The sequence below is a fragment of the Arachis hypogaea genome, chromosome 13 (assembly GCF_003086295.3).
Source record: "Arachis hypogaea cultivar Tifrunner chromosome 13, arahy.Tifrunner.gnm2.J5K5, whole genome shotgun sequence".
In the NCBI taxonomy this organism is placed as follows: Eukaryota; Viridiplantae; Streptophyta; class Magnoliopsida; order Fabales; family Fabaceae; genus Arachis; species Arachis hypogaea.
The window spans coordinates 13,505,896-13,577,984 of NC_092048.1; the positions used below are offsets into that span (position 1 = coordinate 13,505,896).

Below are 72,089 nucleotides of genomic sequence, written 5' to 3' on the forward strand. Positions count from 1 at the left end.
TTAATTAAATTAAACAATGCATAATCATTTAAGCACTTAACATCTCTCTCTTCCATTTGAATTGCCTTAAATAATAATTCTTTTACTTTAGATATTCAATGATTTTCTGGACCATCCTAGACATCTCTAGATATTGGATCAATAATGGATTATTATTATCTACTCTATTATTATCACTTTTTTATATGGATTTATTCAGTGTGTGTTGCTACACATGCTACTTCCCATAATAACAATCAATATGGTTACTATGAAGAAGAAGATGGTGAATCTATTAATGGCTGACATGATCTAGAGAAACTTGAACAATGAACAGCTGCTTTAGTATTTGTAACCATGCCTTTATGGAGGAAATTCGGCTTCTCGAATTCATCATTTTCATGTCTGATCTCCTTAAGCATTGCTGTTACATCTTTCATGGCAGGCCTTTCTTCTGGTAAAGATTCACACGTAAGAGAGCCACCACTCCAAGAATTTGAAGCATCTCAGGGATCCTTGTTCCACATTGCACTATCAGATTCTGGTCAAGGATTGATGTGAAGTCTCTTTTCTCCACTCTGATTTCATAGTTAGACAATGTGTGCACCCTCTGAACATGAGCTTGTAACAATGTTTATAACAGCTCTAAGTATTTTTTTTTTTTTGTCATTGGATTGGACAACTCCAATTCTAGATACCCCAATAGATTGGACAACCCCAATTCTAGCTACACAACACACCCACACACTCCTCACATATTTATCACATTTTTTTCCTCAAATGCATCCTCTAGAGTTTGAACTCCAAACCTTTAGTAATGGGGAGGGGGTGAAATGCCACTGAGCCAAGGCTCTTCGGCACAGCTCTAAGTTTCAAATCGAGGGATGAGGCACATATAACAATGTTTATAAATTATAATAGCTTTGACAGGAACATAAGTTTGCCGAGTTATGTAAGGCTAACTTGTAACCCAAGTGGGGCCTTAGGGTTTTAGAATATGGCTTTGGCTATGCTTTGTTGGGCTGGTGGGTTGGCAACCATGTTGGGCTTGCCCACTCCAAGTCGAGAGTTGGGTCATGGCATTTGGGCAAAGGCTCAGGTGCTTGACAGGTGTGTTTAGCTCTTGAACCATTACCTTTTTGCCCTATTTTGTTTTCTTTAATTTTAGTATTTTTTATTATGAGAATTTTCTGAAAAAAGAATAAAACCAATAAAATTCTGGATTTTGTTTTTGGTTTTTTCTTCTATTTTCTGTTTTTTTTTAATAAAATTTTAAAAAGAAAAAATATTAAAATAAAAATAAAAAAATACAAAATAAACACGCTTTTAGTTTTCTTTTTTATATTATTTTTAATAAAATAAAATATTTTAGTTAGATAAAATTAAGACCATCTAGTATTCAATGGTGAAAATTTAATCACTTTTAGGGTCATATCTCTAAACTAAGCTGCTTAATTTAAAAGGAGTGGATCCATTATTTTTAATAGAAAAAATTTTAACAATTAATAAAATTTATTATTTTTGACCAACATTTTTAATTATCAGTCTATTTTTTTAGGTTTTTAGATTTTAACTTATACTTTTTAATATTGTTGTCTCATTATTAATCAAAAACAATAAATTCTATTAGTACTCTAATATTTTTATTTTTCATATAACTAGTGACGTTTTTTTTTTGTAATTGTCATTCTTTTTTTTATCAGTTATGTTATGGTATCACTTATCAAGTTATCACACCTCAATCCTTATCTTATTAATGCATATACAAAATCCATCACCTCACATAAAAAAATAAGTGTGAATATGCAAAATAAATAACATATATAGAGGATCATAGAACATATGAACTTCCTTCACTATTCAATATGAATTTGTTTCTATTGCACTACTAGCTATAATCTTGTAAATCAAATTCAGGGATCCATTTGTACAGGTAAAAAATTGTAAAGTAAATTAAATTTGGCACTTAATCACTTGCAAACCGCCGTGGCAGTGGCGGCGTAGCCACGGCAACATGGCGGCCGGATTTTACCATGTCAAGAGAGTCCTTAATTGTTGTATCAAATAATCTGTTGTCTGGGTTCTCTGCATAGCACACATAGTAACAACTCACACATGCATGAGGTAGTGCCATGGCAATCCTAGTCTGCACCATCATAAAAATGTTGATCACATTAATATCACAACATACATGTTAGCATTAATAATAATAATAATATAACGATTCATCATAAATTACTCCATATGTTTCAAAATAATTGTGACATACATTAATTTTAAAAGGAAAAGAGTGAAACATAGTACTAACCAGAAGGTATCCAATGAAAAATGTGAGAAGGGAGAGGGTGGCAGTGAAATTTTGGTACAATTGGGAGGTCCAAGCAGACACTGCAATGACACAGATTGAGCCAATGCTAACCCCAGAGAGGAAGCAGATTGAGCTAGTTATATCTGAGTCTACAATTGGCTCCATTTCAAGTCTTTTAAACAGGGACCAGGTGTCTTGGGATGCAGCTACAAAACCTTTACCATAGGCAGCTATCTGTTAACATAACATCAATTCAAATAAACCAACGATGTCTTACTTAGTCATACTAAATGAATATATGATTACTAAGGCCATACATCTTAAAGTAACAATTTCAATTCTAATAGCCCCAAATTGCTTACCAACATTATTTAACACTATCAATATTTTGATGAAGCAAATAGTTTAGTAGTTGTATGTACCTGAACATAGGCCCAACCATTCCCATATCTGAAGATAGATTCCATGACTCTGAAGCAACACCTAGCACAACAAAACAAGAACTCATCTTCTCCCTCAACCAAATTCAGAAACCTAGCAACAACCCTTGTCGCCTCGATCGCCGGCACAAACAGAGATCCCAAACAAGCACTCCCAAGGTTCCTTGTCAATGCCCTCAAGAATCCAAACTTAGTGCTAGATTGCATTCCCCTAAGATAATACAGAGCAATAACTCTACTAACACTAATGTTCACAACATTCCTCATAATCTCTGAAGTCCAAGCCAAGCTCAAAACCAAAGCAATGATCACCAAAGAAGGCAAATAGAAATTCAATGCACCAATCACTGCTAAACTCCATAGTGACATCCAAAACAATGCAGCACCAAGCATGTAAAAAGTTGGCTGGTTCAGATCATGGAACTTGGAAACAGGTTGAAGTGAAAGTGTTAGAATTTTGGTGCAAAATTTGATTCTGTTCTGAACCCAACATGCATATAAACCATTCCCTATTGAAAATGCAATGAGAGAAACTCCAACACCATCTGTTGGAGGCTTTTGGAAGCAGAGAAGGAGAATTCCAGCAGAGAGTGACATGAAAAAAGAACACCATAGTGTGAAATGTGTCATGAAATTTGGCCATTTTCTTATTGCAGTTTGCCATGTTAGTGCTAGAACAATGCTTAGAACTGAAGCTGCTTCTACTTGAGGTAGAAAATACTTCACTACCCTTGTTTGTTTTCTCCTTTTAGAATCTGATGAGGGTTGGATTAGTCCTTCAACTCCCTTGAATATAAGAAAAGCAACCAATGCTATGGCTATTAACATGTGAAGAAGGAACAGAAACAGGGTAATCTTGTTGGTGTATCTTCTTGAATTCAGTGTCACCGGTTGCTGTTATAATTAGTTAAAAAAAATAACATTGAAACATTTTTGTTACAAACATGTAAAACAACAACAGCGGCAATAACAAAGTTTTATCCCACTACATAAAATCGACTATGTAGATTAACAGATGCTATTGAGTTATATCATTTATCATTAACAAAGTTTTGACCGCTCGTATATAGTTTTTTTGGGTGTTTCTCTACTTTTCACGACTATCTTATATTTGATCTATCTAGATGTGCTTGAAATAAAATCTCTCTAATATTTTATTCAACAAAGTATTTGAATTTATGCAGCAATTTGTCTGCAAAATTCAAGAAAAGAGAACATACTTGGGGGATTGATGGAGTAGAAGAAAGCTGAGAAGGTGGTGGTTGTTGAGATTGATGAAGATGATCAGGAGAAAGAGAAGCAACTCTGGTGGCATTGTTGATCACAATCCTTAAAGGGTTTGTGGGATTCAACCTCTGAAACTTGGAGGCTTGAAATTCTGTATCACCATTATTATTATGATCACTCATCACTTTCTCTTCAAACTTCATTTGTCCATTCTCCAAGTCAAATGTTGCTTGTTCCTCTTCCTCCTTTGCATTTTGTTCTCTCACTTGTTCAGAAGCTCCCTCAACTGCTCTCATCTCCATCAACCATGCAAAATTTTGAAATTTTTTCTTATAAATGTTGCAACAGTTTGTAAGAAAATCATTGACTTACCATGTTCTTTTTATAATATGTAAGAGAAATTAAAGTAGTTATATAAAAATTTTAGATATATGATATTATTCTATTTTGTCATATAAGAATGAATAAAATGTTTGTTAGGTGATATAGTCTTCTTTCTTTATAATTCTTCTTCTATTTCAATCTTTTGTTGATATTTTTTTTTTTTTTGGATTATTTTATGTATTTAACATTAATATTATTTTCATTTAATAAGTAGATGAGCAAAAAAGATATTTATATTTAGATGAATTCTTTGTTATATTTCTTAGTATTTAAATATAACATAAGGATGCCATTTTAGATATATCTTCGTAATCTATTATTAAAATTTGTTTTTGGGTTTATTTTAAATAAGAAAAAGTATAGAAAAATAAGAAGAAGAAAAAAAAAGCGTCAGCACATCTTTGTATTTAAAATATTTTTTTTTATAGTCACGAAAAAAAATATTTTTTTATTTACCTTTCTTTTTTTTTTCTATCTTTAATCATATTTATCTATTTATAAAATAGTTTTATATTGAAGAAGTAATATATAATATTATTAAATATTATAACTAACATTATACATACATTTATATATTTCCTATTATAATTATATGCACGACCCATTGGCATTTGCTTGCGGAACAACAATGGCATATGATGACATAAGTTAAGAGGAATAAAAAAAAATTCACGTTGAAATAGATGTATACGGTAGCTATAGGAATTGATAAATTCTTACGTGTGATAGGTGTTATTATTTATAAGCTCACATGTGTAAAGGTGATAAGGTATAGCTTCATTTAATTTATATATATATATGTTTGATGATTTTTTGTTGTTATGTACATCGTACCTATCCAGCAAATTATCTACTCTCTTATTATTAGTGGTGTTAAACAAATAGTGTTTATTATAATTATAATTATAATATAACGAAACGTGAATTATTAATTAAAAAATAATAATGTTAGAAGACAGCAGAATTTATTATTTTTTATTAATAATTAATTAATATTTAAAAATATAGTCTAAAAATATATTATTAAATTATTAAATTAAAAAATTAAATTAATAACTAAAAATAATGATCAAAATAATAATTTTGTTGGTTTTTGAGTTTTCTTTTTTAATCAAAATTTTCTGCTAATGAAAGAGACAACTTATGAAGAAGACTACTGCAAATTTTAAAAGGCAGATTGGAATTTAGGTTCGACAAGCAAAAAAATTATACAACACGTAGTCACCTGGCCTGGGCATGAAAGTTCCAGATCCCACTCAAAGCCAACTCTTCATCTTTATATAATAATTAACTAATTGTATGATAGATTATTACAAGTGTTTGATATTCGTTACATTAGTTCTTAGAAGTCATATATATATGTATAATATAAATTAGTTGACTTTGTATTATATTTCATGTTGATAATTCTCTTTTTTTCTTTAACTAGCTTAGTACGTATATATATTAAGATCTCACTATTAAAAATTAAAAGTGTGTTCTTGGAATAAGTAATGGTGTATCTGTCTTTAATTAACCTAATTTTTTGGAGTAGTTATAGCATCATCAGTGACAACCTATTCTTATGATATGTAGTTTTCTTACTTGAACTCCAAATTTGTTTGTTATTGGACTAATAATTAATGAGGTGGTGACCTTAACTAATCACTTGTGAGAATAAACTTGATTTATTATGAGAGTTCCAGTACTTATAATTAAGAATCTGACATGTCATGTTATTAACGACTTGTGTTCGTGTAATTTGGCGTACCTTGAATAACTTTCCTTTGAGCTTTGACCGTTGACCGTTATCCACCATTATCCATTATTCTCTTTGTCTTTTCATTGTTATCATCACTAAGATGGTTTTCATTGCTAGAAAGGGCACCGGATAATTGTGCCGCATATGCCTTTTATTGCACTTGCATGCCTCTTCTTAAATCCAAAAGTCTATTTTGAATAGTGATGTATATGATCCGGTCTGATTTGAAGATTTGGTCCAGTTCCGAATATTTTAAAAATTAATTTGGTGTGATTTTATCGGGTTTAGGGTCGAGTAAAGGTCTCAAAAATAGACTCAATTATTATTTTGAGTCGGGTCTGGACCATAGTTCGGGTCATCCGAACTTGGTCCGGTGGCCCGGTCATCATACACTATTAATATTTCGTGTTATTAGTAATAGATGATGGCTATTCTTATGTGGAATTTAAGTATTGTAAACTTTAATATTTTGTGTTATTAGTTATTATAAGACTATAAGTTAATATTTTATATTTAAAATGTATAAGATTTTAGACTAGAAAAATGCTAGTTGTACAATACTAATCAGCTTTTAATCAGCCTTTAATCAGATTTAAATAATATTTAATTATTTTTTTAGTGTAACATGTTCCTATTTTGTAGATACATATCTATAATTAGATTTTAATTTAAATTTAAATTTTAAAACACACCCACTTCATTGGCGGTTACGGTGACTTTGCTTTACTTTCGTAACTTCACGTAAAAGATACAGTTTTTTAAATTCCTTATTCTACGGGACATTCACACGCATTAGTGAATCCCAAACCAAAAAGGAAGCTGCCGGCTGAATTCTCCATCTCGTCTTCATTGGTGAAGACCATCACCACCTTCCAACTGAAGCACTTAATAATACAATTATGAATGGTCGAATATAATTATATACATAAACTAAAATATTTTCAATTGTAGTTTCTTTTTCAATTGTAACACATTTAAAATATTAAGTTATACAAAAAATATTTTTAAAACACATCCAAAATCATAAATCTAAAATTTAAATTTAAACATTAAAAAATAATTGTAACACATCTAAAATTATAAATCTAAAATATAAATTTAAACATTAAAAAATAATTGTAACACATCTAAAATTATGAAGTTATATAGAAAATATTTTTGAAACACATCCAAAATCATAAATCTAAAATCTAAATTTAAACATTAAAAAATAATTGTAACACATCTAAAATTATGAAGTTATACAGAAAATATTTTTAAAACACATCCAAAATTATAAATCTAAAATTTAAATTTAAACATTAAAAAGACAGCGTTGTAAATGAGCGTCGAAAAGGAGGAAGGCAGCGTTGAGGATGAGCGCGCGGAAGAGGAAGGTGGCACGGATGAACGACATGGCGCAAACGTGACTTCTCTGCTTCTTTGAGTGTTTTGTACGAGTTTAATTAATAATTTGATAGTTTAAGGTTTATTTTATAATTTTAAAATCAAAATTTTGAATTTTGAATAATTTGATTTTTAGATATGTATTTAAATTATAATATATTAATAATTAAATATATTAAATTTGAAACAGAAATTTAAAATTTAAATTTTGAATTTCAGTTTTTTTAGATTGTATTTTGAATGTGTATTTAATTTTAAAAAGATAGTAAATCTATTCATAATTTTTAGTTGTGTTTGTTTTAAAAAAATTTTAATTATTGTAATAAAAGGCTGAATATTGTACTATTTTTAAAGGATACATAGTTGAACCGTTTTAGACTAATACATAATATTGTGTTATTTGTAAGGTTCTGAGAATCGGAACGGTCATCGAACTACTCTAGTCACTGATTCACTGATTTATTGGTTCAACTGGTCTAACCATGATTCAACCAAAAAAATGTTTTAAAATAAAATAATAAATAAATTATAAACATCCTAAAATATAAAAGCAGCTTGTGAGTGACTATTGAAAGAAATGTCAATTTAAATAGTACAAAGTGTGAAGATAATCACATAATACCATGATATATTGAAAGAAACCAAATGAACAACTCTATAATTGTTGTTCCAAGAAGAAGTATTGAGAGAATGCAAAGCTAAATTAAAATAGTAAATACAGCAAGTAACATTTCAAAAAGAGATAATAAGTATATCAATACTCAATACTCTTAATTGTTATTATCCTATTCCGCAACATATGCAAGCTATATTATCCGCAAATACTTTATTTCTACTCAAATATCTGTACCATAGATGTATCTGCATAAACTTCTTAATTGTGACTATATTTTTGATAAAATGGCCGTATTAACATATTCCTATTTGTGCAAAACGGAAGGCCACGCTAGCTAGCTTTAATTCTCTTACAAGAAACTAGTATAACTTGGAAAAAACAATGATAAAGTCATGAAGAGATTATATTAGTTCATACTAAACAACACAATTAGATCAAAACTAATGGTGAATTTTCAGTATTAAGAAATTCACTGTCTCTTGAATCTCCAATTCAATTATGCCAGTAATCCAAAGAGTTGACTTACTATACAATGAACGAGTGCAAAAAGAGGGCAGAAAAAGAGTTAGTTTTCTTGTTCCTGCGAGTGTGAGCACGCACTGATGCTGCGAAAATCCTTTTGCTGGTTCAGATTGCCATTTTTCGTCTCAGTTCTAATAAAGAACATTGACAATAATTGAAAAAGATGATCAACACAACGCAAGTGAAAAGTGAACATTGACATTTTAGAAAGATGATCAATACTGCAGAGCCACAAAACACACAACAGCAAACCAAAACTCAGAACCCATAGTTAGTAAACAATAATTATTAAACAAAATTCACAGTTCAGTTCACAAAGCTTCATAGACTTCACACTTCACAGTTCAGTATCACTATATCAGATTATCAGTATATCAGACTTCAGACTTCAGTGACTTCAGTTCACAGAGCTTCATAGATTCAAACAATTATTCAATCATACTCATTAGGGAGATAGAGACATGCAACAGTTATTCAATCAAACAATCATTGTAACAAGGGACAGAGACAAGGAACAGAGTGACCAAGACGCCTTCAGTTCACAGTTTAAAAAATTACTTGGAAGTTCGAAGATGCCTTCAACAGAGCATGCAAGAGGGAGACAGAGACACCGAGTGACCAAGACAAGGAGCAGTGGTGGAGCACCTTCGAACCGAGTGACAAACAGAGCTAGGGACGACGGCGAAGTGGCTATGCGACGGAGGCTTCGATGTTCCCACGATGGCTACGTGATGGAAGGGGAGGAAGCTTGCAATGGCTGCTGGGCGATGGAAGGGAAGGGAGCCAGCCCTGTCGCGACGATGGCGGCACGAGGCGGTGGCTGAAGTGCTGAACGGAGGCGAGGGACGGAGGTGAGCTCGATGAGATTGGGAGGATGGAGTTAGGGCTAACTGGCTACTGGAGGCTGGATCTGGGCATCAGGATGGAGTGATGGACCATGGAGTTACCGAGAGAGATTGGAACGGCGACGTTTGGATATGCCTTCAAAAAAACGGCCGAGTCACGGTTCGGTTCGACCGACCAGTTTTCGGCTAGTTCACCGGTTAAACTTCGGTTTTTAAATCTCTGGTTTTACTGTTTGTTCGAGCAGTATTTCTTCATGGTTCAGGGTTCAACTGGTTCGATCGGCCGGTCCAAATCGATTTTCAAAACCTTAGTTATTTGTATTGATTTAAATATTTGGTGTTATTAGACAATATTAGTATTGATTATGGTTATGCTTTAATTTTAGAGAAGGGTTGGTTCTTGTTATATTTTTCTAAGTGAATTTTACCATGTCAAATAATAGTTGGAGTCTTAGAAATTTGGATATTTTCACATGCTAGCTTACAAGAAGGTATCAAGGTAATGTAATGTTAACGACCCAGTTTTCATCCGGTTTTTACCCGATATAATCGTGACCCGAATGTATATAGGTTTCATCGGGTCTAGGGTCGAATTCGGGTCTAACAAATAGGCAAATCTAGATCACATTAAACTCGGTTTCTCCCGACCCATAAACATCCCTAATTTTGAATATATATATATTTCAAAAATTGACAAGTAACAAAAAGAAATATTCTTTTTTTAATAAATGATTATAATATCTTTCATATTTTGCAAATCAATTTGTGTATTGATTTAAAATTTTATAAAAATATTTAAATAACTATTTAAAATGAAGATATACGTAAAAATTTAAATAAAAATTTGGCCTATGGCTTTATTTATTTATTTATTTATTTGCTATTCTCAAAATAAAAATCTTATCAAATCAGATATTTAAAATCGTTTTTCAAAATGTATATAGTCATACTTCTAAAAGAAAAAAGAAAAAAACATTATCAACTTAGCTTGCCCCTCAAATCTGTGGAAGTGGCACATACATGGATGGATCAATTAAATTCATAACAAGGCTAAGAATATAAAAGATAAGCTATTATGTATTTATGCATGACTTAAAGAAAAGTGTTCACATAAGATGCCCATGAAAGATAAATTCGTATAATTCAATCCCACAAATCTCGCGTTATTCCAATCTGTTTCTTGTGCTGCTCTTAATGTTATTATTTGTGGTCTGTCTCTCTGAAAGTATGGTCAGTTTACTTCTGTTGTTATATACATGGGTCATGGGTAGTGTTTATTCCTCTGACGCAATAGCTCTAAGTCTCACATAGAAGAATGAGGAAAATATAACAATGTTTATAACAGCTCTGACAGGAGCGACAGTTTGCTGAGTTGGGTAACGCTAGCTTGTAACCCAAGTGGGGGCTTTAGGGTGATGGAACATGGCTCTGGCTATGCTTGGTTGGACTGGAGGTTGCACCATGTTGGCTTGCCCACTCCAACTTGAAAGTTGGGTCGTGGTACTTGGGCGAAGGCTCAAGTGTCCTGGTTCCTAAACTAGAGGGCACCGCGTTAGGCTGGTTTCACAGAGCAACGATCACCTCTGGCTTCTGACAGTGGAGGGATTACAAGCTGCTGCACCATTAGCCCACAATGCCTGGTGTGCCTAGCCCTTGAACCATCACTTTTTTATATGGATTTATTCAGTTTGTGTTGCTACACATGCTACTTCCCATAATAACAATTAAGAAATACGTAACGGAAAGTATTTGCTCTAATAAATAATACTACGAAGAAGAAGAAGATGGTGAATCTATTAGTGGCTGACATGATCTAGAGAAACTTGAACAATGAACAGCTGCTTTAGTATTTGTAACCATGCCTTTACGGAGGAAATTCGGCTTCTCGAATTCATCATTTTCATGTCTGATCTCCTTAAGCATTGCTGTTACATCTTTCATGGCAGGCCTTTCTTCTGGTAAAGATTCACACGTAAGAGAGCCACCACTCCAAGATTTTGAAGCATCTCAGGGATCCTTGTTCCACATTGCACTATCAGATTCTGGTCAAGGATTGATGTGAAGTCTCTTTTCTCCACTATGATTTCATAGTTAGACAATGTGTGCACCCTCTGAACATGAGCTTGTAACAATGTTTATAACAGCTCTAAGTTTCAGGGATGAGGCACATATATAACAATGTTTATAAATTATAATAGCTTTGACAGGAACATAAGTTTGCCGAGTTATGTAAGGCGAACTTGTAACCCAAGTGGGGCCTTAGGGTTTTAGAATAGGGCTTTGGCTATGCTTTGTTGGGCTGGTGGGTTGGCAACCATGTTGGGCTTGCCCACTCCAAGTTGAGAGTTGGGTCATGGCATTTGGGCAAAGGCTCAGGTGCTTGACAGGTGTGTTTAGCTCTTGAACCATTACTTTTTTGCCCTATTTTGTTTTCTTTAATTTTAGTATTTTTTATTATGAGAATTTTCTGAAAAAAGAATAAAAACAATAAAATTCTGGATTTTGTTTTTGGTTTTTTCTTCTATTTTCTATTTTTTTTAAATAAAATTTTAAAAAGAAAAAATATTAAAATAAAAATAAAAAATACAAAATAAACACGCTTTTAGTTTTCTTTTTTATATTATTTTTAATAAAATAAAATATTTTAGTTAGATAAAATTATGACCATCTAGTATTCAATGGTGAAAATTTAATCACTTTTAGGGTCATATCTCTAGAGTAAGCTGCTTAATTTAAAAGGAGTGGATCTATTATTTTTAATAGAAAAAATTTTAACAATTAACAAAATTTATTATTTTTGACCAATATTTTTAATTATCAATCTATTTTTTTAGGTTTTTAGATTTTAACTTATACTTTTAAATATTGTTGTCTCATTATTAATCAAAAACAATAAATTCTATTAGTCCTCTAATATTTTTATTTTTCATATAACTAGTGATGTTTTTTTTTGTAATTTTCATTCTTTTCTTATAAGTTATGTTATGGTATCACTTATCAAGTTATCACACCTCAATCCTTATCTTATTAATGCATGTACAAAATCCATCACCTCGCATAAAAAAATGAGTGTGAATATGCAAAATAAATAACATATATAGAGGATCATAGAACATATGAACTTCCTTCACTATTCAATATGAATTTGTTTCTATTGCACTACTAGCTATAATCTTGTAAATCAAATTTAGGGATCCATTTGTACAGATAAAAAATTGTAAAGTAAATTAAATTTGGCACTTAATCACTTGCAAACCGCCGTGGCAGTGACGGCGTAGCCACGGCAACATGGCGGCCGAATTTTACCATGTCAAGAGAGTCCTTAATTGTTGTATCAAATAATTTGTTGTCTGGTTCTCTGCATAGCACACATAGTAACAACTCACATATACATGAGGTAGTGCCATGGCAATCCTAGTCTGCACCATCATAAAAATGTTGATCACATTAATATCATAACATACATGTTAGCATTAATAATAAGGTAAAATTTCTGATGACTAGAATACTAATGATTAAAAATGACTAAGAGTTGACTTTCAAATAAAATAGTGATATTTGGTGGATTTGGTTTTACTATTTTTTAATATTCTTAAGAGTTAAGTGAGTGTGCAATAATTACTAGAAAGTTACCTTGTGGATAGAATTGTTATTTGAGGTTATCTTATGTGTTGTTGGATCTTAGACAAAAATATTATTAGGCCATTATATAAAATAAAATAAAAACTGCACAAGTATAAAGTTTAATAATTTTTTTGACACGATTGTAAAATAAAGTTTATTTCTTCAATAATTTATTCCTTAATTTGTTTGTATTTCTCTAAAAAAATCGTATGTATTTCTCTAAAAAAAATCGTAAAAAACATTATGATACCCTAAAAATTTTATTAAGGGAACAAAATTAGTATTTTTTTACGAGATATATATTTGTAAGCTTTATTTTTTATATTTGTTTAAAAAATTGTTGGATTGTGGGAGTGTTTTTTTTTAATAATTATACAAAAAATAATAATGAATTAATATAAATATATTAACATTTGTAAAATTAAGTATATTAATAAAATTTTAATAACTTAATTAACATATTAGAAAATTTAATAATTAAAAAATATCTTCTTGCTATTTTAATATGTTGACAATATTATTTATAATATGTTTAATAATAGTGTCTTCGCAAATATTTTGTGACATTATATTTTATTGGTTATCTTTTGTATAATATAAAAAAAATACATGTCAATATATAATTGTGTAAGAGAGATCAAAAAACATAAATTTAAAAAAGACCAAAATTCAAACTAAACAATCACAATTTTTTTTTAAAATTTAGGTTCAAATAATAAAATCTCTTTCTCTTTATAAATTAATCATTCAGTAAATTTTTGTAATTTAATTGCATAATTGATTCTGTGTAAAATTTACGGTAGAAGTTTTTTTCAATGAAACTAACCATTCCATGCAAAACTAAAACTTCACTAAATAAAAGATTATGCTATGTGTACACTAAAATTAGTCACTAAAATCAGCCACCAATATAAAATACATATTAAAATATAAATACACATCTATTATATCTATTATATACTACTAATTTTACAACCAAAATGTGTCACATGTCACTTTCTTATTGCAATTAAAATAAAATTTTTCTTTCCAGAATTAAAGAATTCTTTCCTCCTCTCTCACCCTTTCTCTATCTCTCTCATTCTTTCACTCACTCTATCTCTCTTATATATCATTATTAATTATTAATTATAAATTTAACAATCAAAATATACAATATGAAATTCTCTAATTACATTAAAACAAAATTAAAATTTTAAAATTGAATATAGCTATATTATATATTGTATTTATATATTACTAACTAATTTAATAACTAAAATGTGTCATATGACACTCTCTTATTAAAATTTAGAGAAAATATATCCTTCCAAAATTACTAAACCTCCTTCTTACATTCTCTTATCTATCTCTCTTTTTTTCTGTTTCTCTCTATCATTCGCACTCTATATATAATTTATATTTTATATTAGTAATTTGACAAATCAAAATATGCCGCAAAATATTCTTTTATTGTAATAAAATAAAAAATTTTTTAGCTTCCAAAATTAACAATAAGTTTTTTAGTATTTCATATGAAAGAGTTTAATTTTTTAATAATAACTAATTTTAACATTCGTTATCTAAAATTTGAAAGAATTTAACTTGTATACTCTTATATTTGATTAGGTGTTAAATTTGTTGTACAAATAAAAATAATTAATTTTTATGCTTGTTATTTAAAAATAATATTTGTTACTTTATATATATAAAAATATAATTAAATATTAACATAAAAAAATTATATCAATTCTAACTTTTAATCACAATATTAGTATTTTTTAAAATTATATACAATAAATATTTGAAAAAAAATAAAAACATAGATTAGAAAGATAAGTAGTAAAAATTTAAAGTTAAATAAAAAATATGTATATAATAAGATTTTTTATTTAAATTATATTATGTTAATTTTATTTTTTGTAGAACAAAATGGTAGAGAAAAATAGAGAATGAGAGAAAAGAGAGATCAGAGAAAGATAAAAAAGAAGAATGGGAGTAGGAGTTTGTTAATTTTGAAAGCTAAATTTTTTTTTATTTTAATTACAATAAAAGAATATTTGGTAGCACATTTTGATTTGTCAAATTTCTAATATAAAATATAAATTATATATAGAGTGCGAAAGATAGAGAGAAATAGAAAAAAAAAGATGTAGATAAGAGAATATAAGAAGGAGATTTAGTAATTTTGGAGGAAAATATTTTCTTTAAATTTTAATAAGAGAGTGTCATGTAACACATTTTAGTTATTAAATTAGCTAGTAATATATAAATATAATATATAATATAGCTATATTCAATTTTAAAATTTTAATTTTGTTTGAATGTAATTAGAGAATTCCATGTTGTATATTTTGATTGTCAAATTTGTAATTAGTAATTGATAATGATATATAAGAGAGAAGGAGTGAGTGAAGGAATGAGAGAGATAGAGAAAGGAAGAGAGAGAGAGGAGGAGAGAACTCTTTAATTTTGGAGAAAAAAATTGATTTTAATTGCAATGAAAAAGTGACATGTGACACATTTTAGTTGTAAAATCAGTAATATATAATAGATAATAAATATGTATTTATATTCTAACATATATTTTATACTGGTGGCTGACTTTAATGTTTATAACATTTATTTTATAAATATTAATATATTTATATTAATTCATTATTAATTTTTTGTATAATTATTAAAAAAAACGAACACTCTCACTGATGAGTTTGAAAAACTCTAAGTTAACATTTGTGATTACTAAACATTATTAATTTGATTAATTGCAAAAATATTAATTCATATATGTTGATTAAATTAATTTTTGCTATGCAGGTTCTGTTTGGGCCGAAAATAAAAAAAATGTTGCAAGCCCAATTATATTGAAAACACATTTAGCATTGATACAAAATTATTTTTAGCTGAACTGTTGTTTTGTTATTTGGGTCAGAATTGGTGACACAAGCCCAATTGAAATACTTGCTACAAGACCATTAAAGTTGGTCCGAAATCAAAAGGAAATTGGGCCAGATTGAATTTTGTTGTTAGAAGCCCAATTATAATCTTTGCTAAGTGATCCAATGCTTGGTCCGAATCTAATTGAGAAAGAAAGCAAATTGTTTTGCCTCATTGCTTCCAACGGATCCCACCTTTCATCAAGTGATGGATCTCAAATTCAATTAATTTGAATTTAACTTACATTGGAACCATGAGAGAGAAAATGTAATTGATATGATTGATTGCATTAATGCTACACGCTACTCAGCATAGAGGAAAGTAAAAGCAACTCACTTTAATTAATTTGTTCTATTTCATTTAATTGCTTTTCTTTCAAACTCTATCTTGTCTCTCATCTCTCTTCTCTATTCGGTCATATCACAGTAGCAACCATAGAAGCTAAAGCTAGCCACTGAAGAGAGGAAGAAGCACGCTACAAGACCATCACAATGATGACAAGAAAAAGAAAACTAAAAGTATGCTGTGGCTAAGATTCTCATCACTTGTGGTAAGATTTGGTGAAGAGATCTTGACTTCTCCATACCAAAAATGGTAGTAGAAGATTTCGGTCAGAGGAAGAAGATCCTTGGTGGGATGGCTTGTCTCTGATTCTGCTCAACCACCACAGAAGGTAGCTACAGAGCTACGTGATGGAAGAGGCAGAGATTGGAGGAGATGAAGCTGTCATCATCAAGCATACATCAAGGGCTAGGAGTTCATCTTGGAGAGCAAGGCAAGATGGAAGGCTCGGATTGATGATTGTTGGTGACCAAGGAAGAACCAGAGGTAATTGCATGTTGGTTATTGCATTCGGTTACTTCTCCTCTCTCTCTCTGGCCGAACCAGTTCTTACTTGAAGAAGAAGAAGATTAGCTTGGTTTGTTTGGTTTCAACCTTGGAGGCTTCTCCCTATAAGTAAGGGTGAACAGTCAGGGTTTGATTCAAGGAGAAAGGAGTGAGAGTGCAAAGCACATGATTCTCAGAGCTACCTAAGCTAACAGAATTTCTTCTCCTTCAATGTTCTTCATTTTGTATTTTTCTGTTTAATTTTTTCTATCTTAAGTCTCATGGAAAAAAATAAATAGTGAGGTTTGTATGAAAAAGCCATAGAGCAGAAAAAAGCAGAGAGTGCAAAATTAAAAGAAAAAGTCATAGATGTCCTTAGAGGTCCTTTGTACATCTGTGTTGTGTTTCATAATTCTGGACTTGTCCCGGATAGGAAGGGTAGTCCGAGGAAGAATTGGCGTTTGTAATAAAGAATGATTATAGTGAAATTCCATTATCTTTGTGATGGAGATTGGATGTAGGCTGCACTGCACTTAGCAGCTGAACCAGGATATATCTGGGTGTAATTTTCTCTCTCTTCTACTCTATTTTTGTTTCTGCTGCACAAGAGACAAAACTAAAATATCTCGTGCTGATCGACGAGACAAAAAGAAAAGTCTCATGGCTGGATACGAGACAAAAGAAAAAGTCTCGTGGCTAGTTACGAGACAAAAAGGCAAAAATACACAGAAGTTGCTTCAAAGACCAGCAAGTGTTATTAAGTGAAAAAGGGGCTAAGATTCAACCCCCCTTCTCTTAGACACTGAAAACCATCAATTGGTATCAGAGCTTGGTCTCAAAGAGATCAAGATTTGCATCTTGGAGAAAAGATCCAGATGGCAGAAAACAGTGGCTCAAATCTGGTGTCCTACAACCTGACTGAAGGACAATCAAGCAACAGACCTCCTCTTTTCAATGGAAAAAACTACACCTATTGGAAGGAGAGAATGAAGATCTTTGTGCAAGCAGTGGATTACAGACTTTGGAAGATTATCCTGGAAGGTCCTCAATATCCAACCGTCACAAGTGCTGAAGGAGTTGTCTCTCTTAAATCAGAAGCAAGCTGGACCGAAGAAGACAGAAAGAAGGTTGAACTCAACACCAAGGCCATCAACTTACTCAACTGTGCTATCACCTTCGAGGAATACCGACAGGTATCACGATGCACAACGGCAAAGAAAATCTGGGACAAACTTCTAGTTACTCATAAAGGAACCACCATTGTAAAAAAGACCAGGATAGATATGTTAAACAGATAATATGAAATGTTTGCAATGAAGGAAGGAGAATCCATTGATGAATTGTTTGAGCACTTCAACATCATCATTGTCGGCTTGGATGCTATGGGAATCAAGTATCCTGAATCCGTGCTAGTGAGAAGAGTGTTGAGATGTCTCACAAAAGAGTGAGAAACAAAATCATTAATAATTTCTGAGAGTAGTGGTCTTGATTCCATGACATATGATGACTTGAGAGGAAATCTTCTTGCTTTTGAAAACACATATTTGAAAAAGGATTCAAAAAAGAAAGGAATTACTTTTACATCTGTGACTAACCCCCTGGATGATGAATCCAGTGATTCTGAAAATGAATTTGTGTTGTTTGTCAAAAAATTCAGAAAAATGGTGAAGCTCAAGGAGAGAGGCAAAGGAGGCAGTTCAAGAAAACAGAAGAAAGATCTCAGCAAGGTGACGTGCTACAACTGTAAGGAAATAGGGCATTTCAAATCCAGTTGCCTTAAGTTAAAGAAGGAAGAAAAGCCGAAGAAAGGAAAGAAAAAGGGACTGATGGCATCATGGGAGGATCTGGAAAATGATTCAGAAGACGATGAAGAATCCGAAACCAAGTCTCAACCATGTCTTATGGCTGAACACGTTGAACATGTAATCATTCCTAACCCTAACACTGAATCTCTTCATCTCATGATAGATCATCTTTCTGAAAAAATAAGATGCTTTTTGCTGGATAATCAAGAACTTGAACAACAAATCATCATTCTTAAAGCAGAAAATGGATTTCTCAAAGAAAAACTAAGGGAGGCCGAAACTGCTTGTGATCTTGCTGAAGAAAATAAGCAGTTAAAAGCCCAACTTAGGAGCTGTGAAAGTGACCATTCATTTGTTGCATATGTAAATTGTTTTAAAGAAAATGAAGAGTTGCTTAAAGAGGTCAAAAAGCTTAAAGAAGACTTAGCTAAGTTCACTCAAAGTTCTGAAAATCTGAATCAAATCTTGGCTAGTCAAAAACCTCTTTATGATAAAGCTGGCTTGGGGTTCTATAAATCTGTTGAGAAACCTCATTTTGAAAATATTGCTTCATCTTCCAATAATACAAGATTTCAAAACCCAACAAGCTTTAAGAAAACAGCAACTCCAAGATTTTGTAGACTATGTAACTGAAATGGACACAATGCTTTTTTGGTGAAAGGATGATAGGTGATAAAGTTTACAAAGTTGTTTTTTATTATAATGGCTTAGGACATAAGAGATGGTTTAACGTGAAAGGATCCAAGAAAATTTGGATACCTAAGGTCACTTGAGCTTGTCTTGTAGGTATGCCTAGCATCCAAACGGAAGGAGAACATGTGGTATATGGACAGCGGATGTTCTAGGCATATGACCGGAAAGACAACCTTCTTCATAAAGCTTGATGAGTATGATGGAGGATTTGTCACTTTCGGTGATGATGCTAAAGGAAAAATAGTGGCCGTGAGAAAAGTTGGTAAAAGCTTTTCATCTTGTATAAATGATGTTCTTCTTGTAAATGGTTTGAAGCATAATTTACTTAGTGTAAGCCAATTGTGTGATCTAGGATTTGAAGTTATCTTTAGAAAGTTTGTGTGTTTGGTTGTTTGTGAAAAAACTGGAGATATTTTATTTGAGGCGAAAAGGTGCAATAATGTGTATGGATTGATTCTTGAGGACTTGAAAGAACAACATGTAACATGTTTTACTTCTATTGAATCTAAAAAATGGCTATGGCATAGAAAGTTGGGTCATGCTAGCATGTACCAAATTTCTAAGCTAGTTAAGAAAAATTTGGTTAGAGGAATTCCAAATATCAAATTTGATAAGGATCTTACTTGTGATGCTTGCCAATTGGGCAAACAAGTAAAATTCTCTTTTAAACCAAAAGATGGAATCTCAACCAAAATGCCATTAGAGATGTTACACATTGATCTTTTTGGTCCAACAAAAACTCAAAGTTTAGGAGGTAAATACTATGGTCTTGTGGTGGTAGATGATTACTCTAGATTTGGTTGGGTACTTTTTCTTGCTCATAAAAATGATGCTTTTCATGCTTTCTCAACCCTTTGCAAGAAAATTCAAAATGAAAAAGATTTAAAAATTGACCATTTGAGAAGTGATCACGGAAGAGAATTTGAAAACCAAGACTTTGAAAAATTCTGTGATGACTTTGGAATTGCTCATAACTTTTCATGCCCTAGAACCCTTCAACAAAATGGGGTGGTTGAGAGAAGGAATAGAAGATTTCAAGAGATGACTAGGGTCATGCTTTGTGAGAATGAGATTCCAAAATTTTTATGGGCTGAAGCTGTAAATACAGCTTGCTACATTTTGAATAGGACAATTATTAGAAAAGAGTTGAAGAAAACCCCCTATGAGCTATGGAAAGGAACCCCTCCAAATCTTAAGTATTTCCATGTTTTTGGATGTAAGTGTTTTGTACTTAACAATAAAGAAAACCTTAGTAAATTTGATCCAAAATCCTATGAAGGGATATTTGTTGGATACTCCACCACTAGTAAGGCCTATAGGATTTATCTCAAAGAACATAGGACCATAGAGGAATCCATACATGTCTCTTTTTGTGATTCTAATTCAATTCCAGTGCTATGATTTAAGATGATACAAATTTTGAAGATATTGTCATCAAGGAAACCAGTGAAGAAAATCCCAAGTCTACTCAAAATGAAGAATCTGCCAGTCCAGTTTTGTCTCGTCAGATTGAATGAGACATTTTCATTTTGTCTCCTGAACCAGTAAGAGAAACTGAAACAGTAAGACCCACAGAAGTTCATCAAAGTTCAACATCACTCCGGAAGCCTAGAGAATGGAAGTCTATGAGGGGTTATCCTCATGACTTCATCATTGGTGATCCCTCTCAAGGAGTAACAACAAGATCCTCAACCAAAAGGCAATCCGAACCAAGCAACTTTGCCCTCTTGTCACAAATGGAGCCCAACAATGTAAAACAAGCTCTTGAAGATCCATCATGGGTCAAAGCCATACAAGAGGAGCTGGCTCAATTCGATAAGAATGAGGTTTGGACACTAGTACCTCATCCGGATGGTAAGAAAGTTACGGGTACTAAGTGGGTGTTCAAAAATAAATTAGATGAGGATGGAAAAGTTGTTCGTAACAAGGCTAGATTAGTGGTCCAAGGTTACGATCAAGAAGAGGGAATAGATTTTGATGAGTCTTTTGCTTCGGTAGCAAGAATGGAAGCAATTAGGTTGCTTCTTGCCTATGCTGCCCATAAGGGATTTAAAATATTTCAAATGGATGTAAAATGTGCTTTTCTTAATGGCTTTATTGATAGAGAAGTGTTTGTGGCACAACCCCCCAGTTTTGAAGATAAATAATTTCCAAACCATGTTTTCAAACTATCTAAGGCTCTTTATGGTCTTAGACAAACTCCAAGAGCTTGGTATGAAAGGCTTAGTGCCTTCTTGTTGGAAAATCAATTTCAAAGGGGTACCACCGATACTACTTTATTTATTAAAGCATCTAATGATGATATCCTCCTAGTTCAAGTTTATGTAGATGACATTGTGTTTGGATCGGCCAATGTGTCCTTGTGTGAAGAGTTTGGAAAACTCATGACTAGTGAGTTTGAGATGAGTTTAATGGGAAAGCTAACTTTCTTTTTTGGCCTCCAAATTAAACAAACTCTTAGTGGTACCTTTATTCACCAAGGAAAGTATGCCAAGGAACTTATCAAAAAATTTGGCCTAGAAAGCTCCAAACCAATGGGAACACCAATGCATCCAAACACAAAACTTGAAAAGGATGATGATGGCAAAGATGTGGATGAAACAAGGTATAGAGGAATGATAGGTTCACTCATGTACCTTACCTCCTCTAGACCGGACATTGTTCAAAGTGTGGGTGTATGCTCAAGGTTTCAATCTCACCCAAAAGAATCTCATCTTTCAGCCGTTAAGCGTATTATTAGATACATTAAGGAAACTAGTGATTATAGCTTGTGGTATCCAAAATCTGATGATTTTTGTGCAGTAGGGTTTTGTGATGCAGATTATGCGAGAGATAGGGTGGATAGACGGAGTACATCCGGCATGTGTTGCTTCCTTGGAAGCTCACTCAACATATGGTCAAGCAAAAAGTAAGCCACAGTGGCTCTATCCACAGCTGAAGTTGAATATATTTTTGCATCTGCATGTTGTTCACAATTAATTTGGTTAAAAACGCAGTTGGAAGATTACAAATTAAAGATCAATAGTATACCCTTATTTTGTGATAATATGAGTGCTATAAACATTTCAAAAAATCTTGTTCTGCACTCAAGAACCAAGCACATTGAAATTAAATATCATTTCATTAGAGAACATGTGTAAAAGGGTACTATTGATATTCAATTTGTAAAATCTGAAGACCAACTTGCTGACATTTTTACAAAACCCCTCTGTGAAGACAGATTCTGTACTTTGAGAAAAAGTTGGGGAATGATTGATTTAAGTTCCATTGATAACTTGTGAAATTTTTTATTCTGCTCAGTTTTGTCTCGTAGGAAAGCAGGAGATAAAAATCAGGGTGTGTTGGAAGGGCTATGATCAAGGGAGAGACTGCGCAGAAATTAATACTTATGGGCCCCACCAAATTTCTTTGACCCCACTCTGACCGTTTTGTTAGTTTCTCTTTGTGTAAATCACAATCTCTTTTTGTTGTCTCATCAAATCTTGTTGAAAAAGGATAGTGTCAAATCAAATCTTTTCCCTCCTCTAATCCCTTGATTCTAGAAAACCACTTTTCAGTTTATTTCAAATAAAAGGTAACTTCCTTGGTTAATAATCGCCCACTAATGGTCATTAAACTCTCTTCAATTCTCTTTCCACTCCACATTTAATGCGTCCCTAACCTCCCCACTCCCTCACTCAATTCGGTCTTCTTCAACTCTCACTATTCCACTGCTTCATTTTCATTATCATGAAAAAGAAAACCGCCCCTAGAAAAAGTGAAAGAATTCTTTTCTCTCAAAAACCTTCCACACCTCAAACCCACACCCACATACATATCCATTCTACCTCTTAATCTTCTCCCTCACCACCATCCAAACACACAAATACCATGAGGAAGAAAGTAATAGTCACAAAGACATCTTCAAAGAAGGAGAAGGTTCCAATGGCGGAAGAAGAAAAATCACACACTTCACCCATTCCATCACTGCTGCAATCACCACCAAAGAAGGCCACACCCGGAAGGAGTACCCAGAAGACAAAAGGGTTCGCGTTGCATAACACCAGGGAGCTAACAAATCTGGAGTAATTAGATTTCAAAAACAAGTTCAACAAACCACATTCTCATTTTGATCTGGCAAGGTTCAACTCTTGTGCCTCCTATGAATTCCACAAAGAGGTATTGGAAAAACGTCATCTTTGTGCCACCTATATCGTCAATCTCGACTCACTCACCAACAAAGGGATCAATGTTTCTTCTCTGTTTGAACTTCTTCAATGGACACCACTGCTCCACATCCAGAAACCGGTCTACCCCGGTTTGGTACGTGAGTTCTATGCCAACATGCGACTGATTGATGGCACCATCCACTCCTATGTCAAGAAGGTTTACATAACTCTGAACATTGAGGCAATTGGAACTGCTCTGGGCTATACGGATGCGGGGCCAAGAGCTTATATGGCTGAGAAGTGGGACTTCCAGGTTGGGGTCACGTACAAAATCGTCCTGCAACATATCTGTGAAAATCTATCTGGCTTGGACGGCACAATTCCAACCCACAAAGCCCTCGGTCCTACAAACTCTCTGCTTCACAGGATCATCACTCATATCCTGACCCCTCAAAGTGGTTCCCATAACAGAGTAACCTTTTCTGACTCTCTCATACTTTTTTCTCTTGTTACATCTACTCCTATATCATTTGGTTACCTTATGATCAGACACATGTGGGAATCAGTTAAGAGCACCAAAAAAGTGAATCTGCCTTATGGCATGTTTTTAACAAGTATTTTTGAATATTTTAAAATTGATCTCCTAAATGAAGCTGTAGAAAATAAAGTATCTATGATCAAATGAGGAGGAGCTGTGAAGGGAACAAAAGGGAAGAAACCTGTAGCATCGGATAGTGACTTTGAGAGTCGGCCTGAGTCCTCCAAAGCAACAGAATCAATCAAAGAAATCCTCACTGAATTCTCAAACATGTCGGAGCTAATGGTACAATCCCATAAGGCCGCCCGCAAGCTAGCCTATGAAAATGAGAGGGCTTGGATGAGGTGCAAGGATAGGGTGAGTCTGATGTTACAAAGCTTTGAGGCAGAGTTGGGTGCTGCTAGTGAAGAAGAGGCTGAGGAATCTGAGTTTCACTTATCTGATGATTAATCTCTGTTTCTTTTCTGTTTATTAATATTTGGCTTATGACGGCTCAATCTGGAACTGTAGTAGTTTATTTTGGTACTATAGACATATGTCACTAAGAAACACTCTTGACACTTTGGGTATATTTTGGATATTTTGTCCTATATGTCATCTTTTGTAGGTGCCCCTTGATGCCAAAAGGGGGAGAAATTCTGGAAAATTGAAAGTTACAAAATAAGGGGAAAATAGGGGATGAAATCCTTTTGAGAATTCATGATCACCCTTGTTTCAATATCTTGTTGTGATGATACGTTTGATGTTGATAATGCATGTTGATAATGCATCTGTTCTATCTTGATTGCTGCTGCTTGATGTTTTTTATTTATCTTGGTAAAATGTTTGTTTGTTGTGATTGTGATGCATTTGTCTTACCTTGATAAAATGATTGCTTGTTTTGGATTTATTTTTGGCAGTTCCTTTAAGCAGTGATATACATGAAGTTTGATAGTTGCCATGGTTTGAAATGACCATGCTTGATTAGAAATATTTTCTTTGCTATAATTAATTTGCTCTGATTTGCTTATTGAAAAATAGTTTCAAAAAGGCTTGAAAAGCAACTTCACAAAACCTCAATTTTGTTAGTACCAAATTATTTTTGTATGAGCTTGAGCAGAAAAATCATTTTTATGATAACAAAAGAGTTTTGTTTGTCATCCAATTCTGCTCATAAATCAAGCATTCAACATTTTAAAAATTAATATGTTGAATAACATAGTTGCCTAAGCTTGATTTCTAAAGTTACAGGTATAAAGTTTCCCTTGGTAAAATTGCATACATTTAGGGGGAGCCTTGTAACATTTGGAAAGGGAAGAAATACTAATCTGCAAAGGGAGTATTCTATACTCTAATTTTTAATTTTTTTTCTATTTCAATTTTAATAATGTTTGTCATCAAAGGGGGAGATTGATGAGTTTGGAAAACTCTAAGTTAACATTTGTAATTACTAAACATTATTAATTTGATTAATTACAAAAATATTAATTCATATATGTTGATTAAATTAATTTTTGCTATACAGATTTTGTTTGGGCCGAAAATAAAAGAAAATGTTGCAACCCCAATTATATTGAAAACACATTCAGCATTGATACAAAATTATTTTTAGCTGAATTGTTGTTTTGTTATTTGGGTCAGAATTGGTGACACAAGCCCAATTGAAATACTTGCTACAAGACCATTAAAGTTGGTCCGAAATCAAAAGGAAATTGGGCCAGATTGAATTTTTTGTTACAAGCCCAATTATAATCTTTGCTAAGTGATCCAATGCTTGGTCCGAATCTAATTGAGAAAGAAAGCAAATTATTTTGCCTCATTGCTTCCAACGGATCTCACCTTTCATCAAGTGATGGATCTCAAATCCAATTAATTTGAATTTAACTTACATTAGAAACCATGAGAGAGAAAATGTAATTGATATGATTGATTGCATTAATGCTACACGCTACTCAGCATAGAGGGAAGTAAAAACAACTCACTTTAATTAATTTGTTCTATTTCATTTAATTACTTTTCTTTCAAACTCTATCTTCTCTCTCATCTCTCTTCTCTATTCGGTCATATCACAATAGCAACCATGGAAGCTAAAGCTAGCCACTGAAGAGAGGAAGAAGCACGCTACAAGACCATCACAATGATGGCAAGAAAAAGAAAACTAAAAGTATGCTGTGGCTAAGATTCTTATCACTTGTGGTAAGATTTGGTGAACAGATCTTGGCTTCTCCATACCAAAAATGGTAGTAGAAGATTTCGGTCAGAGGAAGAAGATCCTTGGTGGGATGGCTTGTCTCTGATTCTGCTCAACCACCACAGAAGGTAGCTACAGAGCTACGTGATGGAAGAGGCAGAGATTGGAGGAGATGAAGCTGTCATCATCAAGCATGCATCAAGGGCTAAGAGTTCATCTTGGAGAGCAAGGCAAGATGGAAGGCTCGGATTGATGATTGTTGGTAACCAAGGAAGAACCAGAGGTAATTGCATGTTGGTTATTGCATTCGGTTACTTCTCCTCTCTCTCTCTGGCTGAACCGGTTCTTACTTGAAAAAGAAGAAGATTAACTTGGTTTGTTTGGTTTCAACCTTGGAGGCTTCTCCCTATAAGTAAGGGTGAACAGTCAGGGTTTGATTCAAGGAGAAAGGAGTGAGAGTGCAAAGCACAGGATTCTCAGAGCTACCTAAGCTAACAAAATTTCTTCTCCTTCAATGTTCTTCATTTTGTATTTTTCTGTTTAATTTTTTCTATCTTGAGTCTCATGAAAAAAGGCAAACAATGAGGTTTGTATGAAAAAGCCATAGAGCAGAAAAAGGCAGGGAGTGCAAAATTAAAAGAAAAAGCCATAGATGTCCTTAGAGGTCCTTTGTACATCTGTGTTGTGTTTTATGATTCTGTGAGAATCCACTTACAAGTTAGGTTAGCACTTAGCAGTGAAAGCTTGGCAGTAACCAAGTCAAGTTCAGGATTGGGTTTAGATTCTGGACTTGTCTCGGATAGGAAGGGTAGTCCTAGGGAGAATTGGTGTTTGTAATCAAGAATGATTATAGTGAAATTCCATCATCTTTGTGATGGAGACTGGATGTAGGCTGCACTGCACTTAGCAACTGAACCAGGATATATCTGGGTATAATTTTCTCTCTCTTCTACTCCATTTCTGTTTCTGCTGCACAGGAGACAAAACTAAAATATCTCGTGCTGATCGACGAGACAAAAAGAAAAGTCTCGTGGTTGAATATAAGACAAAAGAAAAAGTCTCGTGGCTAGTTACGAGACAAAAAGGCAAAAATACACAGAAGTTGCTTCAAAGACCAGCAAATGTTATCAAGTGAAAAAGGAGCTAAGATTCAACCCCCCTTCTCTTAGCCACTGAAAACTATCACTCACAATCCAACAATTTTTTAAACAAATATAAAACATAAAGCTTACAAATATATCTCGTAAAAAAATACTAATTTTGTTCCCTTAATAAAATTTTTAGGGTATCGCAATATTTTTTATGGTTATTTTTTTTAGAGAAATACAAACAAATTAAGGAATAAATTATTGAAGAAATAAACTTTATTTTACCATCATGCCAAAAAAATTATTGGACCTTATACTTGAGCAGTTTTGATGTTATTTTGTATAATGGCCGAATAATATTTTTGTCCAAGACCCAACAACACATAAGGTAACCTCAAATGACAATTCTATCGACAAGATAACTTTCTAGTAATCATTGCACACTCTTAACCACCCTTCAGAATATTAAAAAGTTGTGAAACCAAATTCACAAGGTATCATTATTTTATTTGAAGGTCAACTCTTGGCCATCTTTAGCCATTAATATTTTGGCCACCAGAGACTTCACCTAATAATAATCATAATATTACGATTCATCATAAATTACTTGATATGTTTCAAAATAACTGTGACATACAACATTAATTTTAAGAGTCCCACTAGGGAGACAATGGAATATTTGTACAATGTGTACAATGGGCTATATTAGTTACAAAATAAATATCCCCCATAATATCCAGAATAACCATCCAGGGTACTAGGGATAATAAACATCTCATATCATAAATCCCAAAAGCTTAAACTGATTTTGAGGTTCACCAAGAATCGAACTCTTGACTTTTCGAATCTAGAGCTTTAATACCATGTCATAATATCACTCAACCCAAAAGCTTATACTGATGAGAAAAGGTAACTAATGATTATATCTCTAATACTCTCTAAACCTCCATTGTACGCATTGTATGAATATTCCATTGGCTCCTCGTACTTTTTTTAATTTTAAAAGAAAAAGAGTGAAACATAGTACTAACCAGAAGGTATCCCATGAAAAATGTGAGTAGGGAGAGGGTGGCAGTGAAATTTTGGTAGAATTGGGAGGTCCAAGCAGACATTGCAATGACACATATTGAGGCAATGCTAACCCCAGAGAGGAAGCAAATTGAGCTAGTTATATCCGAGTCTACAATTGGCTCTATTTCAAGTCTCTTAAACAGGGCCCAGGTGTCTTGGGATGTAGCTACAAAACCTTTACCATAGGCAGCTATCTGTTAACATAACATCAATTCAAATAAACCATGTCTTAGTTACCTATGCATGAAAGTTCCAGGTCCCACTCAAACCCAACTCTTCATCTTTATATAATAACTAGTGTATGTTCCGAGTTCTCCACGAGAAAATACATAAAATTATATTAAAATTTTTATTAAAAAGTAAAAAATATTTATAATAATTAATATTATAAATATTTTATAATTTAAAAATATTTAAAAAATTAGTATTTTTCTTAATTAATTTAGGTTGGTTGTGTAATTATTTCATTTGTATGCTTATTAAAAAGGTATTTGAAGTTTGAATTATGCTTTGTGAATGTAACAATTCATTAGCTAACGACAATAAATAATGCATCAATAGGTGGATTAGTCCTTGGCCTACTGAGTTAGAAAATTCGTAAAAAAAAATAATATTTGTCTTTAAAGTAGAACAATTTCTTATTGGTACCAATACTTATGAAGATTTATCTTTATTAAAATTTATCTGGGACAATTCTATTTATTGGCATCGTATTCATTCTTAAAATCAAAACAATATTATCAACGTTGTTACTTGTTAAAACTTTACATTTTATGATATGATTTTTAAATTTTCAAAATATAGACTTATGACATTATAAAAACTATTATATTGATTAATATTTTTTGGTAACATTATCAGAACACCGTTGAGTATTAGTTAATGTGAAGAAAAACCAATAACACCTTTTATTATTTAATATATAATTTATTCTATTAAAAAATAAATTAGTATTTAATTTTCTGAATTGGTAAATACACTTTTTTCAATTTTTTACACTATTTTTATTTAACAATATTTGCTATTAAAAAAAAGTAAATAACCACACTATCTTACAATATGATGTATAAAGTAATTTCTTATCTTAAAATTAATTTTGATTATTGAGATAAAATTTAAAATATTTTTTTTATTTTCTTACTCAAATTTAATTTTGAATTTAGAATTTATTAATAACTCATTCTTTTTTAATTTCAATAACAAAAATAAAATTAATTAAATGCAAAATATTTAGTATTTACTATTTAGTGATTTCAATCATTTAAATTTCAATTACCAAAAATTGGATTAGAAATTAATTATAACTTAATAATTGATAATATATATAATATATTATATTAGTACATAAATAATGATATCTAACCTATTAACTACTTTTTTTTGGATAGAGCTAATGTATAATTTACTGAGGGTTAATTTATTGTCCAAAATATTATTTAAAAATTTTGTAGTATGTGACAATAGTGACCTTATTTTTCATAAATAATTTTTTAATTATGTAATTAACTTAATTAATAACATTTAAAAAATATATAAAAACATATTCTAGAGAGAGAGAGAGAGAGAGAGAGAGAGAGAGAGAGAGAGAGAGAGAGAGAGAGAGAGAGAGAGAGAGAGAGAGAGAGAGAGAGAGAGAGAGAGAGAGAGTTGTCTTTAAAATAGATCAATTTTTTATCGATAACAATACTTATGGAGATTTGTCTTTGTTAAAATTTACCTGAGATAAATTCATTTGTTGGTATCATAGTTAAAATTGAGTTAGAAATTAATTATAACTTAATAATCGATAATATATATATATATATATATAGCACATAAATAATAATTATTTTTTTGATAGGACTAATATATAGTTTATTGGTGTCAATGAGTTATAACTCAAATGGCATAGACTCCTCATACTTAATTAAGAGGTCGCGGGTTCGAGTCATATATCTTTCCAAATTTTTAGCCAATGAGTAATAGCTCAAATGGCATAGTCTCCCCATACTCAATTAAGAGGTTGCGGGTTCGAGTCTCCTATCTTTGGTAAAATATATATATATATATATATATATATATATATATATATATATATATATATATAGTTTATTGAGAGTTAATTTATTGTCCAAAATTTATTTTATAAACATTATATTATGTAAAAATAGTGATTATTTTTTATTATTTAAGAAATTATGCATAATTTTTTATTATGTAATTAACTTAATTAATAATATTCATTATTACTTTTATACCAAAAAATATCGATTTATACTATTTATATATTTTTTGATACTAATAAATAAGTAGGTATTTACACTATTTTATGCTTATTGTCTTAGATGATGGCTTAAGTTGCTTATATCATATATTAAATAATATACATAATATCTTATATCTTAAATTCATTAATTTACCCATATTAAAAGTAAAAAAAAAGTATGCAATAAATCATATATTATAAAAATTAGTTGATTTATATAAATTCACTATATGATCATTACAAAAAAATATATTTATTATATATAATAATTTTTAATATATGTAGTTTCATGTATATATTAGGATGATTTATTTTAATAATATGAGTGATTATTTTTATTTCGTTTTTTATTATATTAGTAAATATTATTTAAAATTAGAAGAGGGAAAAAGATAATTAAATTTTTTTTTTAATTTGAATTAAAAACTCCCTTGTAAGTATATCTAATTTTTATATATACTAAATATTATAATATTTAATAGTATAGTATTTGTTATAGCAATTAATCAAAATATTAATCCAAGATATACTTGGACCAAATAGGGCTCCCCAAGCAAGCAAGATCAACATAGGCCCATTGTCAAGGTCCCAAATCTGATTTAGGTTTACTACCTTAAAGCTCAATGTAGATGAAATCAACACGTTCCTTCTCAAATCGGCTTAGATTAGATCTCCATTGCTAGTTAGGGATGGTAATAGGTACCTGTGAGGGAGCGACAGACCCCTTTTCTATCCCTCACTGCAGTTTTAAAAAAAATGATCACCGTCTATTCTTCATCTTCGTTGCAAGTCTCTATTTAATTATCCCTCACCTAAGGTAACACACACTACTAGAAATAGGATTTTTTCGACGGATTTTGAGACGAAATTGAAATAAATTTCGAATAAATTAGAGACAATTTTTTTTTCAAACAAAATTGGGACGAAATTTTTTTTGTCCCAAAAAGCCTTGTTTCTAATTTACATTTTGTCCGAAATTTCGTTCAAAATTTTTTTCAGACGATTTTGTGACAGATTTTGAATATGCATTTATCTGCTAGACAGATTAACCAACATAAAGACAACATATTTCAGACAAATTTCAAACATAAAAATATTTCTTTTTAGACAAATTTAAAAAAAAAATATACATTATTTCAAAAAAATTTCTAACGAATTTAGTCAAATATAACAAATTTTTCTCGAACAAATTTTAGACGAATCAAATATTTCTTTTCAACTAAATTTTAGACAAATTTAATTTAAAAGAATTTACGTATTTGAAACAAATTTCATACAAAACAAAAAATTATTTTCGCACAAATTTTCTACAAATTTAATATAATATTTCAAACAATTTTCATACAAAATAATTTGCTATTTAATATATAAATATTTTAGAAAATAAATTTTATTCGATTTACTTTCTATATTAAGATCATCATAATCATTTTTTTTTTCATATTACATCATCGAAGTTATAAACACATAATAAAGTCATAAAAAGCCAATTACCATAAAAGAGTTAAAAAATATTTATTATTAAAATATTTGTTCATAAATGTAATCAAACTAAAATAAAAAAAAATAATCAAACTAAAACAAAAAAAAAACCTTTAAAAAGGTCAAATATCATGAATAAAATCAAATGTACTAACTAATTCCCCTAAAAAATTCTTTAATCTAAATCAACAAAAACATATACTCCAGACATCAATCACTCATGTTATCATCCTCGTCATCACTAGAGCATGTCCCAAGCTCATCATCCGCAAGAACAAACATGGTTGAAGAAAGTGGAAAATTCAACTTTTTATACAAAGCATGAAGTGTCTTTTCAGTAGAACCAGTTCTTTTCTGTTGAGCTTTTAGTTGACATCCTTGATCCTTTAACTTATGGTCAGCATCATTCAACTTAACATTTTCCTCTTCATTGATCATTTCTTGCTCCTTTGCTTTTTCTTTCCACATGTGAAGTTCTTGCTCAATATTTAGATTGTCTTTAGATGTCTTTAAGCAATTTCTGGAATCCAACTTTGAAGAGAGATCTAAACCAAAAGAACCTAAGCCAAAAACAGCTTTATTTTTTTCCTTTGTCACAACTTCGTTCCAAATAGTGTAATCATCTGGTATATCTAGGCCTTCCTTAGATGCCTCAACATCTTCCTCGTTATCCAAGGATAAAGCTACTTGAGAAAGTTCTATCTTTCGCTTTTTGAATTCGTCCTACAAAACCAACTCATTTTAATCACAACTAAATATGCCATGAACAAATACTAACATATAGTGAAAATTATTTTTGAAAACAACAAAAGAAGAACAAACTAGCATCACATACAATGACTTTCTCAGATCTTTCATCAATCCAACTTTTATCCTTTTTGGTGTGGCATTTAGCATGAACCTCCTCTAGAGAAGGTTTTACTCCCATAACTTTCTCCTATAATATAATAGTTTTAATCGATAGGAAAAAAAAAAGAATAAGAAAACATTGCACATAATAAGAACAAGACTAAAATTAAACTATTTTTTTCTTACTATTCTACGTGCATGTTCACCCATAGATATGGAACCACCAGTATGCATGGAACTTCCAGCATTTGATGCTCGATTCACAGTATTTGCTGCTCCAGTTCTTAAAATGCGGATCTGTAGCCTAATAATGTAATAGTTGATGCCAAACAAGTTCAAGAATATATTTTGGTACATAGTTAGGATCTTTTGAATAATTGAGTCTCTCCTGATTCATCAACCCTCTTAATCGAGCACTCCCTTTAATCTCAAAAATTTGACGAATCCTTACATTGTGTTGAGGTTCCCACATACAATATTTCTATAAAAGAAAACAAACATATACAACATATTTGAAAGAAAAACGGATGGTGAATTACTCTGTATTAATAGTTCAACTTCTAAATGGCTGCAAGATAAACTGGATTCGTTGTCAATTGATTTGAAACCTGAATTGAAGCACTCAACAAGTAAGTCTTGATGCGGTATATATATATGACTTTTATTTCATGGTTATTGCTAAGTGGTTCATTCGAAACATTCCAAAAGTTTTCCATTCTAATTTGCTTATAGATGATTTAAAGAAAGTTAGAGACTCTTCACTTGCTCCTTGGACTGATCTTTTAGATGACCCAAAGCACTGATCTTTTAGATGACCCAAAGCAGTGGACTGATTACCGTGACAGCAAACGTGATGGGCAGGTAGTTATTGCAGTCTCATACCTTTTGGTTTTTCCCCTGCTGACTAATTTAATTGGAAGAACTTATAATTATGCTTACTTTGCAGGTGAATCCTAGGTTCCCTGACTTCAAACGCAAGGATGGGAACGGTGCCCTATGGCTTAACAACGCTCCAAAGTGCGTTTTATCTAGACTCGAAGAACTGAAATTTGATGTTCCAGCTGTAAAATCAAAACAAGCAAAGGACTTTAAAGGTATATTACATATGAAGACCTTCATACACATTATACATAGAATTGTGATTCTTGTGATTTTTGGGTTCTCCAACTTGAGATTCCTCCTCATTTCCATTTTGTTTGTTTTATAAACGTATGTTTGATTGAACCTATGTTCTTGGTTTAGGTGATGAGCCCTGGAATGATTTGGTCAATAACCCTACTAAATGGTGGGATAACAGAATAGATAAGGTAAGTAGAGTCTACTTCCACAGGTTCTTTACCAGGCTTAACTAGATATTGTTGATCGAGTTTTTCTTTTTCTATTTTAATCATCAGAGGAATCCAAAAGCTCCTGACTTTAAGCACAAAGAAACTGGTGAAGTGCTCTGGCTTAATGATTCTCCTAGTTGGGTGTTATCAAAGTTGCCACCCGTGAAGCCAAAAGAAAGCTTAGAATTTGGTAGGAAGAAACTAGTTTCATGAGCTTAGAAACAGAAACAGAGGATGAAGATTCATTCAACCTAGTTGTATGTAATTAATTACTTTATGCTTTTTTAAAGTTCCTGTTATTCTGCTTCGCGTTGAATGGTAATTTTGATGAGGCAGATATATTTGCTGTTCTTATTATGTGCAAAAGCAATTTTCATCAGATTTTTTTTTAGACTTCTTTCTATCCACTACTCTATGCGAATCATGCCTCAATTTAACATAGAAATTTTGACTTAGAGTTCAGGATTTAAGGTAATTTCAATCATTTTTCATCAAGCATATAATATTGCCTTGCAGTTTGCACTAAAGAGAATACATTTTTGTTAAGTAAAAAATTAAACCGATAAAAAGCTATGGCCTGCTGTTTTCTAACATGTTTGATAAAATCATATTACGTGTTAATAAGTCAGATATAGATGTCTTAGGATTAATAACTTTTTTTTTATTATGACTGATGATTTATGAAGGAATCATGCTTTTATATTTTTATTCTCACTTTGAAGATGGAATTAGCCAACACAGATGAAAGTTGTGAATTCAGAATTTGAAGGTCTTATCATACAACACATTGGGAACGAAGGACCAATGGAAATGTCTGTTTACAGTGTGCAGTTTACATAATTCGTGAAAGTTAGGAGATCACAGAAGTGAACAAACATACTGATAACGAAGCCAATGACTATATTAAACACTGTTGTTTGATTAATTTTGTAAATATAACCAAAAACAATAAGAGAAACCAGAGAATGTCTCTTGTTTCTTGAGACTTGAAATGCATGTAACTTTACAAGAGTAATGCTGAAGAACCAAAAGCAACAGATCAAGATTCATGAGCAACATATTCAACAAGCTAAACTTTTTAAACATTATTGAAATTGATATTGAAAACAGGAAAAGCATGCATAAATAAAAAGAAAAAAACAACAATTCAAGCTGGCAGAGGATGCACAAAAATTAGCAAGCAAATTAACAATGAACAAAAATGAGTAACAAACAAATTAACAAGCCATTTAATCTTTATGGTAGCTACAACATATAAATCAAATGCAAAGCATCACATAGGCATTCAATCAAACATGTGGTGTGCAATTCAGAAATTCAGCATAATCAATCAATTTTCAGCAGCGTTCAATCCATAACCGCCATAATCCAACACTTGCAACTTAACAAAGATCTAATAAACTAATCCTAACCTATCTTAACCACTTAAATCCACTAACAACATGCAAATTCTAACTAACTAACTAATTAAAGAAAATAGACTGGAAAGCAGAGCAAAGAGAGAACCTGAGGTGATGACTAGGGTTCTTGAAGCAAAGGAAGGGGAGAAGAATGCAGTGGTACTATGTTATTGCCACTGCTGGAGGTGCGGTGACAATGACGCCAAAAAGGAGGAGCTGGGCTGAGCTCCTAGTTGCAAAGGGAGAAGACGAACGTCGCTGAATGAGGGTGGGAAAAGAGATTTTTTGTTCGAATCTAGAGGGTGGAGGTCGCCTCAGGTGCGGTGTTTGAGGCTGGCGGGGGTGCGGGTTCGGAGACCGGCGGAGGCTCCCACATGCAGGAGGCAGAGCGGTTGTTCGCGAGTGAGAGCTGTTACCTGGAGTCCGAGTAACGATGGTGGAGGTGGTCTCAGGTGCGAGAGTGGAGGCTGGAACGGTGGCTGTCTGAGAACAGAGGTTCGAAGGTCTGAGAGAGTGAGGGTTGTAGCGTTGAGCGCGAAGCACGAGCGGCGACCACACAGGAGGCAGAGCACGTAAAAGGAGGGAGAAGGAGAGCTTGTAACAATGTTTATAACAGTAAGTCCTACATCGATGGAGAAAAGATAGATAATAATGTTTATAAAACCACTTACACGAATAATGGCTAGCCGAGTTAGGTAACTCTAACTTGTAACCCAAGTGGGGGCTGTTTGGTGATGGAACATAGCTCTACCTCGCCAGGCTGGCTTCACAGAGCAGCAACAACTGCGGGGCCTCCAACGGCGGATGGATTACAAGCCCAGCTCTTGAACCATCACTTTTTGGGCCTAGTTTGGTTCTGCTACTTCACAATTCTCTGAGTCCTGACTCCTAAACTCAGGGGCACTGCGCCAGGCTGGCTTCACAGAGCAGCAACAACGGCGGATGGATTACAAGCCCAGCTCTTGAACCATCACTTTTTGGGCCTAGTTTGGTTCTGCTACTTCACAATTCATATAGTCCTTTCACATAATAACAAGAAAAAAAATTTTTGTCCTAAAGAATAAGTGTCCAAAAATTATTTGGTTTGTGTTTAATTTTTTCACATAGTAACAACTCACATGCATGAGGTAATGCCATGGTAATCCTAGTCTGCACCATCATAAACAATACAACATACATGTTAACATTAATAATATAACGATTCATCATAAATTAATTTTAAAAGGAAAAGAGTGAAACATAGTACTAACCAGAAGGTATCCAATGAAAAATGTGAGAAGGGCGAGAGTGGCAGTGAAATTTTCGTACAATTGGGAGGTCCAAGCAGACACTGCAATGACAGAGATGGAGGCAATGCTAACCCCAGAGAGGAAGCAAATTGAGCTAGTTATATCTAAGTCTACAATTGGCTCCATTTCAAGTCTCTTAAACAGTGACCAGGTGTCTTGGGATGCAGCTACAAAACCTTTACTATAGGCAGCTATCTGTTAACATAACATCAATTCAAATAAACCATGTCTTAGTCATATTAAATAAATATATGATTTCTATGGCCATACATGTTAAAGTAACAATTTCAATTCTAATAGCCCCAAATTGCTTACCAACATTATTTAACACTATCAATATTTTGATGAAGCAAATAGTTTAGTAGTTTTATGTACCTGAACACAGTGGTGGAACTTGAAACAAAATTTTGGGGGGCTAGATAGAAAATAATTGTCAAGATGTTTTTGATATGGACCCCATTTAAAATAAGCTCGTCTAATCTCATATCTCTGGTTTTGGTGATATTGCCAAATTTAAAGCCATTTCTCAAGATCTCGTTCCAAAAAGTTAAGGTTAAAGTTGTAACAGCCCAGACCACCTGCTAGCATGATATTATCCGCTTTGGCACACAAGGCCTCACGGTTTTGCCTTTGACGATAGGGATGCTAGCCGAAGCCTCCCACACTCACTCGTCAAAATCCATCATGTTAGGGAGAGGTATCCACACCCTTATAAGGCATGCTTCGTTCCCCTCCCCAACCGATTTGGCCTTACAATCCACCCCCTAAGGGAGCCCAGCGCCCTCGCTGGCACATCGATCCGGACTCCGGCTCTGATACCATCTGTACTAAGCTCCACCACTGCCTGAACATAGGCCCAACCATTCCCATATCTGAAGATAGATTCCATGACTCTGAAGCAACACCTAGCACAACAAAATAAGAACTCATCTTCCCCCTCAACCAAATTCAGAAACCTTGCAACAACCCTTGTCGCCTCGATCGCGGGCATGACCAGAGATCCCAAACAAGCACTCCCAAGGTTCCTTGTCAATGCCCTCAAGAATCCAAACTGAGTGCTAGATTGCATTCTCCTAAGATAATACAAAGCAACAACTCTACTAACACTAATGTTCACAACATTCCTCATAATCTCTGAAGTCCAAGACAAGCTCAAAACCAAAGCAATGATCACCAATGAAGGCAAATAGAAATTCAATGCACCAATCACTGCTAAACTTCATAGTGACATCCAAAACAATGCAGCACCAAGTATGTAAAAAGTTGGCTGGTTCAGATCATGGAACTTGGAAACAGGTTGAAGTGAAAGTGTTAGAATTTTGGTGCAAAATTTGATTCTGTTCTGAACCCAACATGCATATAAACCATTCCCTATTGAAAATGCAATGAGAGAAACTCCAACATCATCTGTTGGAGGCTTTTAGAAGCAGAGAAGGCGAATTCCAGCAGAGAGTGACATGAAAAAAGAACACCATAGTGTGAAATGTGTCATGAAATTTGTCCATTTTCTTATTGCAGTTTGCCATGTTAGTGCTAGAACAATGCTTAGAACTGAAGCTGCTTCTACTTGAGGTAGAAAATACTTCACTACCCTTGTTTGTTTTCTCCTTTTAGAATCTGATGAGGGTTGGATTAGTCCTTCAACTCCCTTGAATATAAGAAAAGCAACCAATGCTATGGCTATTAACATGTGAAGAAGGAACAGAAACAGGGTAATCTTGTTGGTGTATCTTCTTGAATTCAGTATCACCGGTTGCTGTTATAATTAGTAATAAAAATAACATTGAAACATTTTTGTTACAAACACGTAAAACAACAACAGCAGCAACAACAAAGTTTTATCCTACCAGATGAAATCGACTACATAGATTAACAGATGCTATTGAATTGTATCATTTATCATGTCTACGGTAAAATTTTCTATACATGTAGGTCTTTTTTGACCGCTGGTATATAGATTTTTTGGGTGTTCCTCTACTTTTTTTACATCTATCTAATATTTTATTCAATGAAGTAGTTGAATTTAAGCAGTAATTTGTCTGCAATATTCAAGAAAAGAGAACATACTTGTGGGATTGATGGAGTAGAAGGAGGCTGAGAAGGTGGTGGTTGTTGAGATTGATGATGATGATGATCAGGAGAAAGAGAAGCAACTCGATCTGGTGGCATTGTTGATCACAATCCTTAAAGGGTTTGTGGGATTCAACCTCTGAAACTTGGAGGCTTGAAATTCTTTATCACCATTATTATTATGATCACTCATCACTTTCTCTTCAAACTTCATTTGTCCATTCTCCAAGTCAAATGTTCCTTGTTCCTCTTCCTCCTTTGCATTTTGTTCTCTCACTTGTTCAGAAGCTCCCTCAACTGCTCTCATCTCCATCAACCATGCAAAATTTTGAAATTTCTTTTTATAAATGTTGCAACAGTTTGTAAGAAAATCATTGACTTACCATGTTCTTTTTATAATATGTAAGAGAAATTAAAGTAGTTATATAAAAATTTTAGATATATGATATTATTCTATTTTGTCATATAAGAATGAATAAAATGTTTGTTAGGTGATATAGTCTTCTTTCTTTATAATTCTTTTTCTATTTCAATCTTTTGTTGATATTTATTTTTTTTTGGATTATTTTATGTATTTAACATTAATATTATTTTCATTTAATAAGTAGATGAGCAAAAACTTAGTTGGATCTACGACTATTCTCTTCTTACTCACCACGTGACCCAAAAACTTCACCTCACTCTTCCAGAACTCACACTTAGACAGTTTCGCATAGAGTTTCTTCTCCTTTAAAATCTGCAACGCGGTCCGCAAGTGTTCCGCATGCTCTTCTTCAGTCTTGGAGTAAATCAGTATGTCGTCAATGAAGACAACAACGAATTTATCCAGAAACGGACGGAACACTCTATTCATATAATCCATGAATACTGCAGGAGCGTTTGTCAACCCAAAAGACATTACAGTGTACTCGTAATGACCATAACGAGTCCTGAAAGCGGTCTTAGGGATATCCTCTCCCCTCACCCTTATCTGGTGATAACCGGATCGCAAATCGATCTTGGAGAAAACCCCAGCTCCTTGTAACTAATCCATGAGATCATTAATCCTCGGCAATGGGTACTTATTCTTTATGGTGACCTTGTTCAGCTGCCTGTAATCCACACAGAGCCGCATACTTTCATCTTTCTTCTTTACCGGTAACACTGGAGCACCCAACGGAGAAACACTTGGTCTAATAAAGTTCTTACCCAATAATTCCTCTAACTGAGACTTTAGCTCGGCCATCTCTAACGGTGACATTCTATAAGGAGCACTTGAGATTGGTCCCACCCCAGGCACCAATTCAATAGCAAACTCGACCTCTCGGTTAGGTGGAAATTCTTCAATATCATCGGGAAACACTTCCAGAAACTCACACACTACTGGAATCTGATCCAACCTTTGGTCATCACCCGAAACACCCGCGGTTAACAACAGGATACCCTGACATTCGATTCCAGAACAGTTCACCATCATCGAATTCAAGTAATAATTATTTACCACGACCGGCCCTTCTGTATCTTCTGGCATAAAGTACACCGACTTTGTAGAACAATCAAGCAGAACATGGTTCTCAGATAACCAGTCCAATCCCAAGATAAGATCAAGACCGATCATCGGTAAGCAGATTAAATTATGGACAAAATCACGCTGCTTGAACCTAAACGAAACTTTCGGGCATCCTAGCCTAGTTACCATGGCTTCATGGGTAGCATTATATACTTTTAGGTCATAACCTAAGGTTACGATCTTCAATCCTAACTCATGGGCTTTCTCAAATGCAATGAATGAATGCGATGCTCCCGAATCAAATAAAGCATTTAAAGTTTGACCATCCATTTCACAGTTACCTCGAATGAGTGTCTCGGATCCCTTTGCACCCCTAGCTGAGGTGGTGAACACCCGACCAGTCTGTTGTGCTTTCCCAGCACCTTGCTTCTGCTGCTCCGGACAACTTGCGGCTTTATGCCCCGCCTTTCCACAATTGTAGCACAAACCCCATCCGGCCTTGCACGGTGCTCCTGGATGGTGACTTCCACACCTAGTACAAGCTTGATCATTCTGAGGCTGCTTTCCAAACCTTTTTTCCCTTGGGAGTTGTTGTTGTTGGGCCTCCTAAAAGAACCTCCCCTCTTGAAAGGCAGACCTCTAGGTGCAAAGCTCTTCCCTCGGTTCTGTGGGAATGATCCTTTGTGACTTCCTTTCTCAGCGGCTGCCCTCTTCATACACTCTTCAATAACCCTACACTTGTTCACCAACTCGGAGAAAGTCCTAATCTCCATTGGTCCCACTGAACTGAAAATATCACTCCGGAGTCCTCCTTCGTACTTAACACACTTCCATTCCTCATATTCCACCGGAGTCCCTTGACACATACGAGAGAATATGAACAGCTCCTCAAACTTGTCAGTATACTCGACATAATACCCTGCTTCAGCTGCAACAATTCAAGCTCCTTGGCCGTCCTAGCAGAAGTCGGAAAGTACTTCTTATAGAACTCCTCTTGGAAGACATCCCAGGTGATATAATCATCACCCTGCTGCAGGAGGCGTCGGATTCCTTGCCACCAATGCGACGCTTCCCCAGTGAGCAAATAGGTAGCGAACTCCACACGCTGCCCTTCAGGTACCACCTGCGCTTGCAGTGCTCGTTCCATGGCCTGAAACCATGTATCGGCCTCAGTCGGGCTAGTGGTTCCCTTGAACTTAGGTGGATTAACCTTCAAAAAGTTTGCCAGTGTCATCGGGCCCTGAACTCCACCTTCGTCATTACCATGGTTGTTCATCTGTTGACTAAGAGCCTCAGCAGTGGCTTGCATAGCAGCAGCCATGTTCTCCAACGCAGTCATAAAGTTCACCGGGTCATTAGGGTTAATCTCCGGCACACGAGCATTCGTATGACCTCTCCTACGACCTCTACCGTGTCCACGAGGCGCCATCTGGTTCCTATACACACCAAACAATCGATATTAAGTTGATCAGTCTCAATATCAGAAGTCTAGTGCTTCAAAGTCCCAAATGCATGCTCATGAACGTTTATGCCAATTATATCAAGCAGATATACTAATAGCACATAACACACATACAGAGAATACACAGAAGCATAGTCAGTCCGTCCCTCAGGCTCTACAGGAACGAACTGCTCTGATACCATAATGTAACACCCTACCATACAGAGTCTTATGCTTAAGTCATAATTTAGAGATGGCAAGGTATTACGACCTCTAAAATAAAAAAAAATTAGTACATATAGTAGTGTGAATAAGAATTATAACTAGGAGCCTTTGTGGAAAAAGGGGTAAACAAAAATCGCAACTCGAAAGCGCAACACTCCGATCGATAACGTAACAAGCAAAGGATAAGTTAACGCAAGATTATATATATACAAAAGAGTGTCAAAAACGGGAATATCAAAACTCAAATCCGGATGCGAAGATAACCGGTCCGAGCATAGCAATATATACATATAATAAAATAAGGAAACCCCAAAGGAAACCCAAAGGGACACAAATACAGAAACCTATTCTCCAAAAATCTCCTATAAGAGAAGTCATCACAGTTGGTATTATGTAATGGAGATAAAAGTATCTAAGCAAAACATATAAACCAAAACAGAGTCCAGAGAACAAGAATCTTCGCTAATCCAGAAGCCTCCAGCATGCTTCAGCGAGAAACCTCATGCCCTGCATCTGAAAACCACAAAATCCGCATGGGTGAGAACCAGAGGTCCCCAACATGGTAATAGCTTCCACATATATAATACATAATAATAGAGGAAAGCCGAAGGCAATCCTAGAACTTCCTCCAGATAAAATCAGAGCTTATAAACAAGCTAAACCATAAAGGGCATCTGACTAAAGATCCTTCAGTCTAACTAATACTTCCCTTTTCAATTCCTTCAGACCTCCCAACCACCAGCAGGAGTATAATATAGCAAACACAGTTATATCAGACAAGAGATTTACAAATAGGAACAGATAAGGCATTTAGACAATTAGCAAGTAATATGCAGTCAAATAGGCAATCTCAAATAATTCATATAGTATGCATATGATGAATGCCTGTCCCTAGTGGCTGATGATATCATCTGTCGGTTATAGAGCCAGCCCGACAAGTCCTGGTAGCTAACCATTGGACTGTCCCTCTGTCGCGCATCCCCAACTCGAGTTATACTCATCATAAACTTGATCATAATCATGATCCATATCCATCACCATCACTGGTGAATATTTACGGGGGCGAGCTCATCCGGAACTTTCACAGTGCCCAGCCACACTTACGACATAGGGTCAAAAGAGCTTCGAGTCTCAATCTGGAGCACGTGGTGGCTAGCCACTGCTTTCTCCCAGGAAAACTCTCATCTCCAATAGTGGAAGTGCAACATTCACAAATCATTCAACATCATATATGCATTTATACTTAGCCATAATCATGGCTCCGCCGTAACACGACAATAATCTAGCCATCCGGCTCACAGTTAAATCCATAACCAGCCAATTCATTAACAATTACGGCCCTTCGGCCCATGGCATAACAAGCACTTCCACCGCCATCCTCCGCATCTCACATAATCATCTTTGATCCTCATTGATCATTCATTTTTCCCTTGCTTCACTCGCTAGTTACCACATTTACTAGCTCCTTGTCTCATTGCTAGGCATATCATAATGATTTAAGACATAAGTGGTGAGATCGGAGGCTTAGAAGTATGAAATTTGGCTTTTAAAACTCAAAAACTAACTTTGGGATGAAAACAGGGCCACGCGTACGCGCACTCCACGCGCATGCGTGGATGGCCACAAAGCTTATCGGCGTGCAAGCGCCATACACGCAAACGCGTGGATTGAAAAATAGCCAACGACGCGTACGCGTCACCCACGCGTACGCGCGGGCACATTTGCGCCCCAGGCACAAAATTGGCATAACTCTGGCACAACTCTCTGGAAAAAGGCTGGGCATTTGGTGCAGTGTATCGACGCACTCGCGCACACCACGCGCACGCGTGGATTGTGCCTTCTTGAAGATCGACGCGCACGCACCAAGTGCGCCTACGCGTGGGGGGTTATTCTGCTAAAAATTTTCTAAGTTAAAAGCTGCAGAATTCACAGATTCAACCCCCAATCTTTCGAAGGACATAACTTTCTCGTTTTAAATCGTTTTTCGCCCGTTCTTCGAACGGCATGGACATCCCGGATCCAATTTTATTTCTAAATAAGTTTGGTACAAAACGAAGATCCGTAGTCCAAGTTATGTCCCGTCAAAGCATGCACAAAAACCATATTTTCATACAAAACCACAAAGTGCCATTTTCAAAATAAGCCACTTTCAACTATTTTCAAAATCAACCAAAACATGCCAATTTCAACCCTATTTGAAATCAATCAAAATGTACCAAAATCAACATCAAGCCATCCTCAACTCACACATTGACACTTTACCAAAATTCCCAAAACCACCATCTAACCATTTTAACACTTCTCAATCAATGGCTAAAGGACAAACACAATATCATGTCATACATCCTTCCTCATCCCAATTTCCAATAATACCATTTCTAATCAAACATCATTATACATACTCATCATCATACTCACCATCAACATGGTACCACCCACCAATTCAACCTCAGTCATTCATCAAGCATATATCACAACATGCATTTTCTCATATATCACACAATCAAGGCATCAATATTCATAGTCACATATATGATCACATCATATATCTCAACCATTCAACAACATCATCAATTCAATGCCTATCTTAGGGCCTCTAGCCTAAGTATTTCCTACCACATTACATATTAGATACGAGAAACCGTGACCATACCTTAGCCGATTTCCCAAGCTCAACCGGAGCACTTCCAAATCACTTTTCCTCAAGCTCTCAAGGTCTCAACACCTCCAAGAACAGATTTTATCACACAAAACTCTCTCCCCAACTTTCCAAAATTACCAATTAAGCACCAATATTCACATACACACAACCTAAGCCACAATCATTATACCCATACACAACATCTCAATACCCAAACATCATAGAACAACAATTTACACTAGGGTTGAGAATCTTACCACACCCAAGGTCCAAGGAGACAAGATTAACCTTCTCCTTCAAGAGAGTTGGGTCCTATAACATCAAAGAGCCCAAAATCTCAATATTTTTTCTCATAAAACTCGAAATTAAAGCTGGAAATTCGAAGAGCAAAACGTGGCTTACCTCAAAATTGATTGTATGAGTTTTTTAGAGCTCTCCACGGTGAACGCGTGGCCGCAAACAATGCGGCAATCGGAGCTCTAGATCAAAAGTTATGGTGGTTTGAAGATCAAATGAAAGAAAGAACTTGAGAGAGTGTTCTTCCCTCCATGGCCTCCATTTCAGCGTGTTTCTTGAGTGTAGTGAGGAGAGAGAGTGCTGAAATGAGTGTATTAGGTTTAGTTTAGTTGGGCCAAGGGCCCACTTTGGGTCCGGTTGGCCCGGTTTGTCCCGTTCGGTCCATTCTTGGTCCGATTTCTATAAAATTGGTACCGAAATTCTCGTCTCAATCTCCTTTATCATATTAAGCCATAAAAATCACATTTTTAGCTTTCTAGAATAAATTCTCATTTATGAGTTAATTAGCCGTTAATTAACCGGGTCTTATAATATACAAATCACAAAATTAATACTTTGTACAATATTTTTAAATTTAATATTAATTTATATATTATTTAATCAATTTATATACAATATAACACTTTTAAATTTATATTATAAATTATTTTTTCTTTTTATGCATTGTACGGATTTTAATTTAGTTATTATAATATTATTTATTACTATTATGAAATTTTTACTATTCATTAATATCATGACTAATTCATTACCAATATATCTATTTCACTTAGCGGTGGAAGAGATCCTAATAACAAAAAATGTATCTATTTCACTTAGCGGTTAACAAAAAATTAAAAGCTTGCCTTTGACGAAAACAAAACAAGTAAACATTGTTCATGTTCATAACTATAGATAGAGCAAGTTCACCTTATTGAAACATAACCTTTGATTCAACAAAATTTTATTAAACTAGTTTTATTTGGGATGCAAAATTATTCGTCATCATGTCTTACATTGAACAAAATTACTAATCTTAATCGTAGTAAGTTAGTGCTAATTAATTTATGACTGGATCGATATTTAAGAAAATTTTTATGAAACATTATTTTAGTTTTCTAATAATTTTAATTATCAAATCATTGTTTAAACTTTTATTTTGTTAAAAGAAATTAATTTTTATATTAAATTATTTGTTCTATATAGATATTCATATTTTTATTATTTAATAAAAAAATACTAAAAGGCTATTAGAATTTATTATTTTTGGTCATCGCTTAATCATTAATGTCTAAAAATATGGGATAAAATATGTTCTTAGATTATTAAATTAAAAAGATTAAACTAAAAGAATTGAGTCAATAGCTAAATAATAAAAAATAATAAATTTTGATAATTTTTTAATATTTTTTTAAATAATAATAAAAGTTGATTTGTCTATTTATTACAGAATTTAAGATGAAAATTAATTTGTGTAATAAATTTAGTAACTGATTTAATAATTAAAATTTGTTGAAAATTAAATTTTTCAACCAAAAAATTTTAAAAACGAATTTACTATATTATTCTTAATTTATTATTTTTTGCAGAATAGGTAAATAATTAATTATATAACCTATGTATTCTGTAACACGAATTAAAAAATTAGATCGTGTGGATATTAATATTAAAATGGATATTAAAAAATGGATATTAAAATCTTTTTTCTTGTAAAAACTCAAAGTAACTACTAAAATAATTATTTGAATTATTAGTTTAATATATTTGTTTTTTATAAAGTTAACCTAAAATAAATAACTAGTTTATTTTTATTTGTGTTATTTTAATTTTATTAAGAACTTGATGATTATGTTATTTGCATTACGTTGAATTTCTTTAAGATTTTATTATTTTTAATTTTATTTAAATTTAATATTTTATTTTTTATTTTATTAATAATATAATATGTATAAAATATGAAATAATTGAATTTTTTATATTTTATATTTATTTTTAGTTTTATTTTGATTTTTTATTTACTTGAATTTTATTTTATTTTTTGTTTTAAAAATACTTTTGTAAAAGTCCATCAAGTCGAGGTGTATCTGTCTTTAATTAACATAATTTTTTGGAGTAGTTATAGCATCATCAGTGACAACCTACTCTTATGATATGTAGTTTTCTTACTTGAACTCCAAATTTGTTTGTTATTGGACTAATACACCTGAATTTGATGGCAATAATTAATGAGGTGGTGAGTTTAACTAATCACTTGTGAGAATAAATTTGATTTATTATGAGAGTTCCAGTACTTATAATTAAGAATCTGACATGTCATGTTATTAACGACTTGTGTTCCTGTAATTTGCGTACCTTGAATAACTTTCTTTTGAGCTTTGATCGTTGACCGTTATCCATTATCCATTATTCTCTTTGTCTTTTCATTGTTATCATCACTAAGATGGTTTTCATTGCTGGAAAGGGCACCGGATAATTGTGCCGCATATGCCTTTTATTGCACTTGCATGCCTCTTCTTAAATCCAAAAGTCTATTTTGAATAATATATATATATATATATATATATATATATATATATATATATATATATATATATATATATATTTCTAAAATTGACAAGTAACAAAAGGAAATATTCTTTTTTAATAAATGATGATAAATATCTTTCATATTTTGCAAATCAATTTGTGTATTGATTTAAAATTTTATAAAAATATTTGAATTACTATTTAGAATAAAGATATACGTAAAAATCTAAATCAAAATTTGACCTATAATTTTATTTTATTTTTAATATTTTTTTGTTATTTTCAAAATAAAAATCTTATCAAATCAGATATTTAAAATCGTTTTTCAAAATATATAGTCATACTTTTAAAAATGTTTTTATCGTTTTCATCTTTTAAGAATATTATTATCAATTTTTTAAGGTATTTTTAGCATTTTTTTTTATGATGTCATATCATTATATTTATATTTTATTAATGATTTTTTTAATGAGCTTGGTCACCCCAAATAATATAACGTCCTCCATTAGGCACATACTTCAGATGGAAATTCATTATTATTCAATATACTTTTACATACGGTTTAACCTCTACAAATCATGACTCATCAGACATGACTGATATACTCTGCTTAATTAACTGATATGAAACTTAGGATAATGATTCTATTATATACTACTTGGTTCTGGATAAGATTTTCTTTCTCAGAGGTACACTTGATGATAATAAAACATTATCAACTTTACTACAAAAAAAAAAAAAAGAAAAAAACATTATCAACTTAGCTTGCCCCTCAAATCTGTGGAAGTGGCACATACATGGATGGATCAATTAAATTCATAACAAGGCTAAGAATATAAAAGATAAGCTATTGTGTATTTATGCATGACTTAAAGAAAAGTGTTCACATAAGATGCCCATGAAAGATAAATTCGTATAATTCAATCCCACAAATCTCGCGTTATTCCAATCTGTTTCTTGTGCTGCTCTTAATGTTATTATTTGTGGTCTGTCTCTCTGAAAGTATGGTCAGTTTCCTTCTGTTGTTATATACATGAGTAGTGTTTATTCTTTTGACGCAATAGCAGTCCCACATCGAGGAATGACGAAAATATAACAATGTTTATAAGAGCTCTGACAGGAATGCCAGTTCGCCGAGTTGGGTAACGCTAGCTTGTAACCTAAGTGGGGGCATTAAGGTGATGGAACATGGCTTTGACTATGCTTGGTTGGGCTGGTGGTTGCACCATGTTGGCTTGCCCACTCCAAGTAGAAAGTTGGGTCATGGTACCTGGGCGTAGGCTCAAGTGTCCTGGCTCCTAAACTGGAGGGCACCGCGTTAGGCTGGTTTCACAGAGCAACGATCACCTCTGGCTTCTAACGGTGGAGGGATTACAAGCTGCTGCACCACTAACCCATAATACCGGGTGTGCCTAGCTCTTGAACCATCACTTTTTTTATATGGATTTATTCAGTGTGTGTTGCCACACATGCTACTTCCCATAATAACAAAAACAATGTTGTTAGTGTATTGACTATTAGTCTGCAACAGATTGTTAATTCCAGCCATTTCTTTCATTTTTCAATTAAGAAATACGTATAGCAGAATGGAAAGTATTTGCTCTAATAAATAATAACAATCAATATGGTTACTATGAAGAAGAAGATGGTGAATCTATTAGTGGCTGACATGATCTAGAGAAACTTGAACAATGAACAGCTGCTTTAGTATTTGTAACCATGCCTTTATGGAGGAAATTCGGCTTCTCGAATTCATCATTTTCATGTCTGAAACAGATTGTTAATTCCAGCCATTTCTTTCATTTTTCAATTAAGAAATACGTATAGCAGAATGGAAAGTATTTGCTCTAATAAATAATAACAATCAATATGGTTACTATGAAGAAGAAGATGGTGAATCTATTAGTGGCTGACATGATCTAGAGAAACTTGAACAATGAACAGCTGCTTTAGTATTTGTAACCATGCCTTTATGGAGGAAATTCGGCTTCTCGAATTCATCATTTTCATGTCTGAAACAGATTGTTAATTCCAGCCATTTCTTTCATTTTTCAATTAAGAAATACGTATAGCAGAATGGAAAGTATTTGCTCTAATAAATAATAACAATCAATATGGTTACTATGAAGAAGAAGATGGTGAATCTATTAGTGGCTGACATGATCTAGAGAAACTTGAACAATGAACAGCTGCTTTAGTATTTGTAACCATGCCTTTATGGAGGAAATTCGGCTTCTCGAATTCATCATTTTCATGTCTGAAACAGATTGTTAATTCCAGCCATTTCTTTCATTTTTCAATTAAGAAATACGTATAGCAGAATGGAAAGTATTTGCTCTAATAAATAATAACAATCAATATGGTTACTATGAAGAAGAAGATGGTGAATCTATTAGTGGCTGACATGATCTAGAGAAACTTGAACAATGAACAGCTGCTTTAGTATTTGTAACCATGCCTTTATGGAGGAAATTCGGCTTCTCGAATTCATCATTTTCATGTCTGAAACAGATTGTTAATTCCAGCCATTTCTTTCATTTTTCAATTAAGAAATACGTATAGCAGAATGGAAAGTATTTGCTCTAATAAATAATAACAATCAATATGGTTACTATGAAGAAGAAGATGGTGAATCTATTAGTGGCTGACATGATCTAGAGAAACTTGAACAATGAACAGCTGCTTTAGTATTTGTAACCATGCCTTTATGGAGGAAATTCGGCTTCTCGAATTCATCATTTTCATGTCTGATCTCCTTAAGCATTGCTGTTACATCTTTCGTGGCAGGCCTTTCTTCTGGTAAGGATTCACACATAAGAGAGCCGCCACTCCAAGAATTTGAAGCATCTCAGGGATCCTTGTTCCACATTGCACTATCAGATTCTGGTCAAGGATTGATGTGAAGTCTCTTTTCTTCACTCTGATTTCATAGCTAGACAATGTGTGCACCCTCTGGAATCCTGTTATCTGTTGGCTCCATCCCTGTTAACTATACACATCGCTTTTCTCTGTGATCCTCAAACTGTATCCATATTCTGCAGTTTCACAATGAATACTACTCATAAGGCACAACGAATACTAATTCAAAAGAATATGTTAAGTCAATATATTTGGATTTAGAAGGTAAGAGAATTTGTATACTCACCAGGAGCTATGTATCCATAATTAAGAAATAGGTGTAGCAGAATGGAAAGTATTTGTTTCTAATTCACCACTAGTCTCTGCAAGAACATTAACCCTCTATCACGCTCAATAATCTCCCTATCATAAATCTTGGATATAATTTTTAGAACAGCATCACAATTTAATCTAAACATATTCTAAGGTACTTTATCACATGAAATGGTGTTCCATCACTCATACAAAATCAAACTATATATCTATATGCCAGCCACAGCCAATTTCTCATAATTACCTCTAATCTAATTAGTTTTACCATTTTACATTTGAGTCTGATGGTTTTGTGCAAAGTGTGTTGCAGCTGCTACTACTTCACATGCTACTTCCCATAATAATAATAATAATAATAATAATAATAATAATAATAAGAATGTTAGTATTGACAAGTCTGCAACTAACTGTTAATTTCCAGAATCTAACTTTGTTAATCCGGACATTTCTTTCCCTTTCAATAATCCCCAGAGGCCGAGCCCCCAAATTTTTTCTTTTCATAATTTTATGTAAACTTTATTCTAGCCCTCCTAAAATTTTTATTCCACTCTCTTTTTATTGTGAAATTGATTTTTAGCCTCTTCCTAAATCTTCGATATAATTTTAGAACAGCATCACAATGCAATCTAAACATATTCCAAGGTTCTTTATAACATGAAAAGGTGTTCTATCACTGGTATAAATCAAACTATTTTTATGCCACAGTCAATTTCTCACAAATAATTCAAAGCATTTTCCTTCTCCTCTCCCCTTAGTTTCAGCTGCATATCCATGGGCCTTAGTCTTAAACTTAATCCGTCCACATTGGCATAAACAAATTAGTCGGGAGGATCAACTCGAGTAATTATTAGCAACCTTTCAAGTCCCACATAGAGTAAGGTAGCACAGAATGCAATGTTTATAGGCATTCTGACAGGAGTGTTTAATCGCCGAGTTAGGTAGCGCTAACTTGTAACCCAAGTGGGGGCACTAAGATGATGGAACATGGTTCTGGCTATGCTTGGTTGGGTTGGTGACTGCATCATGCTGGCTTGCCCGCTCCAAGTTGAGAGTTGAGTTAGGGCGCCTGGGCGAAGGCTCGAGTGTCCTGGCTCCTAGACTCGAGGGCACTGCGTCAGGCTGGCTTCACAGAGCAGCGAACACCTCTGTCTCCCAACAGTGGAGGGATCACAAGCTGCTGCACTACTAGCCTGCGGTGCCAAGCGTGCCTAGCTCTTGAACCATCACCTTTTTTGCTTCCTGGGATGATTCTATGTACTATAATGCTTAGTTCATCTTTTGTCATCAATAAGTTTGGGTTTTAACTGAAGTTATCTGCTTTCTGCTGATTTATTATCCAGTTCTTTGAACATTTTCTAATGTTGTTTCCATTATCTGTCAGATGATGTTATTTACCTCCTTTTGCCACCAGGAAGTTTGCTTTATGCAAATTGATCTGATAGTTTTGATAGCCAATGATATTTAAGCCAGTTTAAAATTCTGTCAACTTATAGACTTATAGTTGCTTGTTAAAGATATGTTTTTATGTACCTTCAACTCACCAAATGGGATTTTGGATCCGCTAAAGTTGGATGGTGGATTTGTGGTTACCTGCTCAATTCATCACTGTACAACTCCGGCACTTTAAAGGATTCAAATCCAACCAAATAGGTGCTTATACTTGTTTATTTTACCATGAACATCACACGGCTCAAGTATCAGACAGTAATTTCTGCCATTTGCTGCATCCGAAGCCAAAAATCAGATTTTTAACTTGTAGGACTAGGACATTCTTCTTTAACAGAGCCTTCTATCAGTACACTGGAACTGACACCAATAACTCGTGCTGTTATGCCTGTAGTCTTGCAATATTTTTTAACCTTTTCACCAGATATTATTCATTCATCCAGTTCCTTGATTTAAAAGTTATTATTATAATTTGTAGATATTTTAGGCTGCTTACTCTGTCAGATGCTTGATTAAACATCTGGTAGAGAACTTGAAGTAGTATTCTTAGCAAGTTGTCTGTCTGTATTCTGGAAATGCCGAGTCATAAAAAAGTTTATCATATATGCATCTGTATTTTATATATATTTCTCTATTTTATATTATTTGTTATGTGATGCCTTTTTTGTTTTCCAGGCTATGGATGGTAGCATCTGTATCTTTATTGCCCTTCATAGGTCCATGATACAGCTCAAACGGTATCCTTGCAACTAAACCTTTTCATATTTTTGGAAGTTGTAAGTAGTTTAGCTATAGTTATGGAGGACTAGACACCTATTGTTGGAGTGAAATGGATGCTCCTGTCTGTCAATTCTTTTATTCGTGTTCAGCATTTTCTTTTGTTTTGGGGGGATTAGGAAATTTTCATAATTCAGAAACATGGAAGGTGGCTAATTAAGCAATGTTAAATCGCCACCTATTAAAATTGAATATACCTAATTCAACCCAAAAGATTAGCTCACGAGTGAAGGATGTCCTAGTTCTTATACAGATGGAGCGTCGATAAACTCAACCAGTATGGAACTGCTATAAATAACTCATGGTGATTGTCCTGAATGCTAGTGATAGTTCATAGTTAACTGAATATGTCTTGTGATGCTGCATTATTTTAGAATCTTTGTTCTAAATTGTAGATGCAATTTTTGACAAGATAGTCGTTCTTCCATATATGGATTAGTTTCAATTGCTTCAACATATGGACTTCTCAGATATGGTTCTCGTTGCTTTTAGTGCTTAATTGAGTTTGTAAGTGTGCTGCAATTGCTACTTTACATGTTCCTTTCTCATAATAACAAAAGAATATAACTTTGTCTACACAGACATTTATTTCACTTCCAATTACAATAAGTACAGCAGAATAAAAAGCTGTATCCAATTTATCTATGAAACTACATCAAAATGATATGAGAAGCACTTGTTTACTTCTTAATTCACCAATAATCTCTGCAAGAACATTCACCCTCTTTAAATCTGTGAAATCGTGCTCTATCGCGCACAATGATCTCCCTACTATAAATTTTGGATATAATTTTTAGCACAGCATGACAATCTACACATATTCTAAGGTTCTTTATTACATGAATTGGTGTTCCATCTCTTGTACTAATCAAACTATATGCCACAGCCAATTTCTCACTGTGAAAATTCAAAACATTTTCCTTGTCCTCGTCTCCGATATCATGCAACACAAGATTAGTCTCAGCATCATATCCATAGGCTTTAATCTTAAACCTGATCTCGTCCAGCTTCATATAAATCTCTTTTGAATTCGGGTGACTTTGATCAGCGTTCACGAACTTGTGCATCTTGCCATCTATCTCTGTGTAACTGAATCCCGGTACCTTCCTTACATCACTATTTTTCATGGTCTCCCTCACCCTCCCTACATCATGCCACCTCTGCTGTGCAGCATAAACATTCGATAACAAGACGAAATCCCCACTAGCATTAGATCCCATCTCCACTAGTTTCTTCGACGCAATCTCTGCCATCTCCACATTCCCATAAGTCTTGCTAGCCCCAAGCAAAGTTTGCCAAAATACTATATCAGGCATCATAGGCATGGAGTTTATAATATCATAGGCTTCTTGGAGCCGTCCTGCTCGACCCAACAAATCAACCACAGTCCCATAATGCTTAATATTAGGCTTCACCCCAGACTCAATCATTGTATCAAGCAATCTAACCCCTTCTTCCACCAAACCAGCATGGTTACATGCACATAATGCAGAAAGATATGATACATCATCAGGAAGCATTCCTTCTAGAACCATTTGATCCAACAGATCAAGTGCCTTATATCCATCACCATTCATTGCAAACGCCATGATCATCGTGTTCCAAGTGATTAAAGTCTTCTTGCAACTCATCTTATTGAAGACCAAATAAGCTTTATCGACGAAACCACATTTCCCATACATATCAATGACTGCATTACAAACAATCCCATTCATATCCAACTTCTCATCCACTATGTACCTGTGAACAATCTCTCCCTGCCTCACAGCACCCAATTGGGAACAAGCCGAGAGCGCTCCAAGAACAGTCACCTCATCAGGCCTCCAACCCTCTTCCTTCATCCTATTAAACAAATCTATAGCTTCATTAGGCCAGCTCCCCTGCGCCAACCCAGAAATCATCACGTTCCAAGACGCGATGTCTCGTATAGACATTTCATCAAACACCTGCTTGGCAGCATCAAGATCGCCACTTTTAGCATACACATCCAACAAAGTGGTGACCAACAACACATCAGCATCAAACCCAAAACGCAGAATCTGAGAATGTATCTGGGTACCTTCAGAAAGTGCCAATGCACGAGCGCATGCCTTGAGTGCGAAGGAACACGTTAAAGCATCGATCTTTTGGGGGCTGCGTGAAATGGTGCGGAACCACGTGATGGCGTTCGTGGGATTTGGACTTTTTGCGAGGCCTCGGAGGATGGCGTTCCAGTCGTTGGTTTTGGGAGCGTTAACTTGCCGGAAAATTTCGGCGGCGAAGGAGAGGTTGCTGGCGGCAGGGGAGAGGGCGCAGAGCTCGATGAGCTTAGTCCGTGAAGGGTGGGATTGGAATTTCCCAGTGGTGATGAGATGAGCTTGGAACTGCTTGATTTGAATCAAGGAGTTGCATTTCTGCAACAGTGACTCAAAATGAATCAGGGAAGCCATTCAGTGCACTAGGCAGGAACATCAACCCAATTTAACTACCTTTTTTTTCTTTGGTCTAAGGTTAGTAGAGAAATGAAAAAGTATGAAATCAAATAAAATTGATGTTAATTTTATATTTTATAAATTATATATAGTCCAATTTGTTATATAGTGGTATTATTAATCACAGAATAATAGTTGATAGTTGATGAATTGAAAGAATGTACTGGAGTTTAAGAATTAATTAATTAATTAACCAATTTGGTCAACAATATTGGAATGTACAAATTCATTGCACGACTCTGGTGAGGGTTTGTTTATTTCCTCTATATCATATTGCTTACTGCGTAAATGCTTGAGATAAAAACTAGGTTTTGTAACGAATGCTGAGGAGTTTTTGTTTCTTGGGACATCGGACTAAAATGTTCAAAACTAGTTTAGACTTTACAAGCGTGGATTGGTGCTTCCTCAATCCAAACCTGATTAGGATAATTACCAGCCACCAAAATTATTCATCTCATGAGCCACTACCGTTAAGATAACTGTTCTTAATCTTAATGAAGCTCAATATAGCTTATAAATGGCCGAATAAAAAACCAAACATTGCTAAAGACTTGCAAGTTTTAGATCCACTCAGAAAAAAAAAATCTATAAAGCTCATGATGAAGCAAATGTAACTATGAATTTGTTGTTATTCAATATAATTTCAAAAAACACTACTACAACAAACAACACAACAGAAGCAACATTATCAAGAGCCAAGAGGCAGTGCCATGCTCGTCTAACAAAAATGTGACTCATAACTTCATCTCATGCTACAGCTTTCTGCAAGCTATGATAGAAGGATTTTTCTTTTACCAGCATTGGCCATGACCAGTTGGCCACCCTCAATGGTGGCAGCAAACTCAAGACTCAGTGTTTGCTGACCTCTGTTATTGCTCAATGTACAACTATGCTGTCAGCAGGAATACAAACAAAATTAGAACAAAAAATACAACATACAGGGAGCAAATTTAAATAATCAACAAAATGTAACTCCAATAATGAATTGATCCCATGGTGACAAGTCCTCAAATTGACATCAATTATGCTTATTCCCGTATTTTCTGGACTCCGACCCATCGAGCATAATCCACCCACCTGTTCATAGAAGATATATGTAATGAACAATGACAACTGAAAAAGAAGCAAATCTTGTAAACTATGTAGAAACATATTGAGTTCATAAAGAATCTTACAATAGTGAGCCCAAGAAAGTATTGCCAGTCCTAACGGCAAAGCAAAAAACACTTAGCAATAGCTTTTGTTGGTGCAGAAGAGGTTCGAGAATCCGCTGTTCAATAATCCCAGCCAGTATTTGGTACCTGGTATCAAGGACAATTCCTTCAGATTCAGGCATTCAACTTATACAACAGAAGAATTTCAACGATGTTATGGTGTGTTCTTATAGAAAAGTTGCATTTATCATTGATTTACTGACATATTATGCATGACTAGAGATTGTCTCAGTTTCAGCGTCGAGAATTGTTCAATCCAAGAGAATTATGTCATTGTAGTAGTAATCTTTATTGATAATAGCAACAATAATAAAAGTCATACCTTAAGTTGCTAGATACAGCCATGTAAACACCATAAGCAACACTAGTTGATAAAATTGGTACATCCTCAGCCTCAGCAGCAAAAGATTTATCAACAACTTTTCGTGCATTGATCAATGCATTTGTCACACCTGTACCAATCTGAAAAGGCGATTCCATCAGTCACCTCACACACATATTTATACTGCAAGACTAAAAATTACGCACCAATCACATGGTGAGATAGACGCTGAGACAGAGATTTGATCTTAAACCACTTAATTCAGTTACAAGATATATACATATGCTCCGAAATTCAACCTATATTAACTTCAATCATTTCATTTGAGAGACAGAGTCATATGGTGAAAAATCAATGTACATAATTTATGCTAAGACATAGGCAGTAAATAATGTAAAATTCTTCAATATTAGCAATTCTTTTGCTTTGAGGACATATGAAAGAATACAGCAAAAAACAACAGTATGGCACTTGCGAGACTAGGAGTGAGTCCAGAAGCACAAAGATTTCAGGCATTTCAACAGAATGAAGAAGAATTTAAATTCAGTATTGGGAAGGCATGTAAGGATCAAATTACCAGAGATGCACCAGTCCCTACTGCAAACAGCTTTGCTCCATTGCGCTGTACAAGAGAGTAAGAGACAGAGACATTAAAAGCTGTCATAACCACAAAATGACTGCTTGAATTTTCCAGGGAACAACACATACCACAATAGCACCTATTCTCTGTATAAGTGTATAAGATGTTCCAGCTAATGCCACCTATATAAAAAGCAAAACCGAACAAATGTAAGATACAAACACAATAATAACTTACAATATTTAAGGAAATAAAACATATAGGAAAAATCTGGAAAGTGGTGACCTGGAAAGCATTTTCAGGGCAGCCATAGAAGAATTTAGCAATAGGCCCAGCACTAACGGCAAGTGCAGGTCGGAGAGAAACAGTTGGAGCCGGAAGCCACACAAGCATAAAATCTGCTACGATTGCCATTACCTGTTAATAACAACAATAGAATAAATCAAACATACACAAAAATTAGACAGTGAATAAGCTGCTGCGTAACGAAACATAATAAACGTAGTTTTCAAAAGAGATTAGCATTATCCAAAAAAAACAAAAACAAAACAAAACAAAAAAAAACAAAAGGATTATTACAACAATAATGAAAGTTTCACCTCTCTATTGTAAGGTATATATATGGCAAAATCAGCATACAAATATCGAGAAAACTCCAATTACAATCAAATGCCAAAAGATGAACAATCTAGGCTCTAATCTAAACAATATTGATTTTGATGCGGATGCACTGTGCCACTGTCATTATAAAAGTATTTTACACTATCATCCTATTATGTGTTGTCATATCACTATATCAGCAACAATGTTTTATTCTTACAACTTATAATCTAAAAATTCACATGTAATAGTATATGATTTGAGTGATATAAAATGTACATCAAATTGTTCTCTAAAACAATATATAAGCAAAAAGGAGATACATACCACATCAGCACAAACGAAATCAAGCTCCTTCGTGAAATTCTCTTTACGCTTCTCCAACTCCGCAGCAGTCTGAGAACCACCAAATGCAAATAGTTACTATTAATTACTATTTAGCCCCTAATCTTAGAGAAATTAAGATTAAATAACAGCAGACACAAATGTGCACTTTGTAACCGAAAATTGAGGAAGGGAATGAAAAATGGAGGGAACCTTAGTGAAGATGCCAACACCGCATTCCATGGCGACCTTTGCAAGGAACAAATCATCGGCCAGCAACCTCTCTTTAAACCCTCCGAAGTTCAACAACCACCGGAACACCGCCGATTTCTCGAGCTCAAGGAACCTCTTCACGATTGAGCCGGGAACCCGACCTGCCTGAATCGCAGCCGCCAAATCCATCGGCAATTTCTCGAGCGGCCTCCCGGCCTCCGCTAGCACCAGCAGTGCCTCCTCCCTGTTGCGGCCCCTGTCGTCGGCTTCGCCATCGTAGTCTCCTCCTCCTCCGCCGCCACCGGCGTGTCCTCCGCCATGGCCTCCTCCTCCTCCTCCAGATGCGAGAATGGGGGTTGGGGGAGAGCGGATGAGAGGAGTGTGTGGGAGGAAGGAAGTGAATAGAGTGGAAGGGGAATGGCGGTGGGAAGAGGTGAGAGTGAAGGTTGTTGGGAGTGGGAGAGAGAGGGAAGGGCGGTTGTTGAGAGAGAAAGAGCGGAAGGAGATGGTGGAGAAGGAAGAAGCAGCAGCAGCCATGGCCAGTTGAGAGAAAGAGAGAGAGTTGAATTCAGTTGGAGTCAGTTGAAAGTTCAAAGGGAAAAAGGAAGGGAAGGAGTTGGTGAGTGGGTGGTGGGGAGTGAAGTGTGAAGTGAGAGACTGTGACTGTGAGGTGGCAACGACACATGTTGACGCTATGAAAGTTGAAACTATCACTAAACAGTAAACACCACCACACTCTCACTCTGCCTCCGTGCAAACACGCGCTTTCTTCCACTCTTCATCACTTCAATCTATCTTTACAAAATGAGAATATTTTTTTTTTTTACGGAAGAGAATAAAAAGTAACTCATTTTTAAATTAAAGTAATTACAGACATGTTGTGAAAAGCGCAAATTATCTAATTAAAATGTTTGGAGTTTAAAATTATCAGATTATAGTTGTTGTAAATTGTAAATGTATTTGCAATATTCATATTATTATAGAAATTGTGAGAGGATATGGTAATTTTAGGAATGTAAATAAACTGTTACAAGATGTATAGATTCACGTCGGAATGCGTGTAGGTAGAAATTGTTACACCAGGTTTTTGAAGGAATGCAACAATAAAAAAACCGCAGTATCTCTATAGTGATTTTTTCACAAATGACTAACCTAGGAAATCGTGTTAGTCTATAGCGATTTTTTATATAAAAAATACCTATAAATATTAAACAAGAGGCAATAGTATAGTAATGGATTATCATTTTCATAAATTCACAAATTAATAGTGAAGAGAGATTTTTAGTTTTAGTGTATTATTCTGAAAAAGTTAAAAAAAAAATAAAAGGTATGACGTTAAGTTTACTGATACAGAATCAGTAAGTATTTTTATTCGATTATCAAATACATTTTTAGAACTAAAAATGAGTATATTGCAAAATGCAAAGATGTGTGGAACAAAGTGGATAAGAAGTTGTTTTACAAGATTTTTATTGCGGTTGTGTCAACTGGTGTGAAATATGAAACATTTGAGATAGGATCGGACGAAGAAATGCAAATTTTGTTTCATTGTCGGCGAAGTTTTCTGGAAATGATAATACACGAGCTGTATGCCAAATTAGAAGATGGCATCGACAGTTCTGGGGGCATCAGTGCCGAATTCTCAGTCAACTACGGTGTGGGATGCTTCTACCTCGATGCCTGTCGTTGCACATGCTTGTCTGTTGCCTGATCCTCCATATGTTGCAATTGGGATAGCTAAGTCACCCCGTATGATTCCGGATATTTCAGGTGAGGGTGAACCGGATCGGGTTGAAAATGCGATGTGAGAGGATGATTCAGACGAAGAGCCTACTCACATCGTGGGGGACAGTGATAAAGATACTCCGAGGAACCCACCTACACATCAGGGGCCATCAAGTTCTGGAACACAGCAACATCCTCCATATTTCTCAACGTTGAACCATCGGCCAGTAACCGGACATAGATCCTATCTTTGGGGATTAAGGATTGCATGAGGAAAATCCTGCCATGAAAATTCAGATTGGTCAATCTTTCCAAACTAAGGAAGAAGTTGTGTTGAGTGTATAGGATTATAGCATCCGTAGTAGAGTTGAATACAAGGTGATAGAGTCGTATCATTTCAAGTATCATAGGAGATGTAAGGAGTTTGGTAAAGGTTGCACGTGGTTAATTCGCATCACATTTCGGCAACAAAAGAGTACTTGGGAAGTTAGAAAGTACAACAGACCTCACACTTGCTTGGCTACATCGATTTCAAGCGATCACCTATAGCTTGATTATCATGTCATTTGTGCGAAGATCTTTTTGTTGGTTAGAACCGATGCAGCGGTTACGATAAAAAGTGTTGCAGGAAGCTACTGAAGCAACCTACGAATTCAGGCCTAGTTATAGGAAGGTTTGGATGACAAAACAGAAGGCAGTTGCACAGATATACGGAAATTGGAAAAAGTCGTATGCCGAATTTTTCCGTTGGATCATTGGTGTGCAGTCCACCATGGAGGAACTGTGGCTAGGGGTGGCAAGCGGGGAAGCTCGCCCCGCCCCGCCAGAAGCCCGCCCCGCCCCCGCCTAGTGAGGCGGTCCTAGAATCCCACCCCGCCCCGTCTAACTACGGGTTGGCGGGCTGGCAGGCTGGCAGGCTAAGCCCGCCAAAACTCCTCTTTTTTTTTTACTTTTAACTACTAAATAATATATATAATTTCACAATCATATTAATAAATTTATAATTTTTAAAGGCATAAAAACTTATATTTTTTATATTCATGAATATTAAAATCTTTGTAATTATAAATATCTAATAAACATAATTATAAACCAAGTTTTCATCCAAAACATAAGTATAAATAATTCTCTCCAAAGCAAAGTAAACATAATTTAAAACATAGTTATAAATATTGTCTCCAAAGTAACATAAACATAATCCAAACCACTCAATTTTTATCTTCATATTCTTGTAAGTTAGGTTTTGGCCAAAAAATTGTAAAAATACTCCCTCACTAAAAAAATACTAAGCCCGGCGGAAAGCCCGCCCCCGCCCCGCCAAAGCCCGCAGTTTAAGCGGTGCAGGTTAGGCGGACTTTTGCTATTTGGTGGTCCCAATTTTCCATCTCGGCCCTCCTTTTGGCAGGTTACGCAGGTCGGCCCGGCGGGTATAGGCCTGTTTGCCACCCCTAACTGTGGCGTTGTTGAAGACTTCTTCGGTGCGAGTCAATGATCAAGTTAATGAATCTACCGTGTACTTTCATAATCTTTTTCTGGACATTTCCTCCTTGCATTGTGACATTTCGACATTCCAAGTCACTGATCAGCATCGACGGTACTCATTTGTATGGAAAGTATGGCCGTACTTTGCTTCTGACTATTGCGCAAGACGAAAACTCGAATATCTTACCCATTACCTTTGCACTTGTGGAAGGAAAAAATGTAGAGTCCTTGGCTTTTCTTCTGACCAACCTGCGACAACATGTGACTCCGTAAGAAGGTATTCTGATGATCTCTGACAGTGGGGTGTTCAAAACCGTTCCGGACTGAACTAAACCGACCAACCGAACCGAAAAAACAAAAAATCGAACAAACGATAACTAAAAAAACAAAAAAAAAAGCATGTTTTGCTGTTTTTAGTTCAGTTCGGTTCGGTTCGGTTTTCGGTTCTGACAATGAAAATCCCAACCGAACCGGTAAGGTAAAAAACCAAAAAAAAAAAAAAAAACCAATCCCCCCAACAAAATGAACGAAACCTAAACCTAACCCAGTAACCCCCATTCGGCCATTCCCCCAAGCCCCATCCCCAAGCGAACCCTAGCCCCTCTCTCCCTACTCCCTAGGTCTCACAGTCTCGCTCTCTGCACTTGCCATCGCCAGTGAGAGACCTCCTCCCACTACCTCACAGCCGCCGCCGACCTTCCTCCCAGCGCCGCCCTTCCCCTGCTCCCACCCAGGACCTCCTCGCAGATAGAGCAGCCGAGCATTGCAGCACACAGCCAACGCCCAGCGCCCAGCAGCTCAGCACCACCCTTGCAAGTTGCACCCACCACCACCCTCAGTCCCTCACAACTCGCAAATTGCACCCAGCAGGCCAGGACCACCCACTCACCCAGGACCACCCAGCGGACACAGAGCACCGTTTCAAGTCAGATATGGAGCCCGAGCCACCGAGTCAGGTATGTAACTTGACTGAAATTGCTGTTCTGTTTGTTGTTCATTTCCAATTGCTTCAACTGCTTCTGGTTTATTTTGTTCTATTGAATTACTGAAACTGCTTTTGATTTGTTCAATTACTGAAACTGCTTCTGTTTTGTTTTGTTTTACTGTTCTGTTGAATTACTGAATTACTTTTGAAGTGAATTACTGGATTGTTGTTCTGGCATTGTTGTTGTTCTGTTGACTTACTGAATTACTGAATTACTTTCATGTGTTATAATTTTTAAATCTGTTGAGACTTGAGAGTTGATATATTATTCTGATATGACAATGACCATGATGCTAGAATATTGTTGGAACAAGTCACTCTCTAATCTTCAATTATTCAATTATACTAGATGTCAAGTGTAATTTTTAATATAATATCTTCTTTGAGCAGAAGGTGGTGTTATGGTGTAGTCTGTTAGCTGATTTATTATATTTCCATTGATTTTTGAATTGTAGGGCTCATGTTTGAGGGCAATTTTGCTTATGTTATGAAGGACGTAAGCTTGTCATTGAAACAACTTATCTTAGAGATTATGGCATCAAGGATGGTGACTAAGTTAGTGAATTTTAAGGCTTACAATTTGAGAGAGGGGAGCTGGAATGCTGGATTGATAGAAACATGAACGGTTAATTTATAATCTATGTTATTGAAAAGAAGTTTGATTAAAGTTGTACGTGAATATCCCCATGGTTTTATTCAATTCTGATACATTGTTACCCTTCTATTAATCCATTCATCTCTATGTCTGTTATACTTACTCCATTCCTCTTGATTCATGATATCTATATATTCAATTCTGATACATTGTTACCTTGCTATTAATCCATTCATCTCAATAACTCTTTATTATTAGAATGTATAACTATTAGAATGTATAACTAGATTAAAATACTTTTCTACTAGTGCTATATTATTATTATTATTACTATTGTTAGCTATTGTGTATTTGTGTTTGTCGATTTCAATGTTATGGCTTTGTGAAATAGTATGGTAGTATTTTTTTTTAATTCATTGAAAAAACCAAACAAATCGAACCAAACCAAACCGAATTTAATTGGTTTGGTTTGGTTCGGATGGCTTTGAGAAAAAAACCGAATCAAACCGAACCGCACTTTAATTAAATGATTGGATCGGATGACTTTTCTCTCAAAAATCAAACCAAACCGCACCGCGAACACCCCTATCTGACAGGCACAGTAGCATTAAGGCTACACTGGAGGCACTTGACAGTGGTTGGCTACCACCTCATGCATATCGAGCGTTTTGCATTCATCACGTTGCAGTTGATTTCTCCCTCAGTTTCAATGGTTAGAATGCGAGACGGCTACCTGTAAATGCTGCTTATGCAAAGACTGGGGCAGAGTTTGACTATTGACTTGATATTATGAGAACTAAAAATCTGACCATGTGTGATTGGACGAATAGAATGGAGTACGATAAGTGGACCCAGCACCAGGATAGCAGCAGATGATTTGGCCACATGATGATGAACATATCCGAGTGTGTTAATTTTGTAATGAAGGGCATACAGAATTTACTGGTCACTGCATTGTTGAATCCTGTAACACCCTAAGTTCTTATACTATCGTGGAGGTTTTTAAAATAAGGTGCCACACTTGATCCAAGAAAAAGAATGACTTAATCGTTACGCGAGGCAGGAGTAAATACGTGTAGAGCGGAAAACGAGTAGCGCTAAAACGTTGGAATTTGAATTAGAGTGAAATAAACATCTTAACCATGAGTACGTTTCAAAATACTTATAGGGAACTAAAACAGGAAAAGAAGCTAACTACGTCCTAAACTAATCTCGTCGAAGAGGCTCCCCTACTTGCATCCTATCCTATCCTTGATCAGGAGTCTTTAGTTATTCATGAATCGAGGTACCAGGGGTCTCCTTCCAACACCCTTTCGCGCAGTGAAGACCTGGTTCCGTTGCGTGGGATGAACCAAAACTCGACGGGGTGCCGAAATGGGAGAGTAGGGCACGTATTCCACCTTTGGGCCTCCACAAGGGTTCAACTTCTCCTCTGGGTCCTCCTCCATGGTGTCTTCCTTCTGGCCAGGGTTGTCGGATTTCTCTTCTTCGGTCTCGGGGTCGGACTCAAGGTGTACCACCTTGGATGACCGCTTCCTAGATGTTGAAGCGTCCCTATCTAGGAAGGTTATGACGGGCAGTTGGGGTTCTTCTTCCACGAGTTCTCGACCTAAGTAGATAGTTTGGAGCACGGTAGTAGTGGTCGCAACTACCCACGCGTGCTTCGAGGGGTCATACTCAGAAGTTACCCTCGAGGGGGCACTGCGTCGTCTCTATCCACTGTGCCATGTTCCTCTGGAGATAGTATGGGAAAAGAAAGGGAGTGAGAACCTAACGTCTCAGTAGGAGTGCTATGTAACACCTCCATATCCATCTCCAGCCCACGTGCGGAATTTTAAAAACAAGCGTATAACATGGCATGTAATATGCATCTTCTTTTTTTTGTAAAACATGTGTGTAAAAGAAAGGGGAAACATATAGGAAAATAGAAGGATAACATCAACATAATCATAATTAAATCTAAGGAAAAAATAGAACTCAAGCTTTCATTCGTGCCTTCTTTCTTTCTTAATTTATAACTTATATGGAGGGTATTGAGCTCAAACCGGTATAAGTGGGAGTCCTCTTCCTTTACCGAAGGTTCTTATCCCAAACGTTTTGGCGATCACCTTCCCTTACCGAAGGATCATCTCGATCGATCACCTTCCCTTACCGAATGATCATATCGATATCTTGTCTTTGGGGGTCACCTTCCCTTACCGAAGGATCATTCCCTCAGTTTAATTTACAATCAAGGTTATTTAGACATACACAAGAAGAGAGTCATATAAAAAGATATATTATTATATAAAATTGATGGGATAGTCCCTTTCCCTTATCGAAGGTTCTTATCCCAAACGTTTTCGATCACCTTCCCATACCGAAGGATCATCTCGATCGATCACCTTCCCTTACCAAAGGATCATATCGATATCTTGTCTTTGGGGGTCACCTTCCCTTACCGAATGATCATTCCCTCAGTTCAATTTACATTTAGGTTGTTTTAAACGTAATATAAGTGCACATTATAAGAATATTAAATATTTTGAAGAAAAAACATGTACTCTTGACTTTAAAGGAATAATGATAGAAGAGATCACATAGATGCACATAGGATTAAATTTTTAAATAAAATATTTGAGAAAGCATGTACTCTTGACTTTAAGGGAATGATGATAACATAATGGTATAATAGGTTACATGGATGCACATGATGGAATAGGGTAATTTAAATAATTGAATTAAAATATTATAAATAATAATATAACCATGTAAGAGATCACACATATACCTATATATTGAACAAGACATAAGAAGGCATGTACTCTTGGCCCTAAGGGAATATCAATATAATAATATAGGATATTGAATAAGCATCTTAAGAGGGCATGTACTCTCGACCAAAAGGGAATATTGACAACATAATTATATGAAAGAGCACAAAATGGGTATAGTAAATAATTGAATGAACATCATACGGAGACATATAATAACGATTCAAGAAGACGTGAATGGCATGGTGGAGAGTCATGATCATCATGAATGAAAGGTGAGTGAGAGAAAATTAATGTCATGATAACATGGAAGAAAATAATAATAAAGAATGGAACATAACACATGCCAAGCGTTTTTAAAAACATAATTCCCTACCTTCTTTTCTAACGCTTCTTTGAGCTTGCCTCTTGTGTTTGCCCACAGAATGTTATTTCTTTGTAGAGAGAGAAGGGAGAGGATAAGTGTTTGAGAGAAGTGATTTTCTACCTATGGGTGCTCCCCTATTTATATACATTTGGGGATGGGGTGGTTGGGATATTTTAAATTTCAAACTGAGGGTGGTTACCAGGTTCCTATCCAAAATTTCAAAATTCTAAACTTATCTCCTAACTGATTTTCAAATTTCAAATTTAATTTTGTTTCTAGAAGGGGCGGTTGTTACAAATCCCACATACGGGAGGCTTATAGAGCTAATTGTGATTCGAAGACAGACGGCAGAGGCGTAATTGGGAACTGGTCACCAGTTTTGCCAGGCTCTGGTGAAGGCAATAGAGTGCAATTCGAGATGCTTCACTATCACTCTATTTGACAGGCATCAGTCTGAGTATACTGTGGCCGAGACGACTCCTATCGGTAACTTCTCATTGGGTACATATCTGAGTTTTCCTCAGGGATCGTACATGCGACTGTGGGACCACTTTATCAACATGATGTCACTCAATACGAAAAAATATATTAGGCTAGTGACTGCCCACCATAACCGACTGTGCTCCTCAACTAGAATCTTCGGATGAACAACGGCAAGTACGTCAAGCGCAGCATAAGGCTCCCACACAATCTGGAAATCACAACGAAATCTACCATTAGAACGCTATATACAGACATGTCGGTGAACAGGTAATGAAACTTCGAACCACACACAAACAACTTACATCTCGACTATCCAACCAGTCTAATGCAAGGCAAAACTGGATAATTCTTTGCTCCTTTCCGACAGATGTGGGTAAATAAGTGGCCTACCTGGAGGATAATAATTTGATATGAATGTTTAATCCGTCATCTAAAATGTTAATAACTTAAAACAAATAATGAAACCCTAAGTACATCGATCGATACCTGGATGCCAATGAAAAAGAAAAGTCGTTAAATCCATGCGGCCTGAGAGTGGGGAACCGCCAAAAGATCTAAGACTGTAGTAGCTATAGGAGACTTGCCAAGTTTGCGACATTTCTATTGGCCACCCGACACATGCGTCGATATAGCTATGCCAATGTAGCTGAACCCCAACTATAACTGCTCATCTTGTCAAGCATCGCCACAAATGACAACCACCGAATATGCACCTGATTTGCACTCTTGTCTCCAAACAGCTGAGTGGATAACAGCACCATAATATATGCACGTGCGTATATGCGTACAGTATCCTCACTTGCATCCGCAGGTAGCACCCGGAACCTCTAACGGAACCATGTGAAGTGGATTGTGAACTGTTTGACCTTATCCGGCGGTGGCAGCTCGCCGAACAACTCCTGAAATCACTCCCAAACTGGTCTGCCATCCTCCATAAATTGGTTGAAGTCTGTGAGGCACCCAAATACAGCCTTTTCATCGATGGGCAACCCCAACTGATATGCCACATCCTGCAGCATGATGGTGCACTCTCCAAACGGCATATGAAAGACGTGCATCTTACGACGCCACCTCTCAATGAATGCGCTGACCAGGGACTCATCCAACTAAAACCAACAGGTGTTCAGCCTAGCCAAGTGGTACAAACCAGCTCTCTCCAAATAAGGTATGATCCTTTCATGCAAAGACATATTCTGTTGCTTCCGAACGTTGTAAATACACCTACTTGCCTGCATGATGTGAGAAAAATAACCACACCTAAATTAAATTCTAATACTTACAAGTTTAAATCATAATTTATAATCCGATATAAAATCTACGAGTGTCTTATCTATCAAATCTTAACTAAAATTTTAGATATAGTTCTCTTAAGATTATTTTTAAAACTAATTTTATTAAAATAGAGAAATAATACATATGAACTTTTACATAAAATTTTGAAACAAATCTTAATGTACTTTAGAATAAGTAAAAAATCTCCAACTTTTTAATTTATAAGTCCTAAATTTTAAAATTTAAAGTTTAAAATTAAAAGTTTAAGATTTAAATATTAAATTTCAAATAAACTACAAACCTTAAATTCTATATTTAAAATTTAAGTCTTAAATTTTAAATACTAAACTATAAACCATCTAAATTTAGAATTTAAAATTTTAAATCTTAATTTTCAAATAATATATTTAAAATTTTAACCTACAAACCTTAAACTCTATATTTAAAATTTGAATCCTAAATCTCAAATACTAAAGGACAAACCTTCTACATTTAAAATTTTAAAACCTTAATTTTAAATCTTAAATTTCAAATACTAAGCTACAAACCTTAAATTCTGTATTCTAATTTCTGCATCCTAAATACTACATTTTATGTTATAAATTTTAATACTTAAAAGAAAATAAACTTACCTCTTCATTGATGTCACTGGCAACGTGAACAACGCTGTTGAGCCGGTACAAACTACCTTCGTCTGCTATGGTCCCGCTTGAAAATGGCGCCTCTAGAAATCTAAAGTGCCCAAATCCTCTCTAAGTCTTTTCCTTATTCTCTCAATCCACAACACACACTCTCTCTAAACAAATTTCTCCCTCTAAATTTTTTGTCTCAATTGAAATAAAAAATCCGCTACTGTCTCAAGCGAATTTATAGGTACATGTAAACTGCTATATCCACCTGCAGTTTGTGCAATGAGTCATTTGAAAAGAAACCGCTATTGGGGTACCACCGTTTTTTCATTGTTGCATTCTTTCAGAAATCGCTACAGGATGTAGCAGTTTCTACCCACACGCGTTTCAACATAAACTGCTATACTTTGTAGCGATTTATGTGCATTCTTGAAATCACTATACCCTTCCGCAATTTTTAACTTTTTATAATAATATAAATGTTACATTTGCGTCTGTAATATTATTTTTGATAATTGTGGTTTTCAAATAATTTAAATGAGTAACTTATTTTTGTAAAAATGATAAATTCGATAATATTTTTTTATTTTATCAGTTTAGAAGATTTTTTTCTTGAATTTCAATTTAATCAAAATTAAAGCTCAAGCCATTATTGTGATAACTACCTTATTAACCTATGATACTAAAAAAGACAACAATATAATATGATATAATAAAATCGAAAAGAAGTAAAAATAATTATAAGCACAAATATCCATAATTTTTATATAAATTAAGATAAATACCACAAATTTACTGATAAACCCGATCCATGAACATTCCCTCGCGTAACAATGATCTCATATATATATAACTATTAAGACTAAAAATTAACTTATGTCAACGCAGGAGTCATTTTTGACTTGTCTTATAAATGAGTTAAATTCTAGTTTTTATTATTTTCGATTTATAATTTAGGAGTTGTTACGGACTGTCAAGTCCAGCCCAAGTAGTCGTCGGGTCGGAGTACTGTTCCACCTAGGCCCAAATCTCCAGCAAAAGAGTTCGACGGGTCGGTCCCTAACACCCGACCCAGGGCCCGACCGACCTACCACCCAAAGCGTGCTATCGCTCGGGTCGGTGTCTTCGGGGCAATACCCGGCATCCCGATCTGAAGCCCGGGACGAACTGCCTACGTGGAATGCGACAGCTCACAGCTCCTCTACCAATGGGTCAGACCATTACTAGGCCTACCCAACATAGTATATAAGGGGAGAGGACAGCTCTCCCCTCAAGGTACGTCACACCCTTACCTAATTCGGCTATCCTTCGGTACGGACTCTAACTTGATCGTCGGAGTATCCTTGCAGGTGGCCACCCCCTCCCGCGCGTACCGTCCAACCTCCAGTTTCGCCAGCACAGTTCAGCCCTCGCTCCACGTCTGCTCGGGTCTCTCCTTCTCTCCTACCCATCATCACTCGACTACCCGAGAACACCAGGTAACGAACATTGGCGCTGTCTGTGGGGACCCGGCGCAGACATGGAGCGACACATCACTTCGGAGGAGCTCCGCTAGGGAGGCGGGACCCGTTTGAGCAGGGCAAGCTCGACAGCCCGCGCTACCGAACAACCGAGATCCTCCGTCCAATCCAACCAACAAATGTACACCAAGACCCCCGAAAGGCGTCCCTTCAGGGGGACGGGAGCCGACAACACCAAGATCATGCAAGAACTCAGGCATAGAGTACAAAATCTTGAGCGGGAGCTGGTGGCAAGGGACCCACCCCACGAAGACGTCAGCCACTTGCACGGCGTCGTCAGCCGGTCCAACACCCACACCCGATCCCCCTCTCGAAGACACGACAGCCAAGGAAGAAGCCTAACAAGGCACGAAGAAGTACACACACAAGCAACTTCCCGACCTACCCAAGGCGAGTCAAAAAGCCGCTGGGAATCCCCGAAAAGGAAACCCATGAGACAACAAGATCACATTATCCTGGGAGCCACCCCTTTTCACTCCTCAATCCTCAAGGTCCGGCTCTCGAGAAATTTCGACAAGCCGACGGACATGAGGTACGATGGAACCAAGGACCCTCAGGAGAATATCACAGCTTTTGAAGCAAGGATGAACTTGGAAGGGGTAGGTGACGCGGTCAGATGCCGGGCATTTCCCGTAACACTGGCCGGTCCAGCAATTCAATGGTTCAACACCCTCCCGCAAGAGTCCATCACAACTTTCGCAGACATATCTCGAAGCTTTCTAGATCGACGCGCATAGCCAAAGCAAAACACCCAATCAAATTACTGGGGGTTACCCAAAAACCCAGGGAGCCAACTAGGAAGTTCCTAGACAGGTTCAACGACGAGTGTTTGGAGATCGACGGTCTCACAGACTCAGTCGCCAGTCTATGCCTAACAAACGGCCTGCTTAACGAAGAATTTAGGAAGCACCTCACAACCAAGCCTGTATGGACCATGTAGAAAATTCAAAGCGTAGCCAAGGAATACATCAATGATGAAGAGGTCAGTCAGGTTGTAACAGCCAATAAACGGCAGCTCCCTAGCTCGTTAGCCCGGCAAGCCCCTCAAGTCAACAAGTACAAAGAAGCTCCCAGGGACGGCACCCTAAACAAGCCACCCAAGCACCCACGGGTAGGAAGGTTCATAAACTACACGCCACTTACGACACCCATAGTAGAAGTCTACCAACAAATTGCAGACAAGGAAATCCTGTCCAGACCTAGGCCATTGAAAGAGAGAACGGGAGGCAACAAGAGCCTTTACTGTGATTATCACAAGGGGTTCGGCCACAAAACCCAAGACTGCTTCGACCTTAAGGATGCCTTGTAATAGGCCATCAGAGAAGGAAAGCTGAGCGAATTCTCCCGACTCATCAGAGAACCGAGGAGGCGAGAAAGGGAACGCTCCGAGAAAGATCGGAGCCGGACTATCAAACCAAGGCAAGAACCCACAGGGGATGCCAATAACCCCCCAACTTTCGTGGTCAACATCGTGGTCGGGCGCGACAGCCCCCCTAAATCCAAGTCGGCAGCTAAAAGGGACACCCGAGTACTCTCCATCTCGGCAGATGGCCCCGCCTCCAGCAAAAGG

The 72,089-nt window shown here is 35.2% G+C and overlaps 5 protein-coding genes, 1 long non-coding RNA gene and 1 pseudogene across 7 annotated transcripts; 1 reads left to right on the forward strand and 6 right to left on the reverse strand.

Moving 5' to 3' along the window:
* Positions 1-1,777: 1,777 nt before the first annotated feature.
* Positions 1,778-4,413, reverse strand: LOC112735760 (uncharacterized). Its single transcript, XM_025785268.2, has 4 exons — positions 3,948-4,413; positions 2,710-3,621; positions 2,288-2,521; positions 1,778-2,125 (listed from the first exon to the last, which is right to left on the reverse strand). The coding sequence occupies exons 1-4, from the start codon at positions 4,254-4,256 to the stop codon at positions 1,946-1,948; spliced, it is 1,635 nt and encodes a 544-aa protein (XP_025641053.1). The 5' UTR covers positions 4,257-4,413; the 3' UTR covers positions 1,778-1,945.
* A 4,050-nt stretch (positions 4,414-8,463) lies between these two features.
* On the reverse strand, positions 8,464-9,707 carry LOC140178104 (uncharacterized). 2 transcript variants are annotated; one of them, XR_011870344.1, is made up of 2 exons: positions 9,162-9,707; positions 8,464-8,734 (listed from the first exon to the last, which is right to left on the reverse strand). It is a non-coding gene; the product is annotated as an uncharacterized lncRNA (long non-coding RNA). The 2 variants fall into 2 exon arrangements; XR_011870345.1 differs by having other exon boundaries at positions 8,464-8,824.
* Positions 9,708-12,525: 2,818 nt separating this feature from the next.
* LOC112732705 (protein PNS1-like) lies at positions 12,526-39,388 on the reverse strand (annotated as a pseudogene).
* Positions 32,071-33,864, reverse strand: LOC112737330 (uncharacterized). The gene is made up of 3 exons (XM_025787175.3): positions 33,092-33,864; positions 32,892-32,993; positions 32,071-32,779 (listed from the first exon to the last, which is right to left on the reverse strand). The coding sequence occupies exons 1-3, from the start codon at positions 33,260-33,262 to the stop codon at positions 32,267-32,269; spliced, it is 786 nt and encodes a 261-aa protein (XP_025642960.1). The 5' UTR covers positions 33,263-33,864; the 3' UTR covers positions 32,071-32,266.
* LOC112737331 (protein OSB2, chloroplastic) lies at positions 33,713-34,612 on the forward strand (the record flags this gene model as incomplete). The annotated part of the gene is made up of 4 exons (XM_025787176.3): positions 33,713-33,766; positions 33,852-33,999; positions 34,148-34,212; positions 34,300-34,612. Coding segments are annotated over 4 exons (414 nt in total), but the record flags the coding sequence as incomplete, so codon positions are not given.
* Positions 39,389-53,510: 14,122 nt separating the features above from the next.
* LOC112737332 (pentatricopeptide repeat-containing protein At1g34160) lies at positions 53,511-55,674 on the reverse strand. Its single transcript, XM_025787178.3, has one exon. It carries the CDS (start codon positions 55,411-55,413, stop codon positions 53,677-53,679), a length of 1,737 nt encoding a protein of 578 aa, XP_025642963.1. The 5' UTR covers positions 55,414-55,674; the 3' UTR covers positions 53,511-53,676.
* A 339-nt stretch (positions 55,675-56,013) lies between these two features.
* Positions 56,014-59,394, reverse strand: LOC112737333 (protein RETICULATA-RELATED 4, chloroplastic). Its single transcript, XM_025787179.3, has 8 exons — positions 58,709-59,394; positions 58,499-58,567; positions 57,857-57,988; positions 57,700-57,753; positions 57,569-57,613; positions 56,992-57,131; positions 56,631-56,756; positions 56,014-56,532 (listed from the first exon to the last, which is right to left on the reverse strand). Exons 1-8 carry the CDS (start codon positions 59,243-59,245, stop codon positions 56,484-56,486), a joined length of 1,152 nt encoding a protein of 383 aa, XP_025642964.1. The 5' UTR covers positions 59,246-59,394; the 3' UTR covers positions 56,014-56,483.
* Positions 59,395-72,089: the final 12,695 nt, after the last annotated feature.

Excerpts from the sequence above, each read along its gene's own strand:
- LOC112735760 (XM_025785268.2), bottom strand. The coding sequence starts at position 4,256 with ATGGAGATGAGAGCAGTTGAGGGAGCTTCTGAACAAGTGAGAGAACAA. Across the intron at positions 3,622-3,947 it reads CTACTCCATCAATCCCCCAA|CAACCGGTGACACTGAATTC; the intron begins GTATGTTCTCTT and ends TAATTATAACAG. Across the intron at positions 2,126-2,287 it reads TTTTCATTGGATACCTTCTG|ACTAGGATTGCCATGGCACT; the intron begins GTTAGTACTATG and ends ATGATGGTGCAG.
- LOC112737330 (XM_025787175.3), bottom strand. The coding sequence starts at position 33,262 with ATGTACCAAAATATATTCTTGAACTTGTTTGGCATCAACTATTACATT. Across the intron at positions 32,994-33,091 it reads GTGAACATGCACGTAGAATA|GAGAAAGTTATGGGAGTAAA; the intron begins GTAAGAAAAAAA and ends ATTATATTATAG. Across the intron at positions 32,780-32,891 it reads AAAGATCTGAGAAAGTCATT|GACGAATTCAAAAAGCGAAA; the intron begins GTATGTGATGCT and ends TTGGTTTTGTAG.
- LOC112737332 (XM_025787178.3), bottom strand. The coding sequence starts at position 55,413 with ATGGCTTCCCTGATTCATTTTGAGTCACTGTTGCAGAAATGCAACTCC.
- LOC112737333 (XM_025787179.3), bottom strand. The coding sequence starts at position 59,245 with ATGGCTGCTGCTGCTTCTTCCTTCTCCACCATCTCCTTCCGCTCTTTC. Across the intron at positions 57,989-58,498 it reads ATTTCGTTTGTGCTGATGTG|GTAATGGCAATCGTAGCAGA; the intron begins GTATGTATCTCC and ends TGTTATTAACAG. Across the intron at positions 56,757-56,991 it reads GCTGTATCTAGCAACTTAAG|GTACCAAATACTGGCTGGGA; the intron begins GTATGACTTTTA and ends CCTTGATACCAG.